Source organism: Solanum verrucosum, unplaced genomic scaffold (genome assembly GCF_900185275.1).
Source record: "Solanum verrucosum unplaced genomic scaffold, falcon-dt-bn FXZP01000175.1, whole genome shotgun sequence".
NCBI classification, from domain to species: domain Eukaryota; kingdom Viridiplantae; phylum Streptophyta; class Magnoliopsida; order Solanales; family Solanaceae; genus Solanum; species Solanum verrucosum.
In genome coordinates this window covers 1,817,564-1,889,652 of record NW_026020399.1, presented here as the reverse complement: position 1 = coordinate 1,889,652, position 72,089 = coordinate 1,817,564, and the positions used below count along the sequence as shown (strand labels likewise).

The 72,089-nt window shown below is 30.5% G+C and overlaps 3 protein-coding genes across 3 annotated transcripts; 2 read left to right on the top strand and 1 right to left on the bottom strand.

Annotated features, from left to right (window-relative positions):
• Positions 1-30,308: 30,308 nt before the first annotated feature.
• On the top strand, positions 30,309-30,968 carry LOC125839718 (uncharacterized). The gene is made up of 2 exons (XM_049518705.1): positions 30,309-30,695; positions 30,813-30,968. Exons 1-2 carry the CDS (start codon positions 30,309-30,311, stop codon positions 30,966-30,968), a joined length of 543 nt encoding a protein of 180 aa, XP_049374662.1.
• A 12,441-nt stretch (positions 30,969-43,409) lies between these two features.
• LOC125839739 (glucose-6-phosphate 1-dehydrogenase, chloroplastic) lies at positions 43,410-49,111 on the top strand. Its single transcript, XM_049518732.1, has 10 exons — positions 43,410-43,802; positions 44,421-44,557; positions 44,704-44,798; positions 44,891-45,005; positions 46,480-46,685; positions 46,775-46,924; positions 47,010-47,130; positions 47,262-47,491; positions 47,587-47,787; positions 48,577-49,111. Exons 1-10 carry the CDS (start codon positions 43,574-43,576, stop codon positions 48,824-48,826), a joined length of 1,734 nt encoding a protein of 577 aa, XP_049374689.1. The 5' UTR covers positions 43,410-43,573; the 3' UTR covers positions 48,827-49,111.
• A 1,118-nt stretch (positions 49,112-50,229) lies between these two features.
• Positions 50,230-60,602, bottom strand: LOC125839751 (transcriptional regulator STERILE APETALA-like). Its single transcript, XM_049518747.1, has 3 exons — positions 60,414-60,602; positions 52,078-52,627; positions 50,230-50,813 (listed from the first exon to the last, which is right to left on the bottom strand). The coding sequence occupies exons 1-3, from the start codon at positions 60,600-60,602 to the stop codon at positions 50,230-50,232; spliced, it is 1,323 nt and encodes a 440-aa protein (XP_049374704.1).
• Between the last annotated feature and the right edge of the window lie 11,487 nt (positions 60,603-72,089).

The window sequence follows — 72,089 nt, the reverse complement described above, 5'->3', positions numbered from 1 at the left end:
TTTTCACATTAAAATTTGAGCTTGTATAAACCATCTAATAGTATTAACATAATATATTCATATTACATTGACTTTATGTGTTGTTGGAGATATATAGTAGGGAAAGAATAAAAATTATAGTTTCAGCCTAGTCATCTTACTTAGCAAGAAAGTCGGTGAAGATTTGAAAGAACCTTTAAAAATTTTTAAAAAAAAGCTCTAATAATAATATTCATCATTTTTAAAACATATTTTTAAAAACTACTATTTAAATATATTCTTAATAATATTTATTTGACGTTCATAATTCAGTACTCATTAATTGATAAAAATAAACATGTAACAACCATATCAAGAGATTAATAATTAGTGCAAGAGAAAGTAAAAAAAAAAATTAATCATGAAAAAGATTCAATTTGAATAAATAAAGAATAGTAAATAAATAAGAATGAATGGAGAAAAATAAAATTAAGTCATTTACATACTAATGAAAAAGATAAAAAAGAAGAACTAAAAATTAATCATGAAAATGAGTCAATTTGAATTAATAAAGAATAGTAAATAAATAAGAATGAATGGAGAAAAAAAAATTTAAGCCCTTTACATACTAATGAATAAGACAAAAAAGAAAAGTAAAGAAGTAAAGGAGCAAACAAAAAAATAAGTGTTGGCAGTGAGGTTCGAACCCGCGTTAGCTGTGTGGCAGACCAACTCCTTCGCCAATTGAGTTGTTCCGCATTACAGTCACTGGGTGGCAAAAGTAATATATATTGAATTATTATAAATTTATACATATATAAATGACGTTTTTTCCGAGATCACTGGGTGTCGTGGCATCCCCACCTGTCCACGTAGATCCGCCCCTGAAGAACACACATAGTATATCAAAAGTCTAAAAGAAGAATGTGTTAAGTTGCCAAAACTTAGATTACCAGAAGACAATGATAATCTGGTTTTACAAACAGATGCATCTGACTATCATTGGGGAGCATTATTGCAAACCGATTTAAATGAAATTTGCATGTACACAAGTGGCCTCAACTTTATTTCTCAGAGTAATAATAGATATTATCTTTCTTTTTAGATCTTCATCTAATTTTTTAATTACCTGTAGTATTGCTACTAAGGTTTCTCTTTCTATATACCATATAGGTTTTACTAGAGTAAAATCTAGTTCCATTAGTTTTCTTTTAGTTCCATGGCTCTGATACCATTAGTTTTTTTATGTTGTTTTAAACAGGGTTGCGGATAAGGATAATGCAGTAATTATGCAGTGATAAATATGTAGTAATTATGTAGTGAACACTCTATAATTTTTTAAGATTGATAGAGCATTTTTATATTCAAAATATTCTTGTATTCTATACATTTTCATTTCATGTATTGAAAATATTATTGCATCATAACTATGATTAGTATGCAAGTATACTTGTTCCATTTCTGAAATTGCTTTATCCATATGAAATAAAGTCTTTTAATGCTTCCAAGCTCTTTTTCTTATGCTATGCAGTGATTTTTGTAAAAAATTCATTTTTATGCTAATAGCATGGATATAAAATATGAATTCATTTCAAAAATATTTTTTTATGTTGATAGCATGGATATAATCATAATGTTGTATTAACATGAGACAATTTATATTTTTATTCCCTATAGGTACTAAGTAATTCTCATATGTCTAAGTATGTGAAAGTATAATATAGTTTAATCTTTAAAATAATAATATGAAATAAAAGTCGTGCGTTTATACCTTTCTTCTTTTATTCGATGAATAGTCTTTATCACTACCGCAGTAGTTCTCCTCCAGGCAATGAACAGTATTTCAACCTAACGACCTCAGTCTTGCGGCTTACTTCCTTATTGTTCCTCCTTAAGGCAGAAGATCGCAACCTTCGTTTTAAGACTATTTATGGGATAAGAAGAGAGATATACAAACCAAACTTTATTTCATATGAATATTTTACAGACAAACTATACTATATCTTACAATACTCACGACATAAAAGAAATACTTTTCTCTAGCGGGAGAAGTTACTACTCACTCTCACTCCTCATACTCTTGAAGGTGCCTAACATTTTTCTTAAGGGTGTTCTCTCAGAAAATGTTGTTTGCTTTCAAAGTATGAAGTTCCTCTCCTTTTATAGATGGAAGGAGAGACTTATTACAAAATATCAATTTTTAGGGACTCCCTAAACTTCTACATATTTTCTTTTTCGTCCTTCACTAATTGAAGATTCTTTGTTGATAAGATGAGGACTCGTCTGTCTTCTTTTGTTGATGGCCGACCAGATGTGACCTCTCTTTTTGACTTTGAGAAAAAGAAAAGTTCTTTTCTTTTATTAATATCTTTATGATGTAAGCGCTTTGTTTTGTCTTTTTCAATCATTCTGATCCAGGGTGATTATGATCTAGCATTTTACATGCTAGCTTCCATGTTTCTTCCGTTGCTCCTAATCTGTGAAGCTCTATGTCAAGAATTCTTTCTTTTAATTCTTTTGATTTTGATTTTCCTTTGGTTATCAAAACCTAGTCTTGATCTTGATCTATGACTCGACAATCTTCATTGTAGAATCGCTTAAGAATAAAGTATAACGCTTTTATTCCTAAAGCTCGTCTAGTTTGGATCCATTTTTTGTTGAGATAGGGAAGTTTCTTGTCTACCCTTGTGGCTTTGACATTAAAATCTTTTATTTTTTCAACTGACACGTAGTTGAGAGTTGGATAATAAGCTTGCAAATCTCTGCATTCCATTGCAATACTGTAAAATCTGCAATAAACTCCATCTCCTTGAGCATAATTTTTAACTGAATTGAATAGTTTTGTTGGTAATTGAGACAGTTCTTTTAGATCTTGTTTTGCGTACACACGATCTAAATATCCGAACTCAAATAATTGAGCCGTGAAGCTTGGTATTCCATTTGGAAATATTGATATTCTTGGAAACAAGCTTGTTGTTCCTAAAACACCAAATGTTTCTCCACTTTCTTCAGGGAGATTATATACATATCTTGTGAATGCAAGATACTCCTCCTCTTTAGGATGTTGTTTGCCAACCTGAAAAGAAGAAAACACTTTTGTTCCTGATGGAACTTGGTTAGTTCTGCTTTCTGGTTTCCCAGATATAATTCTTTCAGCTTTTGCTGAGGATGAGCTTGTTTCTTCTTTCGAAGTACTAGCTTCAATCGTTACTCGGCATTTTCCTTTATCTTTCGATATAGGAATAGGCATATCCGTGTTTACCTTTGAGATTTTTTGGCACTTGGTGCTAGTGGGACATGTCCTGCCACTTTGTTGGGATTAATATTCCCTTTCAGATTCGAATTCTGTTTTGGATATGTATCCAAATATTCACATAAGAGTAAAAATTCTCTCATGTTTTCAGCTTGGATAGTACTGAGCTGATTTATTTCAGATTGTAAAATCCGAGCTTGTTCAAATAATTTTGATAGTTCATCTCTGATTTTGAATAGCCTCTGGCTTTTTTGTCTATGGACTCATCCACTGTTTCCATTTTTTCATATATCCTATTTACTAGGATTTTCGTCCGATCCATATTGGACATTTTTGGAGATAAAATCTGCAAGAAAATTGTCACATCCTTTAATGTATTCTATTGAAAATGAATAAAAGGACAATAACACTTGCCATCGATGCAATCTTCTGTATTGAGGTTCAGACGGAAGCTTGTTAAATATTAGTCCTGAAACCTATGTATTATCAGTCCTAATAACGAATTGTTTTGGCAAAAGGAAAGTAGAAAATTTTCTAATTCCTCTAACAATGGCCAATAATTCTTTTTCATTTGTAGAATATCTTGTTTCAACATCATTAAAAGTATCACTTGTGTATCTGCAAATTTCATTTAAATCGGTTTGCAATAATGCTCCCCAATGATAGTCAGATGCATCTGTTTGTAAAACCAGATTGTCATTGTCTTCTTGGTAATCTAAGTTTTGGCAACTTAGCACATTCTTATTTTAGACTTTTGATACACTGTGTGTGTTCTTCTGTCCATCCCAATCTATTGGATTTTCTTATTAATTTTTGTAGTATATTCCATTTCTTAGCTAAATTCGAGATAAATTCTCCTGCGTAATTTAAACAACCTAGAAATTTTTGAATTTCTTGTTTTGTTGTTAGTTTATCAGGAAATTCTATGATTTTTTTTTAGATGTATGATTGGAGTTCAATTCCATTTTTTGAAATAATCATTCCTAAGAACTCTATTTCATTTTTATTGATGTCAGTTTTTTTCTGACTTAATATAACTCTATTTTTTAAACAAATTTCTGAAAATTCTTTCAGATGTCTTAAATGTTCTTCATATGTTTTGGAACATATTAGAATGTCGTCTATATAGACAATTAAAAATTCTTTCTCTGAAAATATTTTATCCATCTTTCTTTGGAATATTTGTGGCGCATTTTTTAACCCAAAAGGCATGACCAATCACTCATAATGTCTGTTAGGAGTACTGAAAGCAGTTAACTGAATGGAGTTTTCTACTAATTTTATTAGCCAAAATCCACTTTTGCAGTCAAATTTTGAGAAATATGTTTTTCCTTTTGCAAGATTGATCAGATTATTTTTGTTTGGGATGAAATATCCATCAAATAAACAATTTTTATTTAGCTCTTTATGGTTTATTACCATACGAGCTTTTCCCCTTTTTATTTCAGCATGATTTCTTACCATAAATGTTGGGCTACTATGAGGACTTTTACTCATTCTTATTAATTTTAAGTTGAGTAATTCTTTAATTTGAATTTTAAATTCAATTTTATCATCTTCGTTGTAGAGCATGAGTCTAACTCTAATAATTATGCTAGGGTCTTTTAAGGTTAAAGTTGCCCTTTCATGATTTTGTTCCCATTTTTCTAATGGATTTTCTCCATAAGATTTTTGTAAATTCTATTTAATCTTTTCTAGATTAAGACACTTACAAGTAATTTTTCTTAAATTCTCTAAGTATTTTCTTTTAAAATTTCCATTGTCTTTTTCAAGATTATATGGATTTTGTTTTCTTGGAACTTTTATAAAATGTCCGCAAGGAGTCTTAAGGCTTATCATGTATAATGTTTGATGGTAATCCTGAAATTGTTGTAGAAAATCATTTCCTAATAATAAATCTGTTTCCAATTTATCATAAACAAATAATTTATTTATAGAAACAATCTTTGATCCTAAGATTATCTCTACTTTTTCTTTGGACTTTGAAAGTTTTTCTTTATCTCCTGTGATTCCAATCATTGATATATTATTTTTGTTTATGTCTCAATCTTTTATTAAAAAAGATTTTGATAGACTAGCTTCAGATCCATTGTCTATTTGACAACAAGTTGTTATTTTTGTATCATAGAACGTTATTTCTATGAAAACTGAAACTTTAAAAATAGTTTCTTTTGGCATTTATATTTTTGGTATAAAACAAGTTTCACCTTTATATATCATTTCTATGCCATTTTTTCCTATACTATAGTCTTCTAATTGATTTAGGAAAGTGTTTCCTAAGATTAATTCTTGATCACTTTCATGATTTGTAATATAACATGTAATTGTTATTCTAATCGTATCTACTTGTATAGGTAAATCTACCATATTTTTACAACTAAAGTTATTTCCTTCGAAGGTTTTATAAGTGTACTGCTTACCTTCGTATATCAATATCCCATCTATTAGAATGCTTTTTACATGGTTAGCGATTGCTCCTATTTGTATCAAGATTTCTTGATATTTCCATTCAATTCCATTGAAGATTCTTCCATTTATCTTAGTGATGTCTGAGGTTTCTAAAACTTTTGAAGGATATCTGTTAGATATACTTTTTCTAATGAAATTTCTTCTATATTCTATTGAAAGTCTAGGGTTGCTAGTACTTCTTATTTCTTGTGTTTTTCCAAACTGAATTTCATATTCATCTGAAAGTTGAGTTTGCTGAATTTCTACTTCAACAATTCTTGCTATCCCTGCACATTCTTGATCTATTTCGATCATTTCTTTATTTTTATATACTTTACCATAGTTTGAGTTTGTAACTGTGTACAAAGCTTGGTAATAGATACTTTTTATGTGACTACCTGGTTTAAATATATCTTTTCTTTTCATATGAAAATGTAGACTCAATGCGTCATTGAAAGCAGCATCTTTGAGTGAAATGCAATATTTTGGATAATATGTAAAGAGAAGTTTTGTATAGGCTAGGTTTCTCTCTACTATACCAAGATTTCCTTCTCTTGCATTAATAAATCTTTCGTCTGATAAATTTATAACTATTGGACAATTGATTCCTTCTTTAATAGTCGATTTGACTAATATTTTGATTCCTCCCAAATGAACATAATTCATTTTTTCCCTTTTCTTTTCAGGAATTTTCCTAAGAATTTGATCTATCATAGGTTTTGTTAACAGTTTAGTTTATGTTTTCCTGTTGTTTGGGTAATTTCTATTACTTTTTCTATTTCCTGATATTCATGATAGAAATTTTATCTCTTGCAAACATTCTTTGCATTCTGCTTAATAGATTATCTTCTGTTTAAGATTTAGTTTTAATCCTTGGATTTTTCTAAATGTTTCTCCATCAAAGGTTGCTTTTAAAGCATATCCTCTGTGATCTTCTTCAGTTTCTAAGATTTGAACTGAATCTTCTCTTTCTTGAATTTCTTTACTCATTTAGTAGAATCTTCTGAACTGGTTGAGTATTCTTCATAGATTTCATAAGAAATCTTCACTTCCTATTGATTTTATTGATTCGAGATCTGAATCAATTTCTACTCTATCAATTTTTGAGATTTTTACTCTTCTTTTGTTACATTCGTAACTTTTATGGCCTTCTTCTCCACAATTATAACATTTGCATTTTTCTGTAGTTTTTCTTTTTGTAAATTCTTTTTTCTTCTTATAGTATTTTTTTCTAGGTACATAATTTTGTCTAGAAAAGTTTTTTCTTTTTATTAAACCTTTTTTGAGTTTTCTTTTTTTATATGGTTTTTCATTACATCCCCATTGGGTGACTGCATTTGTATATATATGTGTATTTATTCTTTTAGCTTTTCTTTGTATATTATGTGACATACATAATTGTCCTAATCTTTTTTTTAGGAAACTTATTCTTTGTCCAAGAGTATCTCCTTTTTTATTTTCTTTTTCATATTCTTCTCTGAAATATTTTGCCCAAAAATCTGATAATTTTTTATAGTATTTTTCAAGGTATGGCACCATTTCTTTACCACTATCAAAGATTTTGTAATAATATTCTTCGAATTCACAAGTGTATTCTTGAATATAACTAATTTTACAAATTTGTAATTTTTCTAATTGCTCTTTCGCAATTGTTCTAGTTTTTTCTCTATTATCTGGAGGACTTCCTTGTCCACCAAAGAATTCATTTGCAATATATTGTTTTAGGTTTGTAATATCTTCTTGTAATGGCCTTTTTAATCCATCTAAAGTATCATTTTTTATTATTTTTTCTGAATCTTCTGTTAATCCAGAAAATTAGTCATTTACCTTACCTATAAAAGTGTTTATCATGATGATGTATTTTTCTTCATCAGTATAATTTCCTTTTCCCAGTAGGAAATATAAAAGCATGTTTTGGGACCATAAATCTAGACTTGTTTCCGGATCTCTCTTACAATCTAGATCTAGAAATTGGGTTCCAATATATCATGTTGGGAGTCTATTAGGCATGAATCTGGATTTATCATCATTATGATATTGTTTTATAAAATCTTTGTTCTTTTTTGCTTTATTTGCAAAAATTTTATTGTTTTTTTCTGGCTCTTGCCATTCTTCTTTAATGGATTTGGATCCACCTTCTTCAAATTTTCCTTAGGGTCCTCCTGTTTCCCCTTTATTCATAAATACTTTTAACTCTTGTTCTGAAAGTTAAGATCTTCCATTGCATATACTAGTTCATCTAGTTCATTCATCTTCTTGTTGCAATTCTTTTTCAAAAGATTTATTTTCTGTTGTTTCTAGATTTTCTTCTTCGATTTTTTGTTTTTCTAGGAATTTTTTGATTAGTATTTCATCCATACTTCCTTTTTGATAAGTATTTTTACTTGCAAATTTTTTTGCTAGTAATTCTTTTATGTATTTTTGACTTACCTTTTTGTCAAATTTTTCTATTTTTATAATTATGTTTGTAATTCTTCCTGGAAGATTTTCTTTTATAGAGGTAATCTCTATTTCTATCATTCTTAACCTTAATGTTAATTGTTTATGACTTTCTATAAGGTCTTTTAATAATTCTGAGACTTCTTTTAAGCTCATTTTTATTTATTCTGAAAAATAATAGTCAGAAGTATTCATATCATCTATAATTTCTTCTTCAAAATTATAGTGTAATTCATATCTTTTTTCCTCAACTTTATTTCTCAGAGTAATAATAGATATTATCTTTCTTTTTAGATCTTCATCTAATTTTTTAATTACCTGTAGTATTGCTACTAAGGTTTCTCTTTCTATATACCATATAGGTTTTACTACAGTAAAATCTAGTTCCATTAGTTTTCTTTTAGTTCCATGGATCTGATATCATTGGGGTCCTCCTGTTTCCCCTTTATTCATGAAATACTTTTAATTCTTCTGAAAGATTAAGATTTTCCATTGAATAAACCAATTCATCTAGTTCATTCATTTTCTTGAGCTTCTTTTTCTTTTGATTCAGAATTAATTTCTTCGGAATTACATTCTTGATCTTTCTCTAGATCATATAAATCCTTTTCTTTCATTTTCTGTTTTTCAAGAAATTTTTGGATTAATATTTCATCCATACTTCCTTTTTGGTAAGTGTTTCCACTTGCTAATTTTTTTGACAGTAATTCTTTAATATATTTTTGACTTACCTTTTTGTCAAAATTTTCTGTTTTTTCTATTATTTTTGTAATTCTTCCTGGAAGATTTTCTTTAATATAAGTAATTTCTATTTCTATCATTTTTAACCGTAAGGTTAATTGTTTATTACTCTCTATGAGATCTTTTAGTAATTCTGAAATTTCTTTTAAACTCATTTTATTCTGAAAAGTAATAATCAGAAGTATCAAAGAAATTATAATTTATAATATTATATCTTTCTTCGTCCCTTTTATTTTTCATAGTTATTATTTTAACTATTTTTCTTTTTAGATTTTCATCTAATTTTTTTAGTACTTGTAAAATTGTTACGAGACTTTCAATATCTATATACCAGATAGGTTTTATAGATTTAAAGTCTGTGTCCATCAAAGGTTGCTTTTAAAGCGTAACCTCGATGATCTTCTTATGTTTCTAGGATTTGAACAGAATCATCTCTTTCTTGTATTTCTCTATTCATTTAGTCAGATTCTTCTGAACTGGTAGAATATTCTTCATAGATTTCTTCGAAGAAATCTTCGCTTTCTATAGATTTTATTGATTCTAGATCTGAATCAATTTATATTCTATCTATTTTTGAGATTTTTACTCTTCTTTTGTTACATTCGTAACTTATGCCTAATAGACTCCCAACATGAGATATTATAGCACAATTCTTAGATCTCGAATGCAAAAGAGATCCAGAAGATAGTCTAGACCTTTGGTCTCAAAACATGCTCCTATATTTCTTATTAGGAAAAGGAAATTACATTTTCCGAGAGAAACCCATCTTAGAGAAATGTTAGGTACCTTCTGAGAGATGAAGTATTGTGAGTAGTACTTCTCCCGCCAGGGAAAAGTATTTTCTTATTATGTTGTAAGTATAGTATGAGTGTGTATGGTGTGTATGTAAAAATTATTATATGAAATAAACAGTTGGTTTTTATACCTCTCTTCTTATAATTTCATAAATAGTCTTAAGTGAAGGTTGCGATCTTCAGCCTTAGGGAGGAACAGTGTTGAAATAACCAAAGACTGAGGTCGTTAGGGTGAAAAACTGTTCATGGCCTGAAGGGAGAACTTCTGAGGAAGTGATAGGACTATTCATCGAAGAAAGAAAAGAAAGGTATACACGCAAACTTTTTATTCATATTGTAAGTTTTACGTGAATACTATACAGTGCATATACTTTACCTAGACATAAAGGAAAATACTTAGTACCTATAGGGAATTAAAATTAAAATTGATATTAAACATGCTATTTGCATATCATGATAAAGCATAATTTTATATACATACTACTTTCATAATGAAAAATATTCAACAGCCTTTGCACAGCATAAGAAAAAGAGCTTGAAAGCATAACAGAGCTTTATTTCACATGAATAAAGCAATCAAAGAAATGGAATTAGTATATGAGAATGCTAGTCATCCATATGAAAATTTAATATTTTCTATAAGAGAAATGAAAGCATATAGAGCACAAGAGTATTTTGAATATCAAAATGCTCTATCTATCTTAAAAAATTATAGAATATTCACTGCTTAAAAGCAGTATTTACATGTTTATCCGCAACCCTGTTTAAAGTAAACAACAAAGAAAATAATGGTATCAGCAACCCTGTTTATTTTATAATATATATATATAAAATAAATATATATTATATATATTATATAGTAGAAAAAATGATTTATTATAATATAATAATATAATATAATAAATCATTTTTTCTACTATATAATATATATAATATATATTTATTTTTCTACTATAAGGGAGTTTATATAATATATAATATAATATAGAGGGAGTTTATGATTTTTTCTACTATATAATATATAATTTCTCTTATTATATAAGTGGGAGTTGAAGCTACCCATTAGCTTGACATGTGGAATTACTAGAGACCACATATATATTTATATTTTCTGCTATTTAATAAAAGGGAGTTTAGGCCCAAGTATAATATATAATATTTAAGATTGAGACTTTTCCATTTGTGACATATAACTAAAGATGTTGCAATATGCTTTGCAAATTATATTTATATTTCCGTTAAAGTTAGAAATTATTTTTAATACTACGTTCAAATTTTAATCTTTAAATTAAAAAAATTATACACTAATTTATTTAAATTTAAACGACATTAGACATAATAAGGCTAGGCGAGTTACTGAAATGGAAAAATATATGCTTTTTGTTACCGTCTCTTTCTTCTATATGTCTCCTCTTAGACAAAAAATCTAGAACCCTTTAACGCTAACATGTGCTGCGCTTTGGGACTCTCAGCTATCTTTTCCACCGCCATCGTCGATATAGGGTTTCTCTCTTGGTGGGTTTCGGAAATTTTCTGATCTTTGTTTCGGTTTCTAGGGCTTACAGCAACATCAATTCACGGAGGATGAACCAGTGGTGTCGAAAACAGCAATCGTCGTATGGTGAGTCGGAAACAACGATTCTCTGCATTTGAATATCTACTACTAAGCACATGACAAGTGTTGGATGATATGTGCTTGATAGTGTTGTACATTCTTCTTTTATGGTTGTACCATTAAAATTTATATTATTACTATATATAATAAGTGGAAATATATACTACTTAGCACATGACAAGTGTTGGATGATATGTGTTTGATAGTGTTGTACATTCTTCTTTTATGGTTGTACCTTTAAAATTTATATTATTGGATAATTTAACACCATTAATTACCTACTACTTTATTAGCCAAAAAGTTTGACCTCATTTGGGCCCATTTATTATTGGAATAATACATATATTGGCCCCTAAACTTGGCTTCAAATTTAACTTTGATCTCCAACTTTCATAATGCACAAATAGGCACTTTAACTATCCTACCTTTAAATAAATAAACACACGATTTTCGGAGCCAAAAACGTGAAATGCAAACGCTCCCACGTGTATTAGTGACCCACTCAATTGTTGCCAACTAATTCAATGCATGTGGGCCCGTTTTCCTGTCTATTTGACACCTTTTTCAATTTGTCATGCATTTATTTCAATCTCTTTTAATGGATATGGACCCCACCTCACTAATTCCATTCCCTTCTCTTTATTTCTGCCTCACAACTTCTTCCTTCACTTTCATTTTGTGGTAAATTAATATTTGAAAATGTCAATTATTCAATTTATAATTTATTTGTCTTATTTCTTTTTTTAATTTATGTGTATTCAAAGATTACATTTAAGATACTATAAATTATTAGACTTAATATTTAAAAAAATTTATTACAAATTTGAAAATTACGTAATATACACTATTAATTACAATAATTACTAATTTAAAATATTTTTTCAATCTAATAAGAGCCTACAAACACACTATATGTTATATTTAAAAGTACTATAAATCATAATTAAAATATATTCTTTTTAGAAAATTTTTGTTGACTCTTGAAATTCTATTGGTGACACATGAATTTGAATAGATGGAACAATATATATTATTGAAAGTTAACAATACTATAAGTTATTCGAAAATGACGTTAATGATTTTTATAAATTATACTCCCTCCGTTTCATAAAGAATGACATGGTTTGACTTGGCACGGAGTTTAAGTAAATAAAAAAGACTTTTGAATCTTGTGGTCCTAAATTAAAGTTATGTCAAATGTACAAAATTGCCCTTAATCTTATGGTCTTAAACATGACACGTGAAAAGCAAAAAGTAAAATGTTACCAAAAAAGGAAAGAGGTCATTCTTTTTGAAACTGACTAAAAAGGAAAGGAGGTCATTCTTTGTGAAACGGAGGGAGTAACAAATTAGCAACTAAAATATTTTTGAAAAAACATACAAAAAATTATCTGATGAATCAGCCACCACACCGTGGACATGTATGCTTTCTGTGATTAAAATTGAGTTTAAGGGTTATTTTGGTCATTTAAGGATTTTTCTTTAAACTTCAAGCTTTATTAATAGTGATGTATTCATTTTAGAGTTAACATGAACGTTTACTACCATATAAATATATATAATTTATTCAAATTTAAAATTTAAAACTATTTATTTAACGTCAGTTAAAAATTAACTTTTAAATTAATTATTAGCACGGGCTCTTCATCACTAGTATAATATAATAAGCGGTAATAGAGAGGACCTTGGGGTCGACACGTGTTCCTTTTTCCTTCTGGACAAAAAAAGACTATACAGGCAGGAGGTCAACCTGTAAAAAAAAAGGGGGACCCATATTTTACTATTGAAGGATGCGTGTTTCTTTTAAATTTCTTTTACCATACTAAATAATTATATAAAATATTATAAATCACGATAATTAATTACTTAAATATTTAAAAGATATAAAAATATATAAAAGATCTGATTGACTCTTCAAATTTTACCGGTGACGCATAAATTCGGACAAATGAAATAATATATATTATTTGAAAATTTCTTAGAAAGTAGGGAAAATGCATAAGTACCCCCTCCCCCCAGCCTATGCCCGAAATCCCAGAGACACACCTAACCTTTACTAAGGTCCTATTACCCCCCCGAACTTATTTTATATGTAATATTCTACCCCTTTTTGGCCGACGTGGCACTATCTTGTGGGCCCAACACATGTTGACAATTTTTTCAAGGATAGTGCCACGTAGGCCAAAAAGGGTAGAATATTATAAATAAATTAAGTTCGGGGGGGTAATAGGACCTTAGTAAAGGTTAGGTGTGTCTCTGGGATTTCGGGTATAGGCTGGGGGGTACTTATGCATTTTCCCTAGAAAGTACTATAAATTACAGTAATTAACAGCTATAAATATTTCAAAGACAAAAATAATTGATTGAATCTCAAAAAAAAAATTTAGTACTACATAAATTGAGAAAGAAGAAATGACCTCTATTATTTGAAAATGGAGTAAAAGTATTACAAATCATACAATAAGAATTAACAATTTAAAATTTTAATAGACTTTAATGCTTTATACTTATTCTATTTCCACTTTGGATAAAAATATCCTCCCAATATGTATATTTTTTTAAACAAAAAGTGGGACCCATTATTGATGTATTGAAGGATGCTTTGGTAATTTTCCTATGATGAATTCGTTCTGTTTGTTTTTTTAATTTTTTTTAAATATTTGTATAAAATATTATAAATCACAATAATTATTTACTTAATTGTCATAGTGAATAGCAAATTACAATTATGAATTTTTGGAGGCCAAAATATGAACATACAGTGGTAAAAATTATTAAGTAAAATGGTGCACTTAAAGTGTTTGATAAATTGTCTGAATGAATTTTTTAGAGATTTTTGTCAAATTTGAGTAGCAATTTGATACCTAATCAAAATGTAAGGAGTCCCTTAAGTGTGGATCGAATTCATTGATCGAGAACCTTTGAACTTAAATTGCATTCAACTTTTACAAGTGTATACTCACCCATCTTGCCAAAAAAAAACTTCATTATAATTTTTTTTCGTAATAACAAATTTTTTTATTAAATGTCACTTGCATTTTGCAGTGAACAACAAATAATGCAAAAAAGAGGGGAAAATTGTTGAAAAAAATATAAAGAGGGTTTAATTGTCCTTTCAATGCTTTTTTTACTGTTGACCCCATGGATTTTTACATCTGACGCGCCTAATTTGAGTGTATTTCACGCATTTTGCCAGGTAGGATCCGAGTGTTTTTTTGTTTAAGTTTTGGATAGTTAAAGTGCCTATTTGTACATTTACAAAGTTAAAGGTCAAAGTTATAATTTGAAGCCAAGTTAAGGGTCCAATTTATGTATTATGCATATGTTTTCAATTTTCAATATATGTTGTCTATCTAATTCTTTTTTTCAACCTATCTAATTCTTTTTTTCAACCTTTTATTTTAAACTTCTTGAAATTTAATTACCCATTTATTACTCTCTCTATGCACTTTTAATGGTATGTTTTGGGGCTAATAGCCGAGTTTTGAAGCGATTGTTTGCGTGGATAAAGGAATAAGTGTTTTTATCACAAACTTGTACTTTCTTTGACGTTATTTAAGGCATAATAAGACTACCCACATACAACATATTTGAAATATTTTATGTTGCCAAGTATTATGATTTATAGTATTTTTACGATAGATTCACTTCAAGAATCAGTGGAATTTTTTGTATTTTTTTCAAAAAATATTTTATATTGTCAATTATTATGATTTATAGTATTTTTACGCATCTTTTAAATATAAAAAATAAAATAAAAAATAAGACAAATAAATTAAAATGGACCCAATATATGTTATTTTTGTTGTCTCAATTTATGTGACACAAATGAAATTTGGAGAGTCATCCAAATTTTCATATTTTTTTTAAAAATGTTTTAAGTTATTAATTATTGTGATTTATAATATTTTTATGTAACTTTCAAATAATGTACAATACTGGTCACTTTGTCCTAATTTATGTGATGTGGATAAAATTACAAAATTAACCCTTTTAAAATGTCTTTCAGATATTCTAAGTTGTTAATTATTATTATTTATAATACGTTTTTGGTAATTTTAAAATGATATGTGTTATTTTTTTGTCTCAATATATGTGAGCCTGATAGAATTCTGAGAGTCAACGTATTGTATTATATAGCTTTTAAATATTTTAAATTGGTAACTATTGTAATTTTTAATGTATTTTAAGTCATTTGTAAATGATATATGTTGCTTCCTTGATTGAAACTTTTCCATTTGTGACACATATATATAGATATTTGGTTCCCGTGCCAGCACAGGCCCAATAAATATTAATTTTTTTTGTTTTAATTTATGTGATATAAATGGAATTTGAACATCAGTCGATTTTTTATATGTTTTCTTAAAAATATATTTGAAGTTATTAAATTGTTGTGATTTATAGTATTTTTGCGTTAGTTTTGAATAATATAAGTTACTCATGTTTCAATTCACGTGAATAATCATAAATATTTTCAGTTGTTAATTTATTGTGAATTCTAGAAATTTTGACGTTATTTTCAAATTGTACATGTTACTTATTCTATTCCAATTAGTCAACCAAATTTCTTATATGATTTAAAAATATTTTTAATTGCTAATTATTGTGATTTATAGCATCTTTTATGTAACTTTTAATAATATATAATTTGTTCAAATTCATATGACAATGATAAGATTTCAAGAGTCAACGCAATAAAAATTTAATTTTTAAAAAAAACTTGTACCTCTAATATATTTTGTAGCTAAAATATACTCTATCCGTCCACTTGTATTTGTCATGTTGCGCTTTTTGAAAGTCCATTTGACTAATTTTCAAAGTTAAATCAGATTGTATTAATTCGATATTTTTAAAAAAAAATTAAATATGCAAAATCTATACAAAAAGTACTATAAATTGTAATTTTTTGCCTATGAATATGATGAAAAACACATTGTAAAATATTAGTTAAAATTCTTATAGTTTGACTCTAAAAAAGAAATCATAACAATTAAAAGTGCATAGAGAGAGTAATAAATAAGTAATTAAATTTCAAGAAGTTTAAAATAAAAGGTTGAAAAAAAGAATTAGATAGACAACATATATTGAAAATTGAAAACATATAAATAATAAATGGGCCCAAATGAGATCAAACTTTTTGGCTAATAAAGTAGTAGGTAATTAATGGTGTTAAATTGTCCAATAATATAAATTTTAAAGGTACAACCATAAAAGAAGAATGTACAACACTATCAAACACATATCATTCAACACTTGTCATGTGCTAAGTAGTAGTTATTCCCACTTATTATATATATATATATATATATTTATTTGAGAGTTATGAACATAAAAAGTATGAAAGCTATTGAGATACATAAATAAGAATATAAGTTAGGGATAAACAACACTTTTGATCCATACAATCCTGATTTTGAATTTTGCGATATATGAATCAATATATTTTTAACATTCAATTTAATTAAAATATGTGTTTGCGGTGAGAAAAGTTAAATTTAAATTAGTTTTAAAACTTTATTATCATCAAACATGGAGTAACAATATTGGAATAACAACACAAAAATATATGAATCAATATATTTTTAACGTTTAATTTAATTAAAATATGTGTTTGCGGTAAAAAAAGTTTAATTTAAATTACTTTTAAAACTTTATTATCATCAAACATGAAGTAACAATATTGGAATAACAACACAAATATCAATGTTACTTATTTAAGTGGTAGAACAAATTACTAATTATGGTAATCTTTCCATATCAGGACTAAAATAATATGCTTAATTTGATATTATAAGGACTAAAATAATAATTTATTGATAATTATGAGATCAAAAATGTTTTTAATAATTAAATAAAGAGGTTTGAGTTATGAACTTGCAGTTTTGAAATAAAATAAACAAAAAGAATAACTTGGTTATGTAGATTATTTTTTTTATTTTTTTATCTGAACGAACGCTAATAGCATTGTTTTATGTCAAAAATGTTTGTTTTGGTCTTTTGCTTCAATATAGCCTCAAATTTTTTGATAATATTTCAGTGGTCACTCAACTATGAATTTATCTCTTAAAAAATCACTTAACTACGAACTTTTCTTTAAGAAAATTATTGACCTTTAATTTTATTTTTTTAATTTAAAAATCAGTTAACTGTAAATGTTCTATTTACAAAGTAACTCAATTTATCTAATTGATATTTTCATTAAATTAGTTAATATAGATTTTATATTTAAAACTAAAAATTTAAGAATTCAAAAAAGTATATATTTAAATCATTTTAACGACTCAATTCACTTAAAATGTGACATTGATCCTTTATTTCAGCTAGTTGCACGTGTACTTTTTTTTTTCTTTCAAAAGAGCTTCTTCTTTGTCTATAATTTAGAAGAAAAAACCAATTCATTTATTAACATTTTTTTTATTTTGTTTAATTCTCACAAGTCACAAGCTACAATTCAAGCAATAATTTCATAAATTTTTGAGATATTTTTTGGTTAAAGCCACCTTCTTGGTGAGGGGGTTAGGCGTAGACTCCTATCTTATATATTAGTAAAAAATAGCTAAATACATGTGTAAGAAAGGGTATATAAAGCCTAACCTCCTCGATTAAGATTAATGATTTGGACATGCCTAAGTCTTTATAATTTGCTGCCAAAAATAAATTCTTGGCCCTGTTGGTATTGCTATACAGTAGAACTGATGATGCTTCTACGGCGAAATAAGAATTTTAATTTTATGGATTCTGAATTATATAAGAATGTTTTTAAGTGTTTATTAGAGGTTCGAGTCATTAAAATGGTTTAAATAAATATCTTTTTATTTCTTAAAAAGATAAAAATTTCATATTAGCAAATATTAATGAGAAAATCAATTATAGATTGAGTGACTTTATAAATATACTTTTCAGATTTGATTTTTGGGTTCAAAGTCAAAGTTGAGTAATTTATGAAAAAAAAACCTTAGTTAAATACTTTTAGATTAATAACTAAAATTGAATGTCTTCAAAGAAGAAGAAAATCATACTTAAATGAACATATGAAATATTATCTCCGCAAAAATTACATCACAAAAGCTTGAATGAATAGCAAGAACTTTTCCTTTTATTTACTTTTTATGGGAAATTTTCAACTACAAAAATACCATACAAGGGGGGAAACAAAAAGTGAAACAAATCAAGTCAACTTAATATTGAGCTAGCTAGTAATGATCTCTTTGTTTTTAATTAAAAGTCTATTCAAATTCGAAGACCATAAGAAAAAAGGTCTATAGAAAGTAAACAATACTTCCTTTCTAATGGATCATACACAACACGATTTTGAATCAGTCAAGCTCTCAAAATGGATATCAAACATCGTGTGATTAAAAAGGAAGTAAATACATGGTTAATTATATGTCATAGCAAGATGCTAACCCCCTTATTGGTTAATTTTTTCATCAATCAATTCTTTCCATTGATCTCTTTCTTAATCCTCTTTATAAAATCATCACACTTCTTGTGTAACTCTTCTAATGTTTCTTCTTCTTCTTCAAATTCTTCAATAACTTCAACATAATGTGCAGAATGATAACCTAATTGATTATTCTGAAGAAAGGGCCTACTATCTTCCGGTTCTTGATAACCTTCATTCTCATCAATTGTTTCAACACTAACCAAATCATCTTGATTCATTGTTTCAATTTCTTCTTCTTTTTCTTGTTTTTCAATTTCAACAACTTTTTCAAGAAACTCTATCTTTGTTTCTTGAATTTTGGATTCTTTGGGATAATGATGATGATTATCAGAAATATTAGTAGTACTAATTAGCCCTGAATTCTTGATTATGAAAGCAAGAATTCCATTACAAAGAAGAAAAATATAGTTTCTTTCTGAGCTGTAGGTGAAAAGTTGAATAGAAAAATAAGAAGAAAATTCATTAAATGAGTTGAGAAAAGGAAGTAATAAATAAGATTGAGAAAACATCAATGAAAATACTGAAACTGGAAGAAGAATTTTCATTGCATTTTTTAGAAAATAGAATTGGCTATTCAAGCTCATATTTTCCATTTTCTTGAAAATGAAAAACAAAAAAGTTCAAGTTTTTTTTATTTATATAAAAAGTAGAGTTTTCTTGAAAAGTGTTTGGGGTTTTTTTGCAATGTGTGTGTGTGTGTGTGTGAGAAAGAGTGGTGAAATACTTTAGATTATATACTAGTTTCATGTTTGAAGTCAATAAGGAGTTGAAAGTTGATTTTCCAAATATACCCCTTGTGCTTATAATGGTAGATGTTGTTTAGAGGTTTAGGGGTGAGGGGTAGTTTGAGGAAAATAGGTGAGCTTAGTAGGTCCAACTAATATTTTTAAGAATATTAATTGGAAGGACCATTGTTGGACTTTGGAACTTCATTTTGTTAGCTGTCATCACCAGTCTTTATTTAAGTTCTTTTAAGAACCTTGTTTGTCAAATTTTATCTTGTTGTAGATAGTAACATTTACAACATGGTGTGGTTCGTATGATTTGATATCTCTCCACGCTTAATTCAAAGGTTTCAAATATGAGTTTTAGGTTTGAAAAGAATAAGAAATGTCGCTTTTAGAAATAGATCTTGAAACATATGAATTCAAATTAGTCTTATTCTAATATGGATATCAAACATTGAGTGAGAAACTAGACAATAAACATTTCCACTTTTGGACACTCATTTTATTAAAAGTTGTGATGTGATGAATTTGATCCGTTATATTTAATTATCAATCGCAAATTTGAACGCTAAAATGATTTTTTTAAGAAATTGCTTTTATTTTTAATGAAACCTTATGCGATCCGAATTTAAATTAACCGAAAACTCAAACAAAATACTGAAAAAATAAAAAAGATCTAGATGTAGGCCAAGGTGATGCTTTCAATAATTTGTATCAAGGGAATGGTGGATCTATCTTTATAGATATTATTTTATTTTTGTCATTTTTCTAATTTAATAGTTTGTTCCTTGCAATTTGATGTGACACGATTATCAATTGTTGAATGAAAATTAGATGCAGAATTGGAAAATATTAACTTTTACAATTCAAAAGATTAAAAAGAGTAGAAGGATCAATTTGAATAAAACTAAAAAGACTTTAAATATTAAATTAAAACAATTCAAATTTCACCCAACTAAAGGCATCGTACGAACCTTCTCAATTAAATAACATTAATTTTGTCATCAAGGCCTATTTAGCAGCCCGCAGAAATTCCATTAAATGTTTTCCTTCTTTTCATTTATATATTTTCTTCTATATATTCTATAATAAAATATATTTTTATTTACTTGTCTATTTTAACAAGTTAAGAGTTTTTTGTTTTATTTATTTTCATTGTAATTTAGTAATATACATATTTAATTAAAATTTTCTTTAAATGTATCTTATTAACTGATCAAATAATATAAAAAGGAGGAAGTGCTTAAATCTATTGATTTTTTTATTTTATTTTTTTGCAAGTCTATAGACTTTGTTTTCTTCTACATATATATACTTTGACCATTTCTAATATTTCTCGAATCTTTTCTAATGGAAACTTCCCAATTTCTTCAGGTGTATTTTCACTTACCATGTCATTTGAAAAAAAAATGAATTTTTAAAATTTTATAGTAGTACATCTTACATAATATTCTTGTAACTCTATAAAGTATGTTATGATGTAGAGTAGAATATTAAAAAAAATTAAGTTAAATTATTTTTGAATATAGTTGAACTTTGACTTATTCACTATAACAATCATGTTTTAGAACTAATACTTTTTTTTATAACAATCAAGTTATATTTGAAACTAATCCACAATTTCATATCATATTATATTATATGTTTTCTATCATGATAATGAAAATTAGACGAATAATGTCGTTATAGAAAATTCTAATAATATAAAAAATTATTATTATTTTTATATAAATTAATAAAAAAAATATTACAAAAAATAGAATGACGAATTAAGAAAATGAAAAATATAAATAGAAAAAAAAAAACCAAAGTTGTACTAATATTTTCAAACAATTAATTGGTTGGGTTTGGGGGAAAGGGGCATCAATCAATGTTATCGACCAAATACGACTAACTATATTTTCGAATTGATTTTTGAGTGTACATTATTTATTATTAATGCTAATTAACCGACATTTAAAAGCACCTCCTTTCCTCAAATTTATTTCAGTAGCGCTCTCTTCGTTTCATATTATTTGACTTTTACTGATCTGACACATTTTTTAAAAAAAAGAAAGTAGAAGTGTACATTAATAAATTGAACCAACGTCTATATTGTATATAGGGATCAAATAAAATAAAAATATGTAATAACCATCCGCATTTAAATTGGAGCAGTAATTTTTTTTATTAAACCATCTGCATTTATAATAGTACCCCAATTGGTTATTTTTCTATATTATAATTGTTTAATTTGGGAATAAGCAATCATATATATATATTTTTTTGCAGTTTCTTATGTTAAAACATTAAACCCGATCGTTATGCTTTAGTTTTTTTTTAATATAAAAGAAGCACAAAATTTTACTTCTATATTCCTATTGATCAAAGCCATAGATTTTTTTTCTTTCTAAAAAGATATAATATGAAATGCAAAAATCCAGACCATGATTAATACTCCTTTTAACATATAGTCTTCTCAATATTTTAATTTTTAACTGAAAATACAAAAGAAATCGTAATATCAAAATTTCAATAAATCAAGTAGTTTAGCACACCAAAAAAAATATTAACGAATCAATAAAATGAGTACATTTTAAAATAGAAAACTATTTCATGTATGTAAATAATTCTTCTTTGTTTTTTTATTTATATATGGGAAAAAAGTGTATATATATCCGAACTTTTGACCGAAATTGCTGTAATAATACCGAACTTTAGAAATAACCTTTTACCCCTGCACTATTTAATAGTGTATTTTAAGGTATGTGTCCACGTGGACATCATAAATATTGCATCATTATAAATAGTAACGTGTCCACGTGGGCTCATATATACTTTTAAAATACACTATTAAATAGTGTAGGGGGTAAAAAATCCTCCATAAAGTTTGGTATCGTAACATCAATTTCGGCCAAAATTAAAATATTTTTCAGACCCTTTTCCCTTTATATATTATTATCGATATCGATTGAAAGTCACATAAAGTAATTATTAATTAGGGAGGAAAGTAAAGTCTTGAAGGGGCAATAAAGTCCACATCGAAACTATTTTATTGCAATAAATAAAGAGGGTAGAATTCGGCGTACGCCTATTATGATGCAATATAAGGTAACTTTGGTAGGAAATGTGACGTAGATTTTATATTTATTCCAAATTTCTAATTCTACAAATATGTACTTTTGGAGTCTTCATTAATTAATGTTTGAAGTGCATGCAAAAATTATTTCAAATTTTAGGTATATGTGTTTGAATTTGTTTTATAGAAAAAAATAATTTATTTTTTGAATTTTAATAATTTAATGTTCGAATCTACTCCAAATAAGTTTAAATTTGAAGTATAACGTTTCATATATCATAAAGAACAAACTCAATTCATCAACCAATTGCAAGGGTTGTGGTGGAGTGGTAGATACTCTTTCTTCATTTTTTATCAAAGGTTTTGGGTTCTAATGTTTTACCCCTGTAGACTTTCTGGTGTGAATCCGGATGGAAAAACAAAAAAATAAAATCAATTTATTAAAATAACAACGAATCCAACAGGCCTATTTAACACTCTTTTACTAAGCTCAAGTTTAACTAAGAAAATATTTAAAATGGCTAAAAATTCAGATATGTACTTCTCAATGCATAAGCATATAATAGAAGAAGCAAAATGTATATGTAATTTTACCTAAAAATTGTCTAATACCAAATATTCGTGCAAAACAAAATATAAAAGGGATATTAATTAAATAGAGTGACTAAAATAGGCTAAAAAAAATTACTAATCATTTGTTATATCACAATACTTTACCAATTTGCTAAAAAAAAATCAACCCTCTTTCACTTTATTTTCTTTACTTGCATTATGTATGACTCTTTCTTGATTCCACCTAAATTTTCACTAAAAAAATAAATATCAAAACCACCTCACCATCACTATTTACTATGATTTTATTTCAGATCCAAAATCGCCGTCTCTCATAATTTAATCATTTCCACTCTTACACTTGGTTGGGACGGTAGTTATATATTGTTTCATAATGTATTGTGTTGTTTTAATGAATACAATATTTGAATAGATTGTATTATTCTCCGTCATTATATAATGTCACATATTCATAATTTGAATGATAAACCTACAAGAAATTGTAGGGGTACCGAGTAAAGTTACTATGAAAAGGTAGGGTAAATGATAAAATAGAATTATTAAATAGTAATAAGTAAAGATAAAATGAGAAGAAAAGATTAAGGTAACGGCGCGATCATACCAGGTCGGTCATTACATAAAATTAATTTTTTCATCGTTACCTAACTATGAATTTAAACGATATGATACAATTGAATTTAAGTAACAATCAAAACAAACATTACATTTAGACTAACAATGCAACGGAATACAATGAATAACAACCATCCAAACACGGTGTTAGTCAGATTTTATCTATACTTTTTCAGTACGAAATTGGCTTGAATTAGAAGGAAGGCTTCACTTTTTGATGCCGATTTGGATAAGCATGGACAAGTTCAAAATTCACTATCGCTTTTTGCTTGATGTGGCTCATCCCTATGTCACTTAAAGGTGAAGTGTGAAGTTGCCGAAACAAGTCGAAAGGCCAAAGAGTCATAACTTATGACTCATAAGTAAGGAACACATCATTAACCTCCAACCATTCATTGCCATATAAATTTATTGTATTTAAATATCAACACCATTATGCAATGTATAATCAGTGTATAATGAGTGTATCAAAATTTATAACAATGTATAAAAATGTATGTGTATTTATTTGTATATATTGCTATACAATATTTATATACATTATTATATAATGTATTAAATATGTATATACATTGTTATATACTAATTATACACATTATTAGGCCAAGTATATATTGTATATATGTGTATATACAAAATATAACTATGTATAATAGTGTAGATATACAACTATTATATGTACATATATACATAATAAAAATATCGTCCAACCACCAATCACCTACATTTTAATACCATAATCACCACAAACAAAAAGAATAAGAAGAAGATCGTCCATCCAATCGCTATTATCAGTTTCACCCCAAACTAATTTTATGTTAAAAAATAAACATTATCAAAAAATAAAATGAGATAAAATACAAATTGAATATCTATGCACTTGTAACCTGCCCAATCATAAAAGAGAAATATCTTTAAAAACAGGTTCAAATTCCATCACCTTGTGCTGCTATTTGATTTGAAACATAAACACATATACACAAATACACAATTGTATCATCAGTATACACATATGTATCAAAATACAAATACACCACCTCCAAAATTTTCTTAAGCGGATGAGATTTTGGATACACGGATGCATATTGAACACAAACAATACAAGAACAAATGAATACAAGTGACACATCTTGTATGTATCATCTTGTATCTACTCTCTCTCTAAAATCTCGCTCACCTTTCTCCTCTCTATCACAATCTCACTCGTTTCTCTTCTCTCAAACTGTTGTTATAATCGTAATTAGGTCAGTTATAACTACTAATGATAATTATGGTCAAAACTATAACTATTTATAAAATATCTCTCTTTTTTAATGGTGTTTGAGATGAAATAGACACAAGTGTATCCAATGTATAAATGTTACGTATACACTGTTCAGCCATATGTACAACTTACTATATACTGATATAAAGTTGATATATATACTGAATGCACATTTATATAAGGGAAAAGGGACAAATATACCCCCGAACTTTTGAAAATGGTATGTCAATACCCTCCGTCATACTTTTCGTCCATTAGTGCGTTTGCCGTTCAATAACTAGTGCACATTTACCCCTCCCACTAATGGAAGACTAATTTTGTACACGTGGCACAATCCTAAGCCTCAATCCGAATTGATCAATTATTTAACTCAAATTTCAAATACCCGTTTAACCCGCCCCATTACCCATTTAACAAACTATCTACAAACCTAAAGAAAAAGCCCCATTTACTTTATCTCTTCTTCTTCCTCGTAAGGTGGTTGTCGTTGTTGCCGTCCCCCACCCCCTCACCCCCTCCTTCATCTTCTTCTTTTATCTTTACATATACTCTTTCAATCATCGATTTAAACAAAAGAGATCGAGAATTCAAAGCAACTATTTCTGCAAAGAAAAAAACGTCACGCTAAAATCTTGAAGAAGAGACTCAAAATCAGTTTGCGTTGGATAAAGTTTCTGCAAATTAAATTAATTAACATCATCATAAAAGTCACGCCTTTTAGCCTGAGTGGTATACGTCTGATGCAATTCCAGGAAGGATAACTTCCAGCAGATACTGAATTTATATAGAATTCAGATGCTATTTGTAGTTGATTCGCCAATTCTTTGAAGAAGTGAGTTCCATTTGTAGTTTTCATTCAAATCTGAACATTGTTCAACCCCACAATCCCAAAAACATTGATACAGATTCAGAAGTCAACAATTCTCAAAGATGAACATCAAATTTCAACTCGAAAAATTCCAATCAAATTACATAATAAACCTCGAAATTATTTTCGATTTCTGCAAAGAAAAAAATGAAACCCATGAAAGGAAAATGAGATTCTGAGCTAATACAAGTTATGTTTCTTTCCCAAATGAAAGCAAAGTACTGGCAACGAAGTTTCTGGAATCTTCTTCTTCTTAACTAAAATAAAAATAATAAATTCAAATCTTCAACCCCACATTCCCAAAAACTTGATTCAGATTTCAAAACATGTTCGAGATTTCATGGGGTTCTCAAACATGAACATCAAATTCTAATGTGGGTAATGGGTGTATTGGGTGAGTTAAATGGGTAATGGGCAGGTTAAACGGGTATTTGAAATTTGGGTTAAATATTTGGTCAATCCGGGTTGAGGCGTAGGATTGCGCCACATGTACAAAATTAATTTTCCGTTAGTGGGAGGGGCAAATGTGCACTAGTAATTGGACAACGAGAGCACTAATGGACGAAAAGAATGACTGAGGGTATTGACATACCATTTTCAAAAGTTCGGGGGTATATTTATCCATTTTCCCTTTATATAATGGTATACTACAGAGGTTTTAGTAATTGTTATTACATTTTCAACTTCAAACTTAAGGTTTGGACGAATATGAATCTCACGTTTAGGAGAAGAACTAAAATATTTGTTTCTATCCGAGGAAAGAATATACCCTGTAAACCAAATAGAGAATTTAAATTATATAGAGAATGTAAATTACATAGAGAATGTAAATTAAAGCACAATAAGTAGGTCTTAAAAACGATAGGAACTTCAGACTCATGATTTAATGACTCAACATCCCAGATGGATGGATTCTAAATAGAACAACTCCAGTTGGAACAGTGGTCAATAAACCATCGCATTGATAGAATATTAGGTCCGTCCTCCATGGGTGGTCACATTATCGCCAAATATAAATGAGGAGACCGTATATTGTTTGCTGGAATGTCAAACATATTAACGAATAAGACTTATCTTTTAATGAAATAAGGTATGCATATTTACATAAAACTAGTCATTCAATTACATATATAATTTATAATTATTTAATGTAAAAAAAATTAGTGTATCTTGTCATATAATGAGAAAGAATCTTTCGAATTAATAAAATGATAGTCATTTGTTGCTATACAATACATTGGTTCCTTTTCTTAAAAATCTTATTGATGAGTAATAACTTTTAAATAGTTTCATTCAAAGTTTTAAAATACTAAATTAAGTTTCAGTATCATTTTACTAAATACATAAAATTTACTCCATTCCAAATGTTATGATTTTATAAGTAAGTAATGAACTTTTCTAAATATTAATTCTAATACATATATACTAGTATTTTTTTAGGGATTATAAGAGTATTTTTGCTGAAAAATTATAATTTATTTTTCTAGAATATAAGAAGATTTTTATTGAAAAAATTATCATTAATTATAATTTGAGATACTGAAATTAAAATATGATAATATGAAAAAAAGATTTAATGCATTCTTATATTTCACCAGGAAATGATATTTGATTTATATATATATATATATATTTCAATTATCATAATTTTTTTTTTTTTTATGAAAGAGAGAGAATTTTGTAGCCGCCGGCAAACTAAAAGTGTGAATCTCCGGTGGCAATGACCACCAAATCGCCCGGTCAACCTCCCACTGGGGTTGATCTAGATCTGAAGGAAAGAGAACCAGCTTCTAGGCTTGATTTTTAGCTGTTGTAAGACCATCAAGGGAAGCTAATGCGACGGCTTTGAAACCTATTGTGTATTTGCATGGTGAACCAAGAATAGTATGGGAGGAGGTAAGGCTGGGCACCGGACCGGAATGGGATCACCGGACCGGAACGAACCGGCACCGGACCGGAACGGGACGGTTTGACCGGGTTGTTGACCGGTATCGGGATGAATCGGACCGGAACTATCGGGATGGAGGCTCAGTTCCGTCCCGTCCCACTATATACCGGGATAGAACCGGGACGGACCGGAATGGACCGGAACGGAACGGGATGGGATAAACGGGACGGCACATATAACTATTTCAAAAAATAATTATTTTTTTTGAGTTATTTTGAATTACGTAAATACGAATGTTTTTTTTATTTTTCTAAGTTATATTCGTTTATAGTAATTAAGTTTTAAAATTTATAATAATTTTACTTAAGTTTATTTTAAAGATATTTTTTTAATTTTTACGTATATAAGTTTGTAAGTTAAGTTTAATAAAAAAAAAAAATTAGTTTTTGAGCTTATGTAGTTATGTTATAAGTTTTAAAGATTTGAATCTTTTGAAGTTTATAAGTTATTAAGTTATACTTATAACTTGTAAGTTAAATAGCTTAAGTTTGTAATTTTTAAAAAATTAAATAAACAAAAAAGAAATGCTAATAAAAGTAAATAATGAAAAAAATGTTATTTTTTATTTTAATTAAAAATGATTTACCGGGACCGGAACGGACCGGAATGAACCGGGATGAACCGGGATGAACCGGTACTGATATACCGGTACCAAATCATGGTACCGTTCCGTTCCGTGTACCGGCTCAACGTATCCCATCCCGTCCCGAATACTACCGGACCGGAACGAACTGGAATGGTACCGGTACAACCCGTTCCGGTGCCCAGCCTTAGGAGGAGGAAGAGGTTGAACGGATGATCGTGAAAGAGAACTTAGAGTATGCAGTGATAGGAAAATTTTCCTATGGTTGAGATTCAAGATTTGAGAAAATTAATTTCGAAGCAATGCGAGTTGAAAGGTGCATGCAACATAGGATTGTTAAGCAATAGGCATATTCTGATAAGGGCATCATGCTTGGAGGACTACGTGAATCTATTATCAAAGCCGGCCTTTTACATATTGCATCGTGGGTGGACATATCCAATGTGAACTTGAAGTGGGAGCCAATGTTCGATCCGGAGGAGGAAACATCAACAACCATGGCATGGATTTCTTTTCCATCCCTGCCTCCAAATTTCTTTGTGAAGGAGGCAGTTTTTTCATTAGCAGTTGCGGTTGGAAAGCCTTTACAGGTTGATCTAGCAACAAGGAATCAGACTCGACCTAATTGTGCACGGGTGAAAGTGGAGGTGGATTTATTACGTGAATTTCCAAAAAGAATAAACGTAGGGATGCAAAAGCAATCAGGGGAGATTACAGAGAAATGGATTGCAATAAGATATGATCATGTTCCAAAATAATGCAAGAACTGTAAGATTCAGGGTCATGACGAGGAGCAATGTTATGTGGTACATTGGGATTTATATCCCAAGGAAAAAGTAGGGAAGGAAGAAAAGATGGAATCGGGGGAGGAAAAAAGGGAGATTCAGGGGAAGGGGAGAGTACAGAGAGAGGGTAATATTTTAGGGAAAAAAAGTGAGGAATTTAAGATTCATACTAATAGAAGAGGAGCAGGAGGGGGTCGACAAGGGGGTGGAAAACCAGAACAAATATGGCATAAGAAAAAGATTCAACACGAGAAAGAGGGAATTACGATTGGCAATAAGTTTGGGGTGTTGAAAGATCAAGATGAACGTGGGGAGACACAAGGTGGACAAAAGGAAAGGGGGGAGGAGGTAGAGACGAAAAAATGGGTTGAGGAAGTTTTCCAAAAAACAAGCAGAATAAATAAGGGGAATAATTTGAAAAATACAGTGGAGAATATAAACAGTGTAGATGAAGAAGAGACGGCAGGGAGTAAAGCTTCAAGAATAGTGGAAACATTGAGGTAAGCGGGAAACAAAAATGTAGTGAACAAGATGCCAGAAGTAGTAATATGGGGAATACATGTTTGAAGATGGTGGAATTTCATGAGGTGCAGGATAACGATGAGGTTTTGCATCAGAGGAGGGAGAATCGGATTCAGGAGGATGATTTTCCTGATTTACAAAAGCTGACATCGGAGGAAATTAAAAAAAAAAAGGATAAAGAGGAAGACGATGATTTTGATGAAAATATTAATAAGGTGGTAAGGGATGAGGATTTATCTCCAAGACAAATAAAATTATTGGAGAGTAGAGCTAAACGATCGAAGTCACGTCAGCATACAGTTCCACTTCAAGTCAAAACAAGGAGTAGTAAAAAGAGATCGTCGAAAGATAGTTTCCAATGATTGGAAAAGCTATATTTTGGAACATTAGATCGGTTAAATCTTAAAAGGCTTTTGAGAGATTAATGGGTCTAAATAGGCGTCATAAATATAATTTTATAGCTCTTATGGAACCTTTTCAAGATCCCAAAGAGTTAGATCATTACAAAAGAAAGTTAGGATTTAAAAATGCGTATTGCAATGTATTTGCAAAAATTTGGGTTTTTTGGGATGATGGTTGGAGGGGTGAAGTGGTGAGTGATAGTATACAACAAATAAGTTTGAAGTTGAGCAAGAACGATGTGGAGATGATTTGTACTGCAGTGTATATATGTGTGATGCATTAGAAAGATTGGAGTTGTGGGACGAGCTGGAGGCTTTATCTGCTAATATTAATATACCTTGGATGGTGGGAGGAGATTTCAATGTTATTTTGAATGAGGAGGAAAAACTTGGGGAATTAGATTTTACTCAGTTTGAGGCTTTGGATTTCAGTCAATGCATTAATAACAGTGCTCTAACAGAACTTAAGTTTGTGGGTAGCATGTTTACTTGGTGGAATGGTAAAATTGAAAGAGACATTATTTTTAAGAGACTTGACAAAGTCTTTGGAAATCAGGAGTTTAACAATATGTTACCTACTAGTGAAGTTCATTATTTAGTGAGACAAGGTTTGGATCACGCACCTTTACATGTCATATGCAATTCGGAGGAGGAAGTGACAAGCAGACCTTTTAAGTTTCTCAATTTCTGGACAAGGCATCCCTAATTTCAGCAGATTATTGAGCATAACTGGAGAATTGATTTTGTGGGCTGCCCGTTTATTGAATTTCAGGCAAAAATGAAAAAAGTGAAAGGGGCGCTGGCAAAATGGAGCAAGGTTACTTTTGGAAACATATTCCAGAAGGTTGCAACCTTGGAGGATGAAGTCAAGGTCATGGAGATACAATTGGAGATTAATACAAATGAAGAAAATAGGGCAGATTTTTGAAAAGGTCAGAAGCTAAGTTAAAAAAATTTCTCTACTTGGAAGAGGAATTTTGGAAATAGAAAGCTGGGATGAGATGGTTTCAGGATGGGGACAAGAATACTAGATTTTTCCATAATTATGTCAAAGGAAGAAGAAAAGAACTACACCTGGCGGAAATTCAAACGGAACAAGGTGATGTACTGAATAGCAGCAATGAGATTGGCGCAGCGGCAATCTCTTATTTTGAAGGGTAGTTCAGAAAAGGAGGAACAAGTGAAGATGAAAATTTGTTGAGGCTTATTCCCAAATTGATTACCCCTAGTCAGAATGAGGAAATGGTTCATATGCTAACTAAGGAGGAGGTCAAGATGGTAGTCTTCGCTTTGAACGGAGATAGTACAAGCGGCCCAGATGATTTCTCGGGATTATTCTTCCAATGTTGTTGGGAACTTATAGGTGAGGATATTACCAAAATGGTGAAGGCTTTTTTTTGTGGTAAACAGATCCCTCGTTTTATTTCTCACACGAATTTGGTGTTACTCCCAAAAAATGAGAGAGTTGTAAACTTCACAGATCTTAGACCAGTGAGTTTAAGTACGTTTGCAAATAAAATCATCTCTCGAGTGTTGCATGAAAGGATTTCAAAAAGGTTACCCAATATTATTTCAATGAACCAGTCAGGTTTTATTAAAGGGAGAAACATTACAGAAAATGTTCTATTAGCTCAGGAGATAATAAGGGATATAAATAGAAGGAAGAAATATCACAATGTGGTAGTAAAGTTGGACATGGCAAAAGCTTATGATAGGGTCTCTTGGGTCTTTTTAATTAAAGAGCTATGAAGCTTTGGATTTTCTGAAATCATTATTGATATGGTGTGGAGGCTAATTTCGAATAACTAGTATTCAATATTAGTTAATGGAAAGTCATATGGTTTTTTAAGTTGACAAGAGGGCTCAAACAAGGAGATACTTTATCTCCAACATTGTTCATAATAGTTGCAGAAGTTTTAGCCAAGAGGTTAAATAATCTGAATGAAGATGTAGATTTCAAGGGTTATGGAATGCCAAAATGGAGTCCTCCCATTAATCATTTGTCATATGCAGATGATACAATACTCTTTTGCTCAGGGGAGAGAAAGTCTATTCGTAAGATGATGGGAGTGTTGAGGAGATATGAAAATATTTCCGAACAGATGGTCAACTTAAATAAAAGTTTCTTTTATCTGCATGATGATACTCCGTTAATTGTTGGGATGGGATAAAGGAGAATTGCAGGCATAAAGCAGGGCACGTTCCCATTTATTTATCTAGGCTGCCCAGTTTTTTATGGAAGAAAAAGGGTTTCACACTTTGAAGAATTGATGAAAAAGGTGTAGAGTAGACTAATGATGTGGCAGAACAAGTGGCTGTCATATGGAGGAAAGTACATCTTGATAGCAAATGACCTTCAGTCAATGCCAATTTATTTGTTATCAGCGATGAACCATCCAAAGAGAGTCATTAAGAAGTTGCATAAACTGTTCGCTGGTTTTTTCTGGAGCAAAACAGGTGGGGAGCAAGGAAAATATTGAGTAGCATGGGAAGACATGTGTTTTCCTAGGGCTGAAGGAGGTGTGGGTTTTCGATCTATACATGATGTTACCAAAACATTTTTTTGTAAACTATGGTGGAACTTTCAAACTTCCACTTCATTATGGAGCTCTTTCATGTGGAGTAAATACTGCAAGAAGTTTCATCCTCTAATGGTTAAAAGCATAAGAGTTTCACATGCTTGGAAGAAGATGATTCAGGTAAGAGATGAGATAGAGCATGACATATGGTGGCAAATAAAGGCTGAAGATGTGAGTTTTTGGTTTGATAATTGGACAAAATTGGGAGCACTTTATTATATAGAGGAGAAGGGAGAGATTGATGATGAAATAGAAGTTCGGGAGCTGATAGAGCAGGGGAGTTGGAACATACAAAGGTTGAGAAGTATGTTATCAGAAGAGATGGTCCAATTCATTATGGAAAGTTTTGTCCCTATGATTATAGAAGGTAAAAAGGATAAAACATGGTGGATGGGAAGTTCGAGTGGAAATTTCACTGTAAAGTCAGTGTTTGAAGGGAATAGACATAAGAAAGAAGTTAATTGGTGGTGGAGTAAGATATGGTGTAACGAAATTCCTTTCAAGATTAGTTTCTTTGTATGGAGCTGTTGGAAGGGGAGAATAGCTACAGATGACAACCTGAAAAAGATGAAGATTAATGTGGCATCCAGATGTTATTGTTGTGAGGACTATGACCAGGAAACTATGAACCATCTTTTTCTAACAGCTTCCGTAGCTCAAAAACTATGGAAGCAATTTGCTACTTGTGCAGGAATTAGCATGGAGGGAAGCCTACAACAGATAATTACTAATTGGTGGGGAGCATCAAATAAGTAAAAAATGAGGTCAATATTACAAGCAATTCCTGCCATTATTATGTGGGAGCTTTGGAAGAGGAGAAATGCTAGAAGACATGGGAATTAGGTGTCCTATTATAAGCTGCATCAACAATGTCAAGATATTGTGTACAAGCTGATTAAACATCTTTACCCTTGGATTCAGATCCCAAGAAATTGGGAAGGAATGTTAGGGGTTATGAATGAGTACAAACCTAAGTTACACTATCATACTGTGTGTTGGGGACTGCCTCAAGAAGGGGGAGTGAAGTGCAACACGGATGGAGCAAGTAAAGGAAATCCGGGGGAAAGTGCATATAGATTTTGTGTTAGAAATCAGGCAAGAAATCTGATGTATGCAGAAGCATGTAAGATTGGCATAAGGACTAATATGGAGGCAGAAACAATGGCAATCCTAAAATCCCTCAGATACTGTAAAATTAAGAAAATCAACAAAGTGTTGATTGAGACAGATTCACTGGGGGTCATAAAAATGATAAGAAATGAATGGACAATTCCATCGAATCACGCAAAGGAGATGGAAGAGATTCAGGAAATTATAGAGAACATACAAGTAGATACTACACATGTTTTTAGAGAAGCTAATCAGCTAGCAGACAAGTTGGTCAATGAAGCATATACGCACACTGGTCTAAAGCAATGGGAGAATTTTCAGCAGTTATCAAGTGAATGCAAGAGTATTTTAAAGGCAGACAAACCAGGTATCCCTACTTTGAGAATAAAAACAAGAAAAATAAGAGTGCAGCAGAATAATCATGACAATGTACAAAGTTAAAACATTCAAAGAATATCTTGCCACAGAAGGGATTACAAAAGAGTGAGATTTAAATGTACTAGGATATCTGTGCTAAACTATTACAGTTTATAGAAAGTGTTACGAGCAAGAGATGAGAGCAACAAAGTCAGATTGGGAGTTGAGAACCTGGAGCGGTGAAGACGACCATGGACGAAGGACCTAACGTTTCAGCTGCTAAAAGAATAAAAGAGCAATGAAATTGAAGAAAGAGAAGAGAAGGGAAGAAAGTAGAGAAGTTTACCTGATCATAACGAAGCTATGCTGTAAAATTGATTCTGAAAATCAAGACAATCACTAAATAAGTGCTCAGCAGACAACAAGCAAAATATGATGTTTCAAAGAGTAGAGGAAGAGAGTTACCTTGATAAGTTGAGTTGTTACTAATGGAAGAGTTGAAGGCATCGTTGACCCAAAGCAAATGGAACAAGGAGCTGATGGAAGCTCAACATAATTCACATCTGAGACAAGAACACAAAAATGAAGGAAGACAATTTTGGAAAGCTAGTGGATAGGAATTTAGATATTTGGGGGCATTTTGGATTGGGCCATCTGGGTCGGGTACATTTATTTAGTTTGGGCCATTATGGCCAAGTTTTGTACTGTTTTATTGTCACTCAATTATTTGATTAAAAAAAAAAAAAAAGTTGTTCAAATAAGGAAGCATTGAATCAGGCATGTGTTGGCACAGGCCAATGCCACTTAGCTAGTGTTATAGGCAAGAAAACGTTGTGAACATTGTGAGAGTTTAATTAATAAATACTTTTTCAGTTCATTTTTACTTGTCATTGTCATTGTTTGACTTGGTACATTCATTAAGAAAATAATTATTGATATAGATATTTTACCACATTATCCCTATTAATTGATGTTTAGTAGTATTAGGTTTTGAAAAATGATTTGGACATTTAGTATTTAATGCTAAGGGTAAAATATGAAAAAAGTTATTTGTCTTTTCTTGATATGTCAAAAGTGACCAGTAATAATGAAAATTTATTTTAGGAATAAGTGACAAGTTAGAGTAAACGAAGAGAGTAATTTCCTTTTAATAGTTGTTGTTTAACTTTTTTCATTCTCTTGAATTGTTTGTAAGAAACTAGTTCTTAAACACGTGCATTGTACATGTATCCTATACTAAATAATATAAATATTTATTCATAGAATTCTTCCCCTTATTAAACCTCATCTACTCTTTATTAAGCTTAACTATGATGGATTGTATATCAATAAAAATTATGGAGGAGGAGGAGTGAGTGCAGGTGATCTCTTCGTGGCATATTCCATCCCAATGGGTAGAGGTACAAGTAATAGTGCAGAGACAGATGCATTGTTACTAGTCTTAAGTTGTGCATTGATAATGTCTTCAACATGATTATTTGTTAAATTGACTCTCTGATAGTATATAACTCTGTAAGGAGAATTCTATGAAGGATTGAAGTTACTATTCCCTCTGTCCCCATGTACGTGTCTATTTTTGACTTGACACACCTATTAAGAAAATAATAATTGATATAGTGAGTTTACCATTTTATTCCTATTAATTGATAGAATTCCAAAATTAATTTACATTAAAGAGGTTCTACCTTTTTCAAAAACATTAACTCTATAAATAAATTGAGGGTATCATAAATAAAATATATTGTTTTTTCTTGATTTGTCAAAAATGACAAGTAAAAAGGTACATAGGGAGTATTGAAGAAATGAGAAAACTAGTTACTATGACATCATTATTCGACATTGCTTCAGAGAACCTAACAAATATTGATAGATAGCAACTACTTTCATTCATAGACAGAAAGAAGACACCAAGTATGCTCACTCATGAGCCCCTTAGATCTTCAAACTTTATTTGTCACTTCTAGTTCTATTTTGCTTAGTAGGTAGAAAGACTTTTTAGCCAAGCTTACATCTTGTAGTAAAGGCTCAAATATAACCACCCTCCTCTTGAATTTAACCAAAAAAAAAAAAAGGCTTTTGGAACTCTTCTTCTAAGTGGCAATAAAAATTTCATTTGACAAAATAAAAATAAATAAATAAATAAATACTTTAGAAGTTCAAGAATTTGTACTAAAAATTTTAGCCCAATAAAAATACAAACTTTCATAAAAAATTTAATTAAGAAAGTCTAATAGAGAGAAAAGATACCCACAAAAAAATAAAGAAGAAAAAACATTTAATAATAATAATAATAATAAATTAAGATAAAGAATAAAAAGTTGAGCCCACGGAACTCCTTTATTTATGGTCAGCGAATGATAGTATAAACATGTCCTTATTAGAAAAGTTATTATCCTTCAAAAAACTACCATCTTTCAAAAAAGTCACAACTCAAAAAAGTAACATTCCTTTGAAAATGTCACAACCGTTCAATGTGAAAAAATATTTTCTTTTAAATAAATAAATAAATTTAAATATAATATAAAAAGAAAAAAAATATACTAAATTGAGTATTTTTAGTTGGAGGTATTATAGTAATTAAATATTTAACTTACCTATATTTAAAAATGGAAGGAAACTCTTATTTATAGCCAACAAATGTAGTGTGAACATGTACTTATTGTGTCTTATCAAAATAGTTATAATTCTTCAGAAAAGTCACAATCTTTTGAAATAATCAAGATCCTTTCAATAAGTTACAATTCTTTGGAATAGCAAATCAAGCTTCTTGTTGGATTGTGAAGAAAATACTCTATGCAAGGCATTGGCTTGAAGATAGGAACTTGCAAGTAACAGAAACCATGGAGAGTACTGATGAGTTTAGTATTAAAGCAACATACAAAAAGTTGAGAGGAGAATACAATAAAGTTTCATGGAAAAGAATGACTTGCAACAATCAGAGTAGCCCTAATGGATCTTTGCACTCTACTTGGCTATACACAGAAGACTCTCCTATTACATAAGTATTATATAAGTCAAAACTCAACAAATTATAATTATTGATTTTCATATCGTAAAATACTAAACTAATTTAATTTGGTAATGAAATAGTATTTTTAGAAATAAACAATTAAATGATCGAATCAAAGTTTTAAGTACCCATACTATATGGACTTGGCTCCCTCCAGTAAGGGCATCTCCGATCCTACCCTCTATTATACTCTCCAAATATAGAGTTATCTATTTTTTCAGACAACCAACTCCAATCCAATTTTCTATTTTACTCTCTAAAAATGAATCTTTTTCTCTCTCCTCAATATTATATTATTATTTCTATTTCATTTTTATTTTCTTATTTCATAATATAAAATAATTTCTTCTTTTTGCTAATAATTACCCTATAATCTATATAATCTTCGTGTAATATAAATTTTGTTCTTTTCAAATTTTTCATTAAATATAAAATTATATTTTATTCTAAAATTCTAAATAACATAAATTACAACAAATATTATGTATACTACATACTAACAAACAATTCAAATAAAAGTGAAATCATTGATGAAATACAATTACATAATAAACAATGCATTATCGTAAAATTTAATTTTAAATTTTACATAAATACTCGACTTTCAAGACTATTATGTTGCTCCCATAATGCTCTATTAACGCATTATGGAGTTCAAAATGAGTAATTTTTTGTCCATATTTTTTTATGTGTAGCTAAAAATTATTTAAATTAACAATTTCATCTTGTATCCAATTATTTCATGTACTAATTTACTTCCCCTATACCATTTTGAGCTATTGCAAAAAGTATTTTCATGCTTATTAAAAAGTGTAGTTTAATAATTTATCACTATAACATAAAAGTAGATTGTTTGAATTATCATGTAGATTTTGTATATTCTTCATAGTGAAAAATAATTATAATTTTAAATTAAATTAAATATTTAAAGTGACAATTTTTTTTAAAGAAAAAATGTTAATTCGGCATGAAAATAGTATACTTATCAATAATATATTTTTTTAGATGTTATATTACTTAGAAAATAATTCAACTATTAAAGACTTAATTAATAGTCACATATAATATAAATAATATTAAAATAATTTGAAATTACATATTTAAAGTGATTTTTTAACAAATAAAATAAAAAATTATTAATTCAAATAAAAATAGTATTTTGTCAATAATATGTTTTTAGATGTCATATAGAAAAATAATTACAAATAATAAAGACTTAATTAATGATACAATATAAATAATATTAAAATAATCAAAAACTGAAATAGTACTATTCACCTCTCTATAAATGGAGGATAGAGAGTAATATGGAGGGGGGTTGGAGAGCTCATTCTCTATTTTACTCTCTAAATATAGAGAATAGAGAGTAAAATAGAGGTGGGTTGGAGATGGTAGGGATCCGTCCAGTTCCTCCATTACCCCTTTAATATTTTGACATGTGTCATACGAATAATCTAATGGCTCAGATTTGTTTGGTTAACTAAAAGAGTTTAAGCATAGTTAATATTTCTCTCACTTCCTTTCTGTGCTTAGAATCTTTTTCTTCTCTGCCATAGTTTATTTTTTCAAATTCATTTTGCAGTAAATCAGCAATAGATTTCTGGATTTTGTTTGTAGTGTTGATATTTGGGACATTAAATTCATTTTATTTTTTATCATTAATAATTTTCCAATTGATGCCTTTACTCTCTCACAAAGTTTAATTGAAATTTTTCAAGTCAATCCAATAGTTGTTTTTACCTTTTCGTCTCAAAAAATAGTTTCAGTTTTCATATCTTTTTTTTTTTTTTTAAAGTTCTTTCTTTGTCACTTTTACGAAACGATTTGGGGGATAATGGAGGGTATTTTTCAAATCTGGCTTCTTTGAAACCCCTCTTTCGTAACTCATTTTTCTTTATTTTGTTGAATTATTTAACATTTGTATATCAAAATTTTCAATATCAGACTTAGTCAAAGAGAGAGAATATGTTGAAATGGTGGAAGAGGAAAATTAAATATGATGAAGAAGAAAATATCGAAGTACATTCTTCAACACATGAAGAATGAAAAGAGTCGCAGTAAGTAATGCAAAGAAATTGAATGAATGGTACAATTTTTTTTAAAAAAATATACATATACTACAACAAAAAAAATTGAACCAGAAAGTTAATAATTCTTCTGGAAAGATTTGGAAATTGGGAGAAAAGTTTGTTTTTTTTAAAGTAATGTGAGGAAAAAATGTTAACTATGGTAAAACTCTTTAGTTAACCAAATAAATTTGAGCCATTAGATTATTTGTATGATACATGTCAAAATATTAAAGGGGTAATTGAGAAACTGGACGGATTCCTTACTGGAGGGGAGCCAAATCCATACTATATCATGTCTGCCCATATTATAAAATAGAGAAAATATATAAAAACCTCTCTGAACTTGGCAGCATAACTTACTTTAAACTTAAACTACACATGTGTTTATTTACCCTCCTAATTTCATTTCGTGTGAATTTAATACCACCTTAACAGATGACGTGAAAAAAAAAAGTAAAAAACTTGAAGGCGCGTAAATCTTTGTTTTTTAAAAATAATGATCCCAATAGTATTATATATATAATGAAAAAAAAAAGCCCCCACCTACTCCATTCTTCTTCTTCTTCTTCAAACCCCTCCACCCCTTTCTCAAAACCCCACCTCCCATGCTTGTCTCTTCTTCCTCAAACTCCCACCGCATCCTATCCCAACCCCGACCCATCCTCTTTCTCTTTCATCAAATTCTACATCCTATACATTTTTTTGTTAAACAAAAATAGAAAATCACATTCAAGACCCACATAATTTTCTTTATTCTTTACTTTTGAGATTCAATTTTTCTTAAAAAATAATTATTCAACTAACTTTAAACGTTACTTATTCTATATCTGAATATGCATTAAGAAGTGAAACAAGAAAGTGTCACACCCCAAACTCGAAGGGCGCAACTGGCTCCTAATGCCAGAAAATAGGCTCGAGCCGACCCCGCCTAACCATTTGCTACTAGCGCTGGCAGCCACACGTAACCAAGAAAACAACCAAGTATATCTTGGCTTAAAATTAAGCCCTCGGCTAGCAAGACCCCTGTCAATAAATCTATAAAAGAAACAGCTACTCCCAAGAGTTCATATAAAGAAATAACCAACTAGCACAAAAGTCTTGATTGGGCCATCGAGGCCATCATGATCTCTACAGTGAAATTGAAAGCAGGTATATATCAATACAATACCTCAAACAACTAACAAGCAGCAACAAACTAACAAACTAGGCCAGCATGGCCATAACGTAACTGTATACCCCACACACTAGTCTGCAAGCCCCTAAAAGTAGTAAAGATTGGTGGGACAGGGCCCCAGCCTACCTATAAAAATATATACAACAAAAGCTAACAAACCTCCACACTCTGGCAGCTCCAAAGGAAAGGGCTAGCCAACCGTATAGAATTCAATCCTGCTGCTGATGAGGTCTACTTGGATGTCTGTCGGGACCTGCATACATGAATGCAGCGCCCCCAGACAATGGGGCGTCAGTACAAAATAATGTACAGAGTATGAAAGGTTGTAGACTAAATGAGCACGTATCATAATATACAAAAAACAATCAGGTGAGGAAATCAAATTTAGATAAGCATGCCAACCCACTACTGAATCTAATAAAATACAATAATGATCAAACATCAAACTAACCAATCCCCCATAAGCCCGGTAGGAACAAACAACATACCACCTACTTAGGCCCCCATATGCCCAGAAGGTGCCAAATCAATCTACATAACCTTATCGGTATCCCCTTTTCTTTGTAAGAAGTCACATAGCTCTTTTTGGCAACGATATAGCCCCGTAGGCAACACATAGCCCTCTTAGGCAACATCATAGCTCTGTGGGCTGCACGTAGCCCTCTTTTGCATCACATAGCCTTATAGGCAATACATAGCCCTCTTTGGCGTCAAAATAGCCCCGTAGGCAACACATAGCCCTTTTTGGCAATAACATAGTCCTATTAGACAACATTATAGCCCCCATAGGCAGATCATAGCTCAACAACTAACCACCATAGCCCCAAGGGAGACAACAAACAATTAAATAGGCTGAAGGCGAGCAATTTAGCTATAAACAATATATATATGAATAATCTCCAAGTCGTTCTTAACTTAGGGTCTTTCTTAACAGATCGTGAGTCCTTAAAATGAGGGGTTATAACCACCCAATCAGCCAACCACTCACAATTACATCTACAGTTTCACCAACGTTAACTACATCTAAGGAAACATGTCGAACGAAGGGAATAATCTTAACATACCTTTCCAATGAACGCTCAAAAGATCGTAGTTCCTTCACGAAAGTTGTTCCTTATGTCCTAAGCTTCGCAAACACTATATATACACAGCTGGTACGCACCTATAAACATTTTATAATTAACCTTATATCGGCAGATTTGCCATATTGCCCCAACTTGTCGAAACGTCCGTAGAAATTCATAAAAACAATCATAAAAGAGTCCCGAGATGATTACCTTAGATAACCAAGTTAAAACCTTGAAGAAACACCAATAATTACAAATTTATATCTTCAAAAACCAGCTCCAAACGCAGCAAATAGAAGGGAAAAACGATTGCCACGTGTAGGGATTACGTTTCTAGGCACGAAGGCAATGTTTAATGGTAGAAATCGTCAAAACTAACCTTCATCATGCTAGGACTCCATAGGAACCCTCTCCTAAGCTTTCTTTCTGGTTTTGGAACTGAAATGAACTGTTTCCATGGCTAAAAACGTTAAATAGCCGACATACCATATTTCTTTACCCGACCCGGATTCTGTCATGGCAGTCCCTAGTAAAACCCTCGTAACTTTTTACTCGAATGTCCGTTTGATACAGGGTTTTGTGCGTTGCAAACTAGACTCGTAGGCCTTCGATTTAATGGGTAATAGGCCTTCTAACTCTTTATATATTGGGAGAAAACATCCAATACATTTGACCCAAATTTCAAAGAAATCTTTAAAAAGGAACTTACGATAACTTTCGCCAACTTTTATTTTGCCACTTACTTAACTTCAAAACTTGAGATAAAACCCTTGAACACTTAAAATATGACATACCACATCCTTTTTAATTTATTACTCACCATCTTTGTCTTTTCACGAAGGTACGAGTTAATTTAGACGTTTTGGAAAAGTCGGGGTGTTACAAAAAGTAACAACAAATCTAAAAGATTAGCATATCAATTTTGCATAAATTTAAAATCGCCATTGTTGATATAAGTTGATAGTTTCACCTAGTTGGAAAAAAAAAGTATGGTGATTGATATAAGTATTGATGGAAGTAATAGTGAATAATTACAAAGCAATGAAAAATAAAATGAATCAATCAATGTGAAATTTTGGGTGTTAAGAAATTGACCCAAATGAAATAATGAAGAGGGTGGGTAAAGAGTGAAATTTTTTTTTTTTTAAAGATGTGGGAAAGTAAAAATAAAGAAAAAATATTTTTTTTTCAATTATCTGACATGTCATCGATGTGGCACCGAGGTGTCACTTAGGTGGCGCGCGTGCACTTCACCCATGAGCATGAAACTGTATTGTATATGTAAGGTACTATTAAATTCACTTGCAATAAGATTAGGGGATAAATAATTACTTATAAAGTTAAAGTGATAAAGTAAGTTATGCTGCCAAGTTCAGGGGGGATTTTATGTATTTTCCCATTCTTTTATTATTAGAAAGTTAAGATATTAAATTATTTATACTTGTATAATCATATTAGAAGTTTTATTTTCTATGAGTTTCCTTAATCATGTTTGTAATTATTTCAAATTATTGATGTATTTTTATAATTTTGTGTTATTATATTATTATACTATATTTTAAATTAAAAATTTAAAGATCATAGGACTTACACCCCATGTCTCGGGGCTTACGCCTCGCCCTATACTAAGTAAAATGCTCCGTCTCACGCCCCTGCCTTTTAAAACACTGGTTCTGCCTTTTTCAAAAACATTAACTCTCTAAATAAATTGAGGGTATAATAGATTTAAAAAAATATTAATTTTTCTTTTTATCAAAAATGATAAGTAAAAAGGGAAAAGTGAAATATCAAAATTGAACAAGTAAAAATGAACAAGGGAGTATAGAATAATTACTTTTAGAAAGATAATCAACTAATATATGATCGAGTGAATTATTAAAATTTAATGATAAATAATGGACTTGTGAGGGAAAAATATGGACCTCATATAAAAGATGAGGTATTTGAAAAGGTGGACTTCACTTATTAAGCTTTTCAACAAACTTAAGGGACAGCAGTCAATTTTTTCCTTGATAATTTATCAAAGATTTTCAATAGACAAAGAATCTGTCAGTATCCAATAATATCCTCAACAACAGATAAACTCATCTTTTTTAAAAATAAAAAAATATTAAAAAAATTCATCAAGAAAACTCAAATTCTTGAAAAAAAGCATTTCTCTGTCTGTATGGGTGTGCAATTGAGATTGAACCCTTGTTCTTCATCTTCAGCTGCAACTTCTCCTTCAACTTTCCATAATGGGACACCATATTTCTGCAAAAAGTTTAACTTTTTACCATTTAGAACCCAACCCCTCAATTGGGTATCTGGAATTTACTCAAGAATCCAACCAAGAAAGCATTTTGAAGTCTTTTCCTCAAATGGGTTTCCACTTAATGCTGTGTCTGTGCAAGATGGTGAGTTTGTTCTTCATTTGAAGAAAAAAAAATGTAATCTTTAACATTTTTCATGCTCAATTTTACATTCTTTTCTAATGGTGTTACAAGTGTCTTCCAAGGGATTTATGTATTGCTTATCATATTTGATTGTGTAATTTGGTATACTATGGTTTTGTAGGTTCACTTACTTTTGATACTTAACTTGCCCCGTACCCATAGCTGGAATTCTTGTCTTGAAATGCTGGTAAAGGTGCTAGTCTTGGAATAGAAACAGTTCGAATTTAGTTCAAAATTAGTGGATGTATTCAAATTTCAAACTGAGTTATGTACTGTACTAAATTATCCCACAAGCTAACTTCCTTACCATTTGAATTGGATCCATAAATTAAAGAGAAAAAAAACAGTCATGATCTTTGTAGAATTGTAGTAAAAGATCTTTTTTGAGGTTTTTGAAACCTCTTGTAGGTGTTCTTTTGCTTTTTGATTGTAGATTATAATGGATGATACTGAAATTTTAGTTCTAGATGATAGTTCACATCCATCCACGAACTGCGGTTTGTTCTTTACATCTTTTTCTGCTTCTATCTCCTTATCTGACGTGTATGTATATATGTTCGGCTTCAAAATCAATGCCAGTACAAGTGCCTTTGACAGAGTTAGGAAGTGGAGATACCACTGTCAGCATAACTGTTATTGGAGCTTCAGGTGACCTAGCCAAGAAGAAGATTTTTCCAGCTTTATTTGCTCTTTTCTATGAAGATTGTCTGCCTGAGGTTAAATTTCATATCTCTAACTGTATATTGTTATCTACTAATCATGCTCAAAAACAACTTGAGCTTAGGTTAATTAGCAGACACATTTTAACCATCCTGGAAGATTTAGCAGTAGCTCATGATGTGTCTTTGTTTGTACATTTCAGAATTTTGTAGTTTTTGGCTACTCACGAACAAAATTGAGTGATGAAGAGCTGAGAATTATGATCAGTACAACCTTAACTTGTCGAATTGATAAGAGGTATGTCATTATGTGAAATTACTTTTAACATGCAATAATTTCATGTTTATAGTTTTGGAGCTGATGGAATCCATGTGAATGAGGATTTGCAGAGAGAATTGCGATGCCAAAATGGAGCATTTTCTGGAAAGATGCTTTTATCATTCGGGTCAGTACAATTCTGAGGATGATTTTGCAGAACTGGATTACAAATTAAAGGAAAAGGAGGTAATGCATGTGCTGTACTTATTTCTACCCATTGCTAAGCATTGACGGAAACATATCTACCTGAATGAGCATATGCGTGACACTTCTCATAAGAACTTCCAAAAACTCGGGGTGGTAAAGTTATGGAAATATTAATGAGATAACTTTATGTGGAAGCCTGTACACTGTCTGCAGTCCATTTTTGCATGTCTACAAGAAACTATAGCAGTTTATTAGATGTCATCTTCTTAGCTGTATCAGTAACCAATCATCTTTATTAGTTTAATATTTTTCTCATACCTTGAAGGCAACTTCCTGTTGCTCCAAGGAGTAAGGTACATAATTCTCAGATAAGAGATGGAACATATTATAGGCATGATGCGACATTAGTGGTTTCTCTGATGTTTAAAATATTTTTGGCAAGATATTCAGAGAGATTATCTTGTGCCGTGAAGTTTGAGTTAAAAAGCCTTTCAGGTAAAGATGGTCAGGTTGACATAGATATCATTCTGCAATGATGTTATGGCGTAAGCCCGAATAAGATTTATAATGACATAGTGTCTCAATGTAAGATGATTATATGAAGGATTCTTAATGGTTTGATGCTAGTCAATTAAGTAGGAGATTGCAGATGACTGAAAATACATGGATCAAGTGAAAGCTCCATCTGGGACAAGAATTGATGCATTCTCCCTTCATACAAAATTTGATTTTGGAGGAAAACTAGGATGAATTTTTTTTCGAACTTCAGAAAAGTCTGAACTATGGGAAATATGTAAAAATCCTTACTAGGGAAATATGCATATAATATACCTACATATGCACGACATAAGAAATTCAGACCTTACTTTCCTTGGTTGACTGATCCTACTTTGATTAACCCCTACAATACTTTTAAGCTGAAGAATCCAGAATTTCCCAGAATGAGACTCCTATTAGTATTTCCATCTAAAGAAGTGACAAGAGAGTTACAGGGGAACATACACAACTTCTCTTAGTTCAATATGCTAATCAACTATTAGTAAAAGTTACACCATTTGCTTATGTAAGATGATAAATAAGAATTCTCTCGCTTTGTTTACTGTTGTGATGGTGTACTTAAGAATTCGTTGTTCATAGCTTTTGCACATTATGTCATTACATGTACGCACTTCTCTTGAAGCATACATAGAGAAGCGAAGAGCTGGTTATGTGTTACTTATACTTCATTATGGACTGTAAATCTTAAAAGTTTGGCAGGATAATGTATTTGTCTAATTATAATTTTATGAACAGTTACCTAGCTTCTTAATTTAGATGAAATGATAGACCAAAAAAAAGAACCCCAAGTATACATGTTATACTTATTGTTTCTTGGGGTTTGAGGGGTAAAAGTTAGTCTCTGTTTGATGCAGTTTATGCCACATTTTACTGTTCTTTACTTAAGAATCCTAAACTGTTACTGATGAATGATAAAAAGCTAATTGTGAGTGCTGATCATATGATTACATTCTAGGGTTGTAGGGTTTCTAATAGGTTGTTTTACTTATCAATACCTCCAAATATATTCGTGGATGTGGTGCGATGTGCAAGTCTTAAAGCTTCTTCAACAAGTGGGTGGACAAGGGTCATTGTTGAGAAACCATTTGGTCGTGATTTAGAATCATCTAGTGAGTTGACCAGATCCCTAAAGAAGTACCTAACTGAGGAGCAAATTTTCCGGTTAGATTAACTGCATTTCTTTGCCAGTTACCTTGTGGATATAACATGGGTTGAAGTTTTCTTATGCTAGTTTTTTTTTTTCTTCTCAGAATTGACCATTACTTGGGAAAGGAACTTGTTGAGAATCTCTCAGTTCTTCGGTTCTCGAATCTTGTCTTTGAGCCTCTTTGGTCCAGAGACTACATCCGCAATGTCCAATTTATATTTTCCGAAGATTTTGGTACTGAGGGACGAGGAGGGTGAGGCTCATTACTCTGCCGCTGATACTTAAAAAGTAGTATTCTGTTGGAGTTGGATCTCAAACTTGCTGCTCTTTTGTCTCAGGTACTTTGACCACTACGGCATCATCCGTGATATTATGCAAAATCATCTCCTTCAAATATTAGCATTGTTTGCTATGGAAACACCTGTCAGCTTGGATGCTGAGGACATCAGAAATGAGAAGGTATGCACATTTATGCCACAAATTTTTCATATAAATCCTGCATTACTTAAATCCTCCAAGACAATATGATTAAAAATAGAGAAAATATACTAAAACATGGTCCATAATTCGAGTCTGTCTATGTGATTCAGGTTAAAGTTTTAAGGTCAATGAGGCCATTGCAACTTGAAGATGTTGTTCTTGGACAGTATAAGGGTCATAGCAAGGGTGCTAAATCATATCCAGCTTACACAGATGATCCAACTGTGCCAAATGGCAGTATCACTCCAACATTTTCTGCTGCTGCACTCTTCATTGATAATGCACGTTGGGACGGGGTTCCTTTCCTCATGAAAGCAGGAAAAGCTCTCCATACAAAGAGGTTGGTGGATTGTCGTTTTCTCCATAATGATATTTTCAGGTATATATCCTGATTGCCATAAAATGATTGGAGATTTTGTTATACTAAAACTGCAGGGCAGAGATCAGGGTCCAGTTCAGACATGTTCCCGGAAATTTGTACAAAAGGAACTTTGGAACTGACATGGATAAAGCAACCAATGAGCTAGTTCTGCGCCTACAACCTGATGAAGCCATATATCTGAAAATTAACAACAAGGTTCCTGGTCTTGGGATGAGACTTGACCGGAGTGACCTTAATCTTCTTTATAAAGCAAAGTAAGAGACTCCTGCTGAACTAGTGTTAGTAACAGCTTATGGGTGTGTTCGGTAATGGATTTTTTCATGTTTGGTTTCAAAACATTTTCTCTAGAAAACAAGGTCCTTAAAAATAAGGAAAATGACTTCCCTAATAGAAGTAGAGAAAACAAGTTCCATAAATGATATTCCAAGTTCATTGTCTCCTTTCCAAGATCCTAACTCCCACCCCTTGATCATCCCACCCTGCGCCACTCCTGAACCCAACTTCCCACCACTGTTTTGCTAGATTTTATATAAATGTTTTTGGTATAGTGTTTTCTTGCGTACTTAACTAAGCCCTAGAAAATAAGTGAGAAACCAACTTTTTTTCCCAAGAAAACGTTTTCCTTCGTACCGAATACACCCTATGACAGCAAAAGTTTTCTTGTAGTTCACCATTGCCCTTGTTTGTTCTACGACTAGGATGCTTTCAGGAATGGATGACATACATCTGGTGTAGCACCACAAATATAATTTTCACCGCATTATCTGATATAGAGCCAGAGGAATATTATTAATAACATGTTTCTCGCTGTTCTTTCACTGGGATATTTAAGAACTATGAAGCTGACACTTCTCCTTATGTAAATTAGAAAGCATGGACAGTGGACATTATTAGTTTATAGAAGAATTGCCAGGATTAAGAATTTAATCAACCTCGCTTACTAACGTTATGTATGATGGATGACTTATCTGACTGACTAATTTATGATTAACACGATCATGATAAACATTTACATTGACTTCAATGGGTCGTTTTTTGTGAAGGTATCGAGGTGAAATACCAGATGCATATGAGCGGCTTTTGTTAGATGCAATAGAAGGAGAGCGAAGATTGTTCATAAGAAGCGATGAACTTGATGCTGCATGGGCTCTATTTACACCGTTGCTGAAGGAGCTGGAAGAGAAGAAGATTGCACCAGAGCTTTATCCATACGGAAGTAGGGGGCCAGTGGGAGCACATTATCTAGCTGCAAAGCACAACGTTCGTTGGGGAGATCTATCTGGTGATGATTGATTGTATGTGAGATCTTCTTGAGGAGTACTATGAAATGGAGGAAATCTCTAATTTCCTCACAAAGGGGGACAATTGATATTCATTTAGTTTTATAGGAATTGATCTACTTGCTGTTTCAGCTCATCAAGAATGCAAAAATTATGGACAACTTGGAACTGTTGTCAGCAATTGTTGTATAGCTAGCTTGTCTATTTTGTTAAGAAAATTCTCATGTTTTATGCTTCTTGTTGTGTTACATCCTGGGCGATATTTTGCTAATGACTAATAATATACCCTACTCTTCAATTTTACTTCTTACTTCGTTTGATTTGTTTATCTTGCTATATTTTTCTTGTTTGTCTTGCTTTTATTACACTTCGATCTTTTGAGCTGAGGGGCTCTGGAAACCTCTACGTACCCCACAAAGGTAGGGGTAAAGTTAGTGTACATCTTACTCTCTTCAGATTCCAGCCACTTGTGGGATTACATTAGTTATGTTATTGTTGTATTCTGATTGTTTTTCTATTTTCATTATTTTTTATTTTTTGGCAGAAGAAGAAGCTTATAAGTTATTAGGGTAACATAAAAAGTACTCTTAAGCACTTATTTTTAAGTTTAAAAGACAAAAATAAGTCAACAATTCTAACTTATACATTGAAAACTATAAGCCCATCTAAACAAACTCTTAATTGGTATAACATGGTAGTATAAGATAATTACATTTTGCAAACTCACTAATTTAACTCTTATTTGGGCCAGACAAATGCAAATGCCTGGGGTACAGTGATTTTTGCACGGGCTGTTTGTAGCATAGGTATAATTATCATTTTTAATTGACATTCAACATATTAATTATATACTACTCATGACTCCACTTCACTTTGTTTTCATAGTTGTACTTCACATAGAAAAAAAAATATTTAGAAACCTATGATCTTAAATATGTCAAAATATTTATTCGTCTATATAACTTTTGAAACTTATAGTTTTAAGACCAGAGAGAGTTGCACGAATGGTAAGCACCCCTTATTTCCAATCTGAAGGTTGCGAGGTCGAATCACCAAGGGAACAAAAGGGGTGGGAGCTCCTAGGAAGGGTAAAAAAAATAATTATAGTTTTAATAACATATCATAACATGCATTTGTGTGAGTGCAATAAAAGTTTCTCATGAAGAACGTGATATTTTTCTTTCGAATACAATGATACAATTAATCTATAATAATTTTGATAAGCTAAAACATGAACATGACATAAATGGCCAAAAAACAAAGAGGAAACAAGTCCTACATATCATTGTTTAATTCCTACATAAAAAGACAAGTCCTTAATTAAACCCTAATTAGCCTTGTTTAATTGTTTTCTACTATACCAATTAGGAAACTCCAATGTCCTAATTAATATTAATTAATCCCCATATTAATTAATTATTGAGCCCCAAAATCCCACAAATGAATTGTACCATCACTAGAACAAGCAACTATATGCCTTTCATTTGCATGCATGGCATTTACTTCCCCTATTCTTTCCCTTAAACTATAAAGATACACTCCATTTTCTACTTCCCAAACCCTAATAACCTCTCCCACACACATTACACCATATCCACTACTATTCATGCTTCCAACCACCCCCCGTCGCGACGCGCCTCGCACGTTAAACCTACACGATTCATCCAAATCCTCAGTCCGACGGACGGTGGCAACACCCCGTCCGTCCACCGCCACGAGCAACTCGCTCGTGGCTTCGAAAGATCCTACAATGAGCTCTTGTTGGAAGGATCTTTCTTGGAGGATCAACCCTTGGTTATGTAAGTCTATAACAACAAGTCGTGGGCCGGTACATGCCACAGCAGTGTCACGGGCTGTGACATGGACCCGGCCCACGAGGTCGGTTAACTCGGTTAGGAGGTGCCAACCGGTTACTGCCTCAGGATCGGTTAAATCGCCTTCGGCGAAGATTAGTTGCTCCGTTTCACTATTCCATACGTGAAATGCCCGACCCGGTACACCTGAAATATTTGTCCAAAGAAAAGGAGACATTTTAATTTAGTAAACATAATAAAAATTGGATCACGCTACAAATTATCGTAATTTATGAAAATCCTAATTGATTTTAGCAATTATCATCATGGTAGAGTAATGATGAGAAATTAATATTGGTAATTATTCTTTATAGTAATTCAGCCCAATTAATTTAACGTTAGACGCTGACTAAATTACATTCAAAAAGTTAATAAACTTCAAAGTTCTGCTTTGATGGATGGGAAAATGGTCATATTTTACTTTCTACTCTTAGAAAATTGTTATATTTATCTTCGTTATATTTGCTCCTATCATCCAACGTTGAGTTCATATTTACCTTTCAAACTATTAATTAAGTTCCATATAACCCCATATATTATTCTACGTAACTCCTACGTGACACCTACATAGATATTAATTTTCTTTAATTTAATTTTTTTACTCATCCCTAGACCCCAATACTATAAAAGCCGGGTTGAGAAAGCTTATTTTCTAAGAGTACAAACACAAATCTCCTATAAATAGAAGTTATTTTACTCTAAAAACTACTCCTCCACCCATTTTTAGTTATTTACTGTACATCTATTTTCACTTGTTCTTTAAAAATTATAGATAATTTATCATTTTTATTCAAGGCCCACAATATATTATACTTCGTCCCAATTTATATGATCTACTTTTCTTTTAGTCAATCTCAAATAAATAATATATTTCTATATTTAGTAACAATTCAACTTTACAATACTCATTTTATCCCTAATGAAATTATAGTCATACAAACATATATCGCCTATTTTAGAATACAAATATTAAAAGTGTTTTTTCTTCCTTAAACTCCATGTGAAGTCAAACTAGATAGCGTGGAGGGATTAGTAAAAACTAAAATACTTTTGTTGTTTTGTTTTTTCCTAAAAAGAAAACATTGGTCAAGGAAAAATTAAGCCTCCTTTAAGAAATCTTCCCGTCCAATCTCAAAAGCAAATTATTATGTTACACTTTTAGCATCATAATAACCGACATTCTTTCATAATTAGTTAGTTGGTCAATATATTTGACTTGTTTATCTCTAACGACTCCATTTTAAATATTTTTTAATATATAATCAATTAACCTTTCTAATTTGAATACATACAAAAATCAACTGTTAGCAACTGACGTATATTTCATTATTAGTCCAATTTATTAAATTTTATGTCAAATTAAATTACGATAAAAAAATAAAATAGTAAGGCAAGTTATGAATAAAATCACCTGCATAAAGGCCGACCCACCACCGGTCACGACCGGTGAAATCCACCAAAGCGCCGTCATTCACCACATCTCCTAAATGTGCACGGCGGGGCGGATCAGCATCCACCCCGCCGATCACCACCACATGTATATCACCATCCAATGACGCAAACACAAGTTTCTCATCCGACAAAATAATTCCCGAAATAGCCCTAGAATACCGGCCAAGCCGGTCACGTTGTTGCGGATGATACGTAGACAAATGAGCCCTAGATGGTAGATGAAACAATTGAACCGATCCATCGGAGAATCCGGCAGCTAAATGGCGATCGGATAACGCGATACGCCGACAAGAGAGACCATCGTTGTTATCGTCGTTGTTGTTTGCTGGTACAAAATGGAGAGTACGGTATACGTATCTACAGTGACGGAAATTATTGGAAGTACGGTGCCAATATACGTATTCGTCGTGCCATGTTGGACGGAGAAGATGGCGGCGGTTCCATATACGGTTGCTCAAGTTTTGCCATAGAAGATCGGACCGGGACACTGCTCTCCATGTTGAACAAACCTGGAAAATATTGTTGTACCAAAATTAGAATACGTTATGAAATAATACGTAATGTAACAATATTTTATGATACGTTACTAAAAAAAGTCAGACAACTTTTGAAGTTTATGATGTTTAAACTTGTATAAACTACTCCCTCTATTTCGAATTTCAAGATTCAAACAATTCTATCTTTGGCGATAATTTTTTATATATCTTTTAAATATTTTTGAATTGTTAATTATTGTAACTTACAATACTTTTTACGTAGTTTACAAATATATAAAATTTAATTCAAAAAGTTGAAGATTTCATGCGCAAACTCCCATGTCAAACTTAAAATGTTTGAATTTTGAAAAACAAAATGTATCATATAAATTGGGACAGAGGAATATTTTTGTTACAATTTTAAAAAGTACGTACGAATACGATACATAAATTAAAACATAATGCAAAGTATTTCATGGCTTCTCTTTACCATATTTTGTTTCATTTCATACATAAACTAATACATAGTGAAACATATATACCTAAGCAATAAACAAAATATTAGTTTTATTATATCATTCAAGTAAATAGTACTTTCTAATGAACGTAGAATAGGCATAAAATAATAAATTGTCTTTTTATTTTCTAAGTTGGATAAATAAAATTAAATATCTGTATTTAATATAGTGAACAAGTAAATATGGAAGGAGAGATTACATACTACTCCCTCTGTCCCAATTTATGTGACACATTTTGGATTTCAAGATTCAAACAAGTCTATCTTTGACTGTAAATTTTTAATATATCTTTTAGATATTTTGAATTATCAATTATTGTGATTTATAGTACCTTTTATGTAGTTTACAAATTTATAAATTTTATTTTAAAAAATTTGAAGATTCCATGAGCAAATTCTCTGTCAAACTTAAATCGTTTGACTCTCGAAAAGCGAAATGTGTCACATAAATTGGGACAGAGGGAGTAATTAATTGGCACTTGTCACCTATAACAAAGCTACTATAGATCAATATCAGCTATATATTGCACCTACACCAACACAGTGAGAAGTCTAAAAAGTGTAGCTAATGGCATGTCCATCTCAAATTATTAAAAAGAATTCAACCAAAATTGTTTTCAAAATCCAAGCGTTTTCAAGCAGAGAGGCATGCATGCATGCAGGGTCACAGCTAGAAAAAGACATGATGCTAATTCATGTTGAGATAAATTATGTATTAAGTTAAGATAAGGTTAATATTTGTGGAAGTAATGGCATAGTCAGAATTTTAGATGGCTAATATCACTGTTTGAAGAAGTGAAACTAGAGGAGAATTTCATATATTTGTAGTTTATAAGTTTAAAATGTCAATAAATTCACTACTCAAATTAAATATCGTACACTTTTGGCTCAAATTATATGATACATTTTTTAGTCAGTTTTAAAAAGAATGATTTATTTATATATCTAATAGTAATAATTTAAATTCAAATTGTTGAATATACTTTAGTGAAAACATTTAATATATAGTCACATAAATGACATAATACATAAATGTGCCTTTTAATTTGGTCTCGTTTTACATTTATGCCCTCAAACTTTTAGTGTACACAAGTAAACATTTAAAATTTGAAAATGTTGAACAAGTAGACACATGAATCTTATGTAGCACAATACACGAAAGGCATAAATTATCATGTAAGATTCTACGTAGGACGTGTGTGTCTATTTGTTTAACTTCGTATAAATTTAAGTGTACTTGTGCACATCTAAAATTGAAAAACATAAATATAAAATAAAGCTAAGTTAAAAGGCATATTTATGTACTATACTCACACAAATATGTATAACTTATTCTAAATCACAATTTTAAAAGTTTATCTTTATTAAACTCTAGATAAAATTTAACTACATATAATGTAAATTAAAACGAAACATATTAGCTTAGAAGAAGGTTAGGGAAAGTACAAAACAGCCCCTCATGGCAGGCACGCCCCAACACATGGGAAACGATATATTCCTTCACGTGATATGCCCATAACATGTGTGTAATCAAAACAATATTATTTCGTTTATTTTAAAAAGAATGACCTAGTTCGACTTGACACGAAGTTTTAAAAAGTAAATAGATTTTTTCAATCTTCTCATTCTAAATTAAAATTATGTCAAGTGTATTAAAATATTCTTTAATCTTGTTATTTTAAACATGCAACGTGAAAAATTGAAATTAAAATATTTTGTAAAAAAAAAAAAAAAGATCATATTTTTAAAATGGAGCGAGTAATTAAAACTTATAAGAAGTCTAATTTACAGTTAGTTATTTTGTAGTAATATTGAACTGTCATTCCTTTTAATTGGAAGAAAAGGAATTATAAAAAATGAGTGCTATTTGAAGAAAAGGTATCTTGTAAGAAGAAAAATAGTTGTAAACTTATTGCATGATTAGAATAAAAGGAAAGGCATGCAGTGATAGTCAGAAGATAAAAAAAGAGTAGGAAAATAGTAGGCTATTTATTACTAGTAATTAGGTACTCATCATACCTAGCTACTATCAATATCAAGGTGAAAGAAACCAAGAAGATAACAACTTCATCACATCTCATGTCAGTGATAAATATTGTGAAATTAAATACTTTCTCTATTTCAATTTATATGAGTTAATTAGTTTGATTTAATACAAAGCTTCATAAAGAAAAAAGATTTTTAAGATTTTTGATTTAAAATAAGTTATAAATATTTGTTTTACTATAAATAATTTCATTAAGTTGTGAGTTTAACTCATACCTCAAAAGTTAGCTCAAAGGAAAAAAGATTGTTCAAGTTTTATCATCTCACTAACCATCAATGTAAGAATTTTCATCATTCTTTCAACATCCTGCCTCACGCCTAATGTGTAGCATTTAGATGGTGTTTGGATTGACTTAAAAGTTGGTCAAATCTACTTTTAAATCAGTTTTTTACTTTTAAAAGTGTTTGATAAATATAAAAAATAATTTAAAATAAGTTAGAAAGTGATTGATAAGGTAAAAAATGGCTTAAAATAAATCAAAAACCAAAATTAGGTATCCATTACTTTTTATTTTTCGACTTAAAAGTCATTTCAGTTTGACTTTTTATTTTCGACTTAAAAGCTACCTTTTTAAGTCTGTCCAAACGGGCACTTAGTGCGTGGATAATTTTAAGTTCGAGAGCTCAATATTGAGTGAGATGAATCATGCTTTATTACCATGTAAAATTAGATTTTTGCGATGTAAAATTAGAATTTGCGACTAACTCACTCTAACTAGCTCTAAGGAAGGAAAAATGTCTGAATCATACAAGGAATTCAGTAATCTCATTAACCATCAATACAAAAGTTTTTGTATTTTTCAACAAAAAAACACAGTTTTTGAAGTTTTCTGAATTTCAAACTTCTGACAATTTTATGTCTAAATAATTTTTGAAATACTAATACTACAAAAAAAATAAAAAAAATAAAATAAAAAATATATATATATATATATTCATGATAAGATGAATAGACACATCTCCTTTTTTTCTCTTTCATTTCCAAGAAAAGGTTACTGTCTCTCCACACTCCTTCAGCTTTTTGAATACACTCAACTCCCATCACTGGCAATTCAAAATTTTAAATTTATTAATTTTTAGTAATATTTACTTAATATATTTTAAAAACAAGTAAGAAACTTAAACAAAAATTATTGAGTTCTATCGATCATGGAACTTCAATGATAGATTTATCCTTACTTGAATTTAGTTAAAGTCTCTTTACTCTTGATTAAAAATTAAGAATTCTAAGAATAGAACTATAACTACAGATAAGCTTTTGATAAAGAAAGTTAATATATATGTTTAATTATCAATTTATCTTTTACAAATTGAAATTAATCAGGCCTATAATATGAAATTGTCAGAGAAAAGTAATTGTACTATTTTGACAAGGAGAAAGAAGATCATGTTTCTTGTTAAAGAAAGAGGATATATTTATTATTATTAATAAGAAATTTGTGTTATAAAATATATATTCTATTTGAAACATACATACTTATTGAAATATTGAAAAGCTTTCTAATATTTCGTATGAAAATATTATTATTATTATTATTTCTAAGAAATTTCAATAAAAATAGTGTAGTATTTTTTAATAGCGAAAAGGATATTATAAGATATACAAGTATTTATTCTAGTATTATTGTTATAATTATTACTTCCTCCGTTTCATTTTATGTGAAGTACTTTGATTCGACACGGAATTTAAGAAAGTAGAAAAGACTTTTAAAACTTGTGGTCCAAAATGAATGATAGAAATTTGTATAGCTGTAAATAATTTCATTAAGGTTAAAATAGACATTTTATAGTTAAATTATTACTTAATATAGAAATGTGTCATTCTTTTTGGGACTGACTAATTAAGACAGAGAGAGTATCATATATGGATAAGGTTGGAGGAAGAGGGGGCAGAAATTGACAACTGGAAAGACTTATTTTACACATGACACAAGGAATGCGCAAGACATGCTTGCCTTTTTTAATAAATTAATTTCACTTAATATATAGTCGGAATAAATATAGATACACATAAAGTTAACATGATTCTTTACATGTATATTTCAATTAAGTCGTGTACCTATTAAACACTTGTAGACATGTATTAGGGCTCAAGTGAATCAGTTTAACACTTGTTTAACTATAATTCAAACTTTCAAAATATGTATATTACACTTGACATTGACATGACAAACGATAAATAAAATGAAGACATGTTATTTTGAGTTTTTTTTTTAAAATAATGGATATCAATCCCTTAATCCTTAATTAAGTCTATTGTATGAGTTTGAATCAATCAAATCAAATTTACGAATTCTGAATATCAAATGATTTAACCCTTCAAAATACAATAAAAAGGGACTTCATTTTCTAAAAATTCAGGATCTTTATTATCCAAGCAACTCTTTCCTATTAAATAAAAGGGACCTTTAATTTACTTGTGCTATACAAGTTTATCACAGAGAATTATTATTATTATATATTGTTAATTAGCTGTACTGACAAGTATACAAATAAAGAATCTGTAACAAGCTCTTCATTTCAATTCATACTATACCTTACTAGATATGTAAACAGATCTGATAGTAACAGTTTTCATTGGAAACCAACCAATAAACAATTAATGCCCTATTATTCACAAAAAAAAACATAATTACAAAATGAATCAAGAGTATATAATACATTTTAATAAATAATTACTGATTTTAGCAATATTTTATATTTATTATCATTTATAGCAATACTATATTAAATCTGCAATATGTATTAAAAGTGAATTATGTATGTAATATTTATAATTGTTTTTAAATGTATTATGCTTGTTTGGTAAGAAATTGACACATTATATTAAAATGTGTAAAAAAAATATATTATCCATCAATAAAATTTGTATTATATGTGATTTATAAATTGTTCTCTAACAAGTGGAAAAAAAATTATTACTATAAATGATAAATATTTTCTTCATTATGTTATATTTACGTATGTTTCCCTATATAATGCTTAGATTTGGTAGGTAAATTCTGAAAAAAAGTAACCTCTATTATTTATTTTTCCCCTTAAGCTACCTACCAAATAGAGAATAATACCCAGAAAACATATGATATAACCCAATGGATAATACTCATGAAAAGCCATATATATCATCAGCCGGTTTCATATGGAGATTAAATTATTTCAAGATTATTCTATTTGAAAGGTGAGATAAAATAATCTCAAGTTTTATATTAGATAAGATGGGATATCTAAGATTACTAATTTGATTAATAATATAAATTTATCGTAAAATATCTCATCTTATCACATGTATCTATATTACCGAAAAAGACAAGTCACATATTTAGTTAATTACATATAAATATTTTTAATCCACGCCTTTAACTAAGTATACAAAGTTAAATTTGTACTTATTAGTAATGATGTCAATAAAAAGGAGGACTCAACGGTCTCCTTCGACATCTTTTTAGAGTAATATATAGGAGTACAAGCTAGTGTTATATATGGGCAAATAAAAAAAAGTGCATTCAATAATGGAGTGATATATATATATATATATATATATATATATATATATATATATATATCTTTAGAAAGTTCAGTCAAAAAAGTTGTGGGGATTTCTAATATCTAGAGCTTAAAAAGGATCGTGCAATGAAAAGGAAAGGAATTCAAATTTTAACCAAAAGAACTTTTTTGGCATAGATGCAACAAAATCCTAGAAAACGACTGTCCAAAGAATAGACAATAAACCTTAGGTCAAGATTCTTTTAAAATATCGATTTGCGAACGTAATATTTTTTTCATTTCAATTTATTTATTGATATTCATTTTTTTTATATTTTTTAAATATTTTGAATTGTTGATTATCGTGACTTATCACTTTTAATGTACTAGTTTTTAAATATGTAAAATTTGAAATCCGAATAAAAACACATAAATTGAGTAAGAAGAGTATATCATCACTATTTAAAAAATAGGAATATACGTTGGTCGCCTTAGACAACAAAGTTTGTGGCACATTCTTTTTAGCGACCGATTATTATCAAATAATTTTATTAGATGTGAATTTATGTTATGTATTATTTTTTAAAAATTCAATATAAATATAATAGTATTTTTTATATTCTAATTTATGTGATATATCTGTCTTAAAAATACTGTCATCTTTTTATTATTGAAAATAGGGTCCCTTGCAAATATATAATTAAACTTAAAAATTATGTTCTTATTCATAATGATATGATTTATAGTCAGATAAATGATTAAATAACGTTTTAAATCATAAATTTTAAAAGTCATTTTCTTTTTTTTTAAATTTTATGTCAAGTCAAATGGTATCACGTAAATTGAGATGAAGGGAATGATATTTTAGGGAGTCGATGAAGCAATAAGAGATATAAGTTTCTGACCAACAAGAATTGTGGTGGAGTGATAAATACTCATTTTGGGTTCGAGTCCACTTGGTACAAAGTCACCTTTGTTAAATAGTGTTTTACCCTTCGATATGAAACTTTCCAATGTAAATTTAAATTTAGTCAAATTCCAATATAAATACAATATGCGGATAAAAAAAAAGAGAAAGAAAAGAGATATATGTTGGTGGGCTAATTAGACAGAGCAGTTTCTGATGTACAAGTACAGCTAGCTAATAGAGTTCCTCAAAAGACTTTTTTTCTGCTGCTAAAATTCGTCATCCTAATGCCAGTCATAACAGGTTACTTTCAACATTTCATTTATATGCACTGATCATACTTTTTCAGAAATATTATTTAATGCAATTTTATCTCTAATATTTTTTATATACTATATTATAATCTATAATCTATACCTACACCTATTTATATATATATTTATTTATTGATCACGGGTTCCATTTGACCAAACTATATAATACTCATTATCTTACAAAATCATTATATTATCTCTAATACAAACATACTTGATTACGCCTGACCAATTACTCAAAACCCCATTATTAATTTCATAATAATGTACCTTAGCTTAATTCACAACTCAAGGGCCGAGTTACAATATTCGATATCGATTTAGATAAATTTAATAAATTTTAAATTCTGAATTCATCTGTGTAATATAAATACTAGTAATTCATGTCATGTTATATACAACTTATTATACAATTTTATGGAGTAGCTATAATTATTATTATTATATCGATAATATATTAAATTCTAAAAATATCATATGGACAATGGAAGACCACACCAGACAGGGAAAACGAGGATTAGATATTACTAGCGCGATTCAAGGTATGTGTACCTGAAAAAGATTTGAGAGTGCTTGAGCAGCAGCAAGACGATTAATGGAACTAGAAGCATTAATAGCCATTTGTGTAGCCAATGCCTCCAAGAATGGCTCTGGCCAAACACCATTATTTCCTCCACCTCTACGTCGACGTCTCCGTCCTCCTCCTCCTCCTCCTCCTCCAACTTCTTCTGAAGATGACATGATGAGATCGAGTAGTATGATCAAAATTATATTTTGATACTAGGCCTCTTATTATAATTTGGAAATAAAAGTCAAACTGGTACACGAGGTTCTACTCCTGAACCCTATAGTAATCAATTGAGATTATAAAAAGTCGCAAAGAAGAATTTGAAGGGAGGACATGGTTCGGACCACATTCACAAGAAGATGAGAAGAGAACAATGTTGTATTGATTTATTCCACTCTACATGAACCTTTTCAGGTGGTTTTTGACATGTCCTTTATTTATCCAATGACTTGATTCGCAGTTCGATAAAAAATAAGTTATTTATATACGATATTTGGTAGGTAAATAAAAAATAAATTATTCATGTATAAATTAGTATGATGTTTGGTTGACAAATTTAAAAACCCACATAATCAATACATGTAGTATAAGTTACGATATAATCTATATATTACTCCTTTGTTTTAAGAAAAAATGTTTTATTTTCCTTTTTAGTCTGTTTAAAAAAGAATGACCCCTTACAATATTTTAATACCAGTATTCGACGTGACATGTTTAGGACCGTAACATTTGACATAACTTTAATTTATGACGATAAGATTGAATTTTTTATTTTATTTTCTTAAACTTTATGTCAAATCAAACTAGTTCATTTTTTTTTAAACGGATGAAACATTATTTTATGTCAAAACATGTATAACTAATTAATACTCCATTTGTCTCAATTTATGTGACTTACTTTTCTTTTTAGTCAGTTCCGAAAAGAATGACACATTTCTGTATTAAGTAACAATTTGACTATAAAATATTTATTTTACCTTTAATAAAATAATTTACAGTCACACAAATTTCTATCATTCATTTTGAACCACAAGTTTTAAAAGTCTTCATTTCTTTCTTAAACTCCGTATCGAGTCAAACTACCTCACATAAAATGGGACAGAAAGAGTACATAAATTCTCTTATAACTAATTCATATATTATTAATACCTATAGAACTCTTACTGGCTACCAATCGACATAACTTGGTCTTCATTTTTTTTCCTTTTTGAAAAATGGAATACCTTTAATTAGTTTTGCTTCAAATCGATTCTGTACTTTCTTTATTTGCTCTTCAAGTGTTGTGTACTTGTTATTTGACATGTTTGGAATTGCAAGTGGGACAACTCTTTTTTCTTTACATGTTGTACCATTGGAAAGAAAAAGTTTGGAATTGCAAGTGGGACAACTCTTTTTTCTTTACATGTTGTACCATTGGAAAAAAACCATTTTCTTTCGGTTCTTTTTCCTCTATTTTATTGCTTACCAACCGTGTATACTCACAAAAAAAGGCCCGATTGAACCTACGATATAAAAGTATAATATAAAATTAGATTAATTTATAGTTAAAGTTTTATTTAGATATATATAGAAATATTATTAATTCATGATTTGTTATGTTTAATTAGTTATACATCCTATATATAATGTTGAATACGATGTATATCAAATATACATAGACTGAATTGTCTCTTGTGAAGGAAAACTAGTATAGCTTATATCATGTTTACTACTTTCTTTGTCTCAATTTGTTTGGTTGGTTTTTGACTTGGAATGATGTTTAAGAAAACAAAGAAGACTTTTAAATTTTGTAGACATAAATTAAAAATATGTTGAATGTACTAAAATATCTTTTAATTTTGTAATCTTAAATGTGTCACGTAGAAAATTAGAATTAAAGTGTTGACAAAAAAAATCATTCTTTTAAAAAAATAGAATAAAAAATAAAGTATGACAAACAAATAGAAATGCAAGGAGTAGCTTTTTAGTTGCTTTGTATAAAATTCAAATACCCATTAGATAAGTTATACAATCAAAACTCATTATAACATGTCACTCGTTATAATAATATTTCTCTCCGATAACTTGATTTTCTCCAAAATCAATTTTTCATGTTATATTTTTTTTATTTTTCAATAACAACATTCTACCAACATATAATGTCAGTGACATCCATTATAACAATACTTTTTTTTAAGACAATTGCCTTTCTATAACATTATATTCATACTCAGATATTGTGTAATACTTTATGATAATCATTAATATCATGCATATTGCAAACATGAAATTTACAAACAAACATTATCACTATAACGAAGTTGTAAAAGGTAATATGTAAATAATTATTCATATTGCATAACTCTAACAAATAACCAAATGATCCGTAAGGAACATAGTGAGATGGATCATTACATCTTTGATCTCTCCATCCTTGATCAGAAGTTTGAAATAGGAGTTTTAAAATTGAAAATATTATTGATTGAGAACACTTCCTCTTTAAATAAGTTTTACACAAAGTGTAAATTGAAGTTAATCGGATTATTAGGTTTAAGACACCACATGAATATTCAAAAAAACAAGTGATTAATGTGAAGCATGCTCCCTTTCTACTGTGATGAGCAAATGACCTAAGAAATTAAAATTGATTATCTCCTTACATGATTTAAAATAAGGAAAGATGTAAAAAGTTTGAAACAGACAAAATTAGCATGTTTGGTGGAAATTTAATCATATAATTTAGCTAGCTATTATAGGTAGTTAGATTCACAATTTGGAGTGAACTAAAATACAAAATAAGTTCATCATTTCTTATGCTGAATTTAGTCCAATTTACTCAATTTTGAGTTAAGAAGGCTGATCATCTTAAAGTTCAAATTGTCTTATTGCACACTATCTTGAAGTTGAATATTTCCTTCCTATTGAATTAAAATTCAAAATATTAATAATTAAATTCAACTTGAAGTTGAAATTTGAACTCGATTTTCATGAATTTGAAAAATATAAAAAAAGTTGGTTTCGTGTCTCTTCACTCCAAATTCTCACAAAAAATCAACAAAACAACTTATAAGTAGAGCCATCAAAATGGGTTTAGCCCATGGGGCCGGCACAACCCAACCCTTTATTGGGGTAGGGTTGAGATATGATTTTTCAAGCCCATTTAATACTAGGGCTTATAAGCCCAACCCATATAGGCCCTTGACCCTTGAGGCCTGATTGAGACTGGGTCGGGGTTGCCCCATGGGCCAAACTATTTATTTAAGGGTAACTTATAACGATCTCCTAGTATATGAGCTAATTACTTAAATGCATTACATGTTGTAATATTACAAATCTTACCAGATTTTGCTACATCTAGATACATGTATCTCGGGATACATGGACTCAAAATTAGGTTAATTTGTTGTACATACACTATCTAAGTGAATTCACATGTATCTAGGAAACATAGACAAATCTCGCACCCTGGCCTCCCTCTCGTCTTGCTCGCCACTCTCTTATCTCGCTCGTATATTTGGGATGCATCACACTAGATACATGTATCACGGGATACATGGACTCAAAATTAGGTTAATTTGTTCTACATACACTATCCAAGTGGATTCATATGTATCTAGGAAACATAGACAAATCTTGGACCCTCGCCTCCCTCTCGTCTCGCTTGTCACTCTCTTATCTCGCTCGCATATTTGGGATGCATCACATAGATACATGTATTTCGCGTATCTAGTATCATAGATACATGTTAATCACACTAGATTTTTTGCTAGTGTTAGTGAAAAAACACCATTGTTTGCCATATTTGATTTGAAAATCTTCTCATTTTCTTGATGTTCTAGAATTTTAAGTTTGAAAGAAAAAAAATGAAAAAACAAAAAAAAGAAGGGCTAGCCCGCCCCAGCCCTCGGCCTTTCTAGGGTTGGGTGGGGTTGAGCATTTTCAGTCCCTCACAAATGAAGGGTCAGCCCGCCCTAGCCCATCAAATTCTTTGGCCAGCAAGGCTTGGGTCAGATGGGATAGGCCGACCCTTTTTGACATCTCAACTTATAAGTATGGCCGGATACAACTCTAATTTTTAATTATTATTTTTCACTTTTAAAACATTATTTTTCAAATACTTACAATTTTCGTGACCGAAAATCCACTACATACGTTGGGCCCGTGCTAGCACGAGCAGACCAAATCTAGTGTATATATATATTTCTCACTTTTTAATTACTTTCGTAGATACTTTTTTTTATAAGCTACCTTGTCATAAATCAAATTAAGTACAAAGTCAACATTTAGTTACAGTTTAATGATTGCAATTTTACTTTTGACTTGATAAAAGTAAAATAAATAAATTAGATTTTGATTAATTACATGAAGATAAAATTTGTGAAGTTCGAGCGTCAGTAACTTTAAATGCAATTATCCATTTTTTTGTTCTCATGTTTCGTATCCAATATTTGGCCCATTCGAGGGAAGTTCTCTCTATCATGATATGAAAAAATCGTTGATAGAGAGTGCTTACACGAATGGGCTCCACACGATGCAAAGTCGAATTCATCAGACTTCAATATGATTATTGGATACCTAATAAAAAAAATGAATAATTGCTTTTATTGGCCCTCAAACTTCATGAAATTTATTGAGACACACTATTTCTTACTAGAATGCTTAACGGTGGAATTTTTTCAATATCAAATTCTATTTTTGCAATTAACCTGAATTAGGTTGTGGCACCTAATTATAAGCTTAAGACATTTCTCTATAATGTAGCAATGACAAACTCTCTACTTTGAATCAGATCATCTAATTTTGTAAGCATATAGCTCAATAAAATGTTTTCATTACTAAAATGAATAGAAAAAAATGCCCTCCCTCCTCCCAATCTATATTCAGATTTTCAACTATACACCTTAACTTCACGAGAGTCCTATCACCCCCGAAGTGTTTAAAATTGAAATTATTACCTCCCTGAATGCTTACCTTGCAAAGTGAGGGTATTTCAAATATATTTTTTCCTTATTTATCGCCTTTCTCCTCCATAACAATAATGACCAAATTCCTCCACCATTCACCATCTCTAAGTCGTCTTAGTCACCACCATCTTCATTGGATTCACCATTCTTGATTTCAAAACAAACTTTTAAATTCTCATGTAAAAAAAATTTAGAAATCAATTAAAGATAAAAATGTTATGTATATCACCCAAAAAAGGGATTTGGATCAGATTTGAAAAAAAATAATCAAACTGGATTTACATCAAATTCAATTGAACTCCTAAATGATAATATTTTTTTGTTAATTTATTTATAGATCCTTTAATTATCAATCTCAAATTTCAGGCAATCATCTACGAGAGGATAGTACTCGTCTCAGTTGACCCCCGTTAATGGCATCGTTACTGCCTTTGTTCTACCTCCCTCTTTTCTCCCCCTCACTTTTTTAGTTTGTTTTTCAAGTCCCCCCTCTTTCTGGTGCTCGACTAGCCGGCGAAATGCTACACACCAACAACCACCATTATCGACGCCTCTGGCGAAATCCAAACCACTAGCAAAAACCCTTTCTCCCCTCCGACTCTCCTCTATTCTCTCTCTTGTTCCGAGACGGCCGCTATGAAGACCTACCTCAGTACTCACAGCGAGGTTGATGACAACAACAACAAAATCTTGCGATTGCACTTCTCCGACCAGCAAGCTCTGGCGAAGCAAGTAAAACCTCAATGAAGTAGCAATATGCACAAATCTTTTTAGTTTATTTTTTAGGTTCTCTGACAAGCAAAACTCGAATATTGCTTGACGAACTCCGCTATAACTATTCATCTTTGTTCCTCACAATCCAATTTTGGTAGACTTTGGTGTTTAAAGTAATGGTGAAGTTACTTTAGGATTTTGAAGGAATTGGGAGAAGAAGTTATTTCAGGGATTTGAAGGAATTGGGAGAGTATAGGAGAAAGTGAAAAGAATTATTAAAAAGAAAAATTGATCAAATTTTCACGTGCCAAACGCGTGAAATTCACAGGTCAACATAAATGTGGTTGTGACTTTTTAAGGGTGTAATTATTTTTGTTTTAAACAGTTCAGAGGTGATAGGACTCTCGTAAAGTTAAATTGTGTAGTTGGAAATCTGGTTATAGATTAGGGGGGCTTTTGGCCATTTTTCTCAATAAATAAATAAAATAAAATGATCGATTCCACCTCAAGTTAGCCCGTACATGCGAAAATATGCCTTAAAAATGATGGGACTATACGCAATGATTCCCCAACTCATTACATAGGTCCATAAAGTTTTTTCAGAAATTTTTTTGGGGTGCTCCAAGGCTATCCATGGACTAACATGGATGGCAATGGGGCGGTGCGGGGTGAGGGTGGGGCGGGTTGAGCTTAACCCGCAAAATTCTTAATTTGCCCCGCCCCACTACATAACTTTTTTTTTTTATTTTCAACCCGCCGCATAATTTTTTTAAATATTTTTTTTCTAGTTAAATTTGATACAAAAAAATAAATATAATTCATAAATATAAATTCATTTTTTCACTAAGTTGTATTAATTTAATAGGTAGTGACTTAAAAAATTATTTTTTAGAGGCCAATTGGCAAACATGTAAGAAATTGTATTATTTTTTATTGAACCATTTTCATTTACTGTCTTGAATATTTTAGTAGTTTTAAAGAAATTATTTTAATAAATAGTGTTTTATCTCTCTTATAACATATAAAAAGTTTAAATTAAGTTTGAACTCACATAAAATCACATATACCCGTAACCCGCCCCGAAGCAAAACCGCTTTTATGCTCTCCAATCCCGAGGTGACCAAGAGAGTTCTCCGGACGTAGTCACCGGTATGTTAATTCTTTCTTCTTGATGTGTATGCCTTGTTAGATTCCGGTGCTACTGTGTCCTTTGTGACACCTTATGTGGCCATGAAGTTTGATATGCTCCCCGATGTATTAGAACCTTTTTCGGTCTCTACTCCTATTGGTGATTCTATGGTGGCTAAGAGGGTTTTGTAGAAGGTGTACCGTTTCCTTGTCCCATATATTTACTCTTATTGACTTGGTAGAACTTGACATGTTAGACTTTGATGTGATTCTTGGTATGGATTAGTTGCATGCATGTTATGCCTCTATTGATTGTAGAACTCGGGTGGTGAGATTCTAATTCCTGAATGAGCCTATCCTAGAGTAGAAGGGGGGAAATTCTATGCCTAGAGGCCAATTTGTGTCTTACCTTAAAGCTAGAAGGATGATTTCGAAAGGTTGCGTTTACCATCTTGTTAGGGTGAGGGATGTAGATTCTGAAACCCCTTTTCTTAAGTCGGTTCCCGTGGTTAATGAATATTTGGAAGTTTTCCCCGATGATTTGCCCGATATTCCTTCCGAGTGGGAAATAGATTTTGGTATTGACCTTCTTCCGAATACACAACCTATTTCCATTCCTCCTTATAGAATGGCTCCGGCGGAGTTAAAAGAGTTGAAAAAGTAATTAAAAGATTTGTTGGATAAGGGTTTCATCCGATCGAGTATCTCTCCATGGGGTGCTCCCGTGTTGTTTGTTAGGAAGAAAGATGGGTCTCTTCGTATGTGCGTTGATTATCGTCAGTTGAATAAGGTGACCATTAAAAACAAGTATCCTCTTCTAAGAATTGATGACTTGTTTGACCAACTTCAAGGGGCTAGTTATTTCTCTAACATCGATCTTCGTTCAGGTTATCACCAATTGAGGGTGAGAGGGGATGATGTTTGTCTTACTAAACCAACACACACCATTAAATAGGTTGTTACGGACGCCCACAAATAATTTTAGCCAAAAACCTGCCTAATAAATAATGTAATCAATGTTTTCCTTGCTTGAAGGCAAAAAAAATTTATAAACGAGCAAATCTTTTGGTACATATTGAATTACGTGGCTTTGAACTGAAGCGTGCCATTAAACAGGTCGTCACGAACTCCCACAAAAAAAATTATCAAAAAAACCACCAAATGCACATATCACCCAAAATCCCTGAACAACACACGAAAAATGAAAAAAAAAAATCCTATTTCCCATTCCGAACCTCGTTTGAACTTGAAAATGATGGCCTATGCCCCTTCGAACCAACACACGCCATTAAATAAGTCGTAATGGATGCCTACAAAAAAGTTCAACCAAAAAACTCATGTTGAATTCTCTAAAAATGTACTTTTGAAAAATCCAACACGCATGTTAATAATTTTGAAGAGTCCAAGAAAAATAGACGATATTCTGTTCAAGTCAAACATAAAAAAGTACAAATACGTTAAAATTTTTTGCGTGATGAAGCGATAAAGTCTCAAGCATTTTCCTCATAAGCCACCAGGTATGCTCATTGTATACTTTCATGAGCTTTTGAACTTCATCCTACCACAGTCTTTCGAAACTTTAATGGATTCATGTAAAAGTTATAAGAACAATCAAGTTTTAACAAATAATAAATGTATAATTGAAGATGATTATACTAACTAAAATTTATGGAAAAATAGTGTAGAGTTATTGTTGTTGTTGTTGTAAGCTTTTGTGTAGTTTAAAAGATATTTTTACATATAAAGTTCGTCGAATTCATAATTTTACACTTTTTTAATCGATATATATAGATATTATACACTTGTTATATATTCAAATAGTATATAATGTTATATAATATTATATATTGAGATATGTGACATAAATTTTTATGTTGAATGGTATAACTTTGAAAATTTCAAATTGTTCTTAAATCGCATTTGAGGAATGTGTTTTATTCATTATTAGTGATCTTCAATACAACTCTTTGTTTTCCCCCTTAATAGCATTAACTAAACTAGTAAGTTAGCATACATTTTCTATCATTACACAAGAACTTCACTTTATTGCATATATTTCCACCACTTTATTAATTTAATTATTTTCACATAAATACACATATCTCAAGCATTTTCCTCATAAGCCACCATGTGTGATGATTATATACTTTTCACGAGCTTTTGAACTTCATCCTACTTCAGTTTTTTGAAACTTTAATCAATGGATTCATGTCAAACTTAAAAAAGAATCAAAACAAGGCTATAAATAAAGTCGCATATGAATTATATTTATAATTATTTAACACAAATATATGTAAATGAATTAGCAAAAAATAGTGTATCATGATCGCTATTAATACATTTACGTGATTTTCAATTATTTTAATAAATGAGGTTTACGGGACTCACTTTTGAATTAATAAATAATTATTTAAATTAAAAAATTTAATTAGAATAAAAAATTACAATGTAACCATTCTTTTATATAAATAAAAATTCAATAAGGAAAAAGCAAAACCAAATTAAGGAGTGAAATTAGAAACACTAGTTTTTTTTTTACTTGGAAATACAACTCCAAAACATAGAATTAGACGTTATAGGAGTGACAGAAAAAACTCCATTGATATAACTCTGAAAAAACTTGTCCTAATTTTTGAAATACAATGTTGAGTTAGCCGTTATAGCTGAGAGAAAAGCTCCATTGATTATCCCAATTACCTAAGTTTTTTTTGTTTGGAAAAGTATTAGGTTCCTACAAACGGCAATAACTCATCACCATGTGTGAATATGTAATTTTTCCTGATATTTTTGTAATTAATGACCAGAAAAGTGAAATAAAACAATACAGAACTGCAATTCTTTGAGATTTCAGGCATTATTATAGACTATAGTCTTACAGATCATTGCATAATTATTTTTGATAAAGGTTCCAACTTGTAGGAGTTTGACAAGTTGGGATGAAAAAAGAATTTAAATTGGCTAATACTCTCCTATCAGTATTATATATCATTATGTATCTAAAAATTATTGGGTTGTGGTGAGATAGTTGAAATCCCTCCATCTTTAATAAGAGGTCTCGAGTTCAAGCCCTGAGAATGAAAAAAATAAAATTGGTTAGACCTGACAATGTGTGATACTTCTTGTTCCTCTCATACATTCTCGTGAGACCCTGAGAATCATGCTAAACGGAGCTCTGTATTTTTACCTTTTTTTTGCAAACATGTTATAACAAGAAGGCAAAAGGCCCGTCTTAACAGACTCCACAACTTATATATAGAGAGAGAGGGAAAAAAAAAAGAAACGGGATAATACACTTAGTTTGTGGAAAAAAGAAAAAGACAAAGGAAAAGAGGGATTTTTTTAAGTACAATGGATGATGTAAATATTGAGTCGTTGGGATCTCAGATATGCTAGTGATATAATTTTTGGTTATGCCATAGGTAATTTACGTTTTAATTGCTAAAAACTTACTCGCATATGATATTTATATCAAATCATATCAATTTACCATGATTAAGTGATTTGATAAACGAAAGACCTTATGTACAAACGCATGTCATGCATTTATTGATTTGATGTAAGTGAATATGAATCTGCCATTTTCTACACGTATTTTCAAACTATTTGCTCCCTTGTGACAATACATATAGTTTCCTACAGAAATTAAGCTAGTAATTTTGAATCTTCTATGCTCTCATTTTTCTTCTTGTTTTACATCTCCAATTTTAGGGTGCAGGATTTGAAAAAAAAAAGAGAGGGAGAAAATAGACTGAGGTTTATTTTCCTCCTTGGTGTTATGATCTTGTTTGATGTGAGAGGAAAGCGGGGATAACACGATTCAATCTAATATCCTACTTATCGAGTGTGAATAAAAAGAATTTTCCATGAGGGAGGGATACAAAAATGTGTACCACGTTAAACCAAATCAAACAAATATAAAAGGCATTTGCCTTTCTTTTAAACTATAAGGATTTTATTTAACACAACAAAATAATGCAAGATAAATAGCATTTTTTATGTGACTTAAACATCACCATATTTGAAGTTTGACTTAACTATTTTATTTAACACAACTTGCAATTTGAAATCTAATGCCACGTGCCAATACAAATAACGGCTCTTTTGTCTAATGTCCACAAAAAGACCGCCTTATTTTGATATTTTGTTTTCATCCCAAACGAAACGAAGCTTACAAGTCTGTTCTCTCTTCTCTTCCACAGTAGCACTGAAATTAGGCGATGAAGATGATGGTGGCGAGAATAAAATTGGAAAATGAGTAGAGACATTGTTATGCTTCTTGTATCCATTTTCGTATGCCACTGCTAGTATTCAGGTAATTTTTCCCATTTTCGTCTGTCTTAGGGTTGGGGGTTTAATTGATTGATTGAATAATTTATATGTAACCTCGAAATCAACTCGTAGGAATGGGGAATTTGGTATATCAGTCATGGGTGTTAGCTCTCTCTCCTGTTACTGCTTAGAATTAGAAATGAAACATAAGATTCTTCTTGTATATTGATGAATTTTAGTGAATTCAATTGAGATGAAACAAACAGCATCAATGAATAAAGTGATGCCTTGGTGAATACTTCCAAGTCCAAGACCATAAATACTCGTATATATATGCCTTATTGCCAAATAGAATTACATTTCTGTATTGTTTTCGAATAACATCTGGGAATGGACCGTAAGAATAGTGGAGAAGGAAAGGTAGTATGTGTAACAGGGGCATCTGGTTTCATAGCTTCATGGCTGGTCAAGTTGTTGCTACAACGTGGATACACTGTCAATGTCACTGTTCGCAATCTCAGTCACTTCTCTTTCTCTCCTTGTTTGTGTTTTTTTTTTTAATTTCTGTTGAACTAATATTTTGTGTTTCACCATGACTTTGGATCC

What these genes read in the sequence shown, in the direction of transcription:
- LOC125839751 (XM_049518747.1), bottom strand. Translation starts at nt 60,602, where the DNA reads ATGTCATCTTCAGAAGAAGTTGGAGGAGGAGGAGGAGGAGGAGGACGG. An exon ending in CACTCTCAAATCTTTTTCAG is followed by an intron (nt 52,628 to 60,413) that starts GTACACATACCT and finishes AATATTTTCCAG; the next exon opens with GTTTGTTCAACATGGAGAGC. An exon ending in GTGGGTCGGCCTTTATGCAG is followed by an intron (nt 50,814 to 52,077) that starts GTGATTTTATTC and finishes CAAATATTTCAG; the next exon opens with GTGTACCGGGTCGGGCATTT.
- LOC125839739 (XM_049518732.1), top strand. Translation starts at nt 43,574, where the DNA reads ATGGGTGTGCAATTGAGATTGAACCCTTGTTCTTCATCTTCAGCTGCA. An exon ending in ACAAATTAAAGGAAAAGGAG is followed by an intron (nt 45,006 to 46,479) that starts GTAATGCATGTG and finishes ATTACATTCTAG; the next exon opens with GGTTGTAGGGTTTCTAATAG. An exon ending in AGGACATCAGAAATGAGAAG is followed by an intron (nt 47,131 to 47,261) that starts GTATGCACATTT and finishes TATGTGATTCAG; the next exon opens with GTTAAAGTTTTAAGGTCAAT.
- LOC125839718 (XM_049518705.1), top strand. Translation starts at nt 30,309, where the DNA reads ATGTGTGATGCATTAGAAAGATTGGAGTTGTGGGACGAGCTGGAGGCT. An exon ending in TATGCAATTCGGAGGAGGAA is followed by an intron (nt 30,696 to 30,812) that starts GTGACAAGCAGA and finishes ATTGAATTTCAG; the next exon opens with GCAAAAATGAAAAAAGTGAA.